Source organism: Rattus rattus, chromosome 2 (genome assembly GCF_011064425.1).
Source record: "Rattus rattus isolate New Zealand chromosome 2, Rrattus_CSIRO_v1, whole genome shotgun sequence".
Classification (NCBI taxonomy): Eukaryota; Metazoa; Chordata; class Mammalia; order Rodentia; family Muridae; genus Rattus; species Rattus rattus.
In genome coordinates, this window is record NC_046155.1 from 76,429,372 (window position 1) to 76,499,589 (window position 70,218).

A 70,218-nucleotide genomic window follows, 5' to 3' on the forward strand; every position below is an offset into this window, starting at 1 on the left:
TCCCAGATACAGTCAAGTTGGCGACAGGAGTAGCCATCACAACCAGTCAGCTGACTCTTTGCATCTGTGTTTGTGACAGAGCTGGGCTGTAGCCAGAGAGATGCTCAATGGTCAGGAACACATTCAGCCCTTGCAGAAGGACCTATGTTTGGTACCAGGATCCACCTTGGGTGGTTTACAACCAAGTGTAACTCCAGTTCCAGGACACATATACTCAGATACACACATACAAAAAATTAAAAACAAGTCTTTTCACAAGTAGTTGTACTTGGTGTTTTCTCTAATTGTGTTCTTGGTCTTTTGATGCCTAGATCATTACCCTCATAGAATGTATTAATAGCTTCTTTATCTTCATATTCTCATGAAACTTGCTTAATATGATCCCTAAACGCCCCCCCCCGTACTGTCTTTCCCTCCCATGCCCTCTCCCCTTCCCTACCCTCTCCTCTCTTCCTTCATTCCCACTCTCCTCTTCTCCATGCCCCCTTCAGTTCTCCTCTCTTCTTTCCACGTAGCTGAGTTCTTGGACCTTGGCCTGGGCATTCTGGGAGCTGGAGCAAATCCATTCTTATTATTTCAACTTCATTGGTAATTACTGTTCTATTTTTTCTTCTTTAGCCAAGTTTCAGAATTTGCATTCTTATCAAGGAAGTATCTCTTTAATTTAACCTAACTTTTCAAAGACTTTCGCCACAAGTTCTTTATACCGAGTCAGGTTTGGTGGTGCTAACCTGTATCCCAGCCCCTGGAGGTGGAGTGCAGAAAGATCCCAGGCAGCCTGAAGTGATTGTGGCAAGTCCTGGGCCAGCCTCAGCAAAGCACTGAAAGTCTACCCTTCTCCCCACCAAATTGCCCATCAGCTTCTTGTGCTTCCACCGAGTATCCCTGTGTCTGATGTACCCCCTTTGCCATTTCTAATATTGTTCATGCCATTTTCTTGATCGACCTTAGAAGTTTATTTCACGGGTCTGTAACAGAGTACCAGCTTTCGACTTCTATAGCTTCATTTTGTACCCATTTCTGCTTTTCTATTATTATGCCCTTCCTTCTGCTTTCTCTCTTTAGCTGACCCTTTCCTGCCGCTCAGCTGAGTAACCTACCCTGTGATAATGCCTGCTGGCTTGAATTCCTTGTTTGTCGGATCCTAGGCTGCCTTGCTACCCCAGCTCTCGCCCTCATTCCCTTCTAATTTCTGCAGACTGCTTTGCCAGCCTGACGCACTCACTCCTGAGTGTTCTGTAATTTCCATACTGCTTTTCTTGTTAACCTGCATGTATTTTCCAGTTTCCAGTTAGGTTATTTTTCTGTTTGTTTTTTTTTTTAAAGTATGACAAAAATACTTTTCCAGAAGGCCGTAATGATGAACCCAGCAGACACCTGTGTGGACATTGCCTCTCCTGCAGAAAGAAAGCTCAAACGCATACTTACGACTTTTAATTTTTTTTTTCTTTGCAAATAGGTGTGTACAGTAAAAGAGAAAAGAGAAAAAAATATCGTCTGACTTCCTGGCCCTTTCCTCGGAAGCAGCTGCCCTAACTGACACGGGTGCAGTTCATACAGGGCTTTTGGCCTCGCCTGTTGTTGACTTCCAGTCTCACTGTGCTGTGGCTCGTTGAGTGTGATCTGAAGATTCTCTGGAAGCTGTTAAAGCTTTGAGGCCCAGCACGCAGTTAGCTTCCGTACCAGTTCCAAGAATATCTGAAAAGAACAGCAGCCATCGAGGCCCTTTCTCAACACTACAAAGCTTAACTCTGCATTTCCTCTCCGGCCCCTTCCTTCCACTGTCTTCTGGCAAATGACCCACCTGCTCATTGTGACCTCCGGCTTGAAGCTCCCTCTTCAGTCCAGGCCTTGACCTCCTCGCTCTCCCACCTCAAACTCCTCTAGTGTCTGTCTCACCAGCACTTTCTTTATGTGAGTGAAGGAAGCTCTCTGGCTTTCCTTGGGAGCATTTGAGCTGAGATGGCGTCATGAGTGGCCAGTCAGTGCTTGGCATATCAAAGTGGTAAACAGAGCCAGAACGAGATTTCACGTCTTCACTACTGCGGTAAAATGTGTCCTGTGGGGAACCCGTTCTCCCTGGTGGGCCCTAGTCATCTCTCATATTTGCTCCTCTAGAAAGGCCTTGGGCGTGGGCTGAAGAGGGATACCACCGAGATGAACTGTTGAGAGTATGGCGTTTATTAGAAGAGTTATTAATGCCACGGACAGACAGATGAAGAGCGGAGTCAAGAGCCCACGTAGCAGAAGTGGCAGTAATACTTTTCTGAGAAAAAGCGGTTTCACAACACAAGTCTGCAGCTTTCCTTTCTGATTCTAAGACCAATGTTCTCTTTGATGTAAACTCATGTCCTCCGGTGAGAAATCCTGGCAGCTGGAAGTCTGCGACACTCAAAAGGCCATGCCTCAGAGGTGCCTGTGCTAGGGGAAGGACTGCTGCCACCAAGGTGACTGGATTTCAACACTGTGTTCTCAGGCCCACTGAACCAGTTCACCTCACTGAGTCCTATGACCGACTTAGCCTCTTCATTCTCAATTGCCAGAACTTTCCCGTGTCCTGGGTTGAACAGAGATATCCACTCTCCTCTGGTTTCTGTCATAACCATGCAGCATCACTTTAAAGTAGCGCCCTATTGGTGCTTTGCAGGGAGTCGGTTGCACAGATCCACCAAAGGCCACTTTAAGATGGATCCGGATTAGCATTGCCTCTGGGCTCAGTTAACTCTCACTTCTGCAGTCATGGAGTCAAGACTTGCTCCCCTTCTGCACTCACCTTGATGTGTGCTCTGCACCTGGCTCCATCCTCTCGCCCTCCTCCCGGCATTTCCTCTGCACCACTAGGCAGAGTGAGACGCCTTTATAGAGAAAACAGAAAACATCATGGCAGAGAAAATAGGAGACGTTGTGGCACCAGTGCCTTTCATTCCAGCTGGCTCCTGAGTTTTCAAGGCTTCCCTTTCTACACCACACTTCCTAAGAGAATGCCCCCACTTCTCCGCTTCACTCCTTTTGGATTCTGTTCCAGATTCCTGACCACCATACGGAAACTCCTGTCATCTAAATTGCAAGCCTATGGACCATCTTTCCAGAGCTCCTCAGACAACTCTGACACTCCCGAGCACAGTCTAAGTCACCAGGTTTGGGCTGCCCTGCACATTGCTCTCTTCAGAGTCACCATTTCTTTCCTCCTCCTTCCTTAGGCCTTGGACCCTGGGATCAATGCTATTCCCAGTTCTAGGTTCTATCTTTACTCCTCAGCCTTTCTGTCATCACCATGACAACAGAGGTGAGACTCTCCTCGCTCCAAACAGACTCTGCCATGGTAAAATGCTGGCCTGTGGTGGCCAGATGTCCTGCTTTTCAGATTGGCTGGATGTGCCAGTCTTCGGTGAGATGCCCTGACTTTGATTGCATTTATTTACGTGTGTGTGTGGGGGGGGGCACATGTAGACCGGAGGACAACTTTCGGGAGTCAGTTTTTCTGGTTGAAAGATGGTATTTTGGTGTCCCAAAAGAAACACATGGAAAACTGAAGAACAGAACTCAACTGAGCTGTAGCCAAGATAGAGACGGAGGGAGGCAACTCCGAGTCTGCCCCGCTGGGAGAGAAACTCTGGGATCCCCTCTGAGTAGTTATGGAGCTAAAGCAGCACTTTGAGAAAGGAGGAAACTGGAGGCCTTGGCTGACAAACTCAAGCTGACAAAAGGATGCATTAGGGTTTGGTTCTCCAAGAAAAGGCACGAGATGAAGCTTAAGCAGTGGTCTAAGGCCCACAAGAATTGGCCAATGGACAGTTACCACTCAACACCAAGAGGCAGAATCCCAAGGAGTCCTCTCAAAATGACCCCGGAGTCCCCGATGATTCAGAAGCCCTGAGGAGTCTTACACTCTCTTCTGGGTTCCAAAGCAGAGATGGCATGTCACAGGATTTCTGACTCCCTAGAGTAGGCTCTTTTTGTTAGTGTTTTTCAACTTCCTTGTTGCGGCAGGGGGTTGTTGTGATTTACATCTATTGAAGGTACATTAATAATAAAGCTTGCATTCATAGAGAAAAAATGAGTTAACCACACCACCAGACAAAAGTTACCCAGCAAGGCAATGCTTTTTTTTTTGGTTACAATGGTGTGCCATGCTTCAGCAGTAGATCACACATGACCAAAATGTCCTCTGTCTCATCCTCAACTGAAGGCTGTTCCTCAGTGGCCGAGGTTTAACCCCACAATCTATTCCTGATTGGCTAAGCTAGAAAGCGGCCCGAGAAGGGGCAGAGAATTGAGGGAGAATGTAGACTATGGTACAGGTTTAAGCAGTTCAGGGAGCAGATTACACCTGGTCCAACAAGTGTCTTGGACAAACAAGTAACAAACAGACTTTTCAGGAACCCAGAGCATTAGGGAAAGTGGGCTTACAGCTTTTAAAACTGTAGGAAAAGGAACGACTGTATCTCTCATTTCAGGCTTGGTGGCAAGTGTCTTTACCCACTGAGCCATCCCCTTGACTTTGAATACTAATAATGGTTTGAAAAAATTTTTTTTCAAGACTGCAGGGCAAACCAACCATGCAAGCTTCCCATCAAGGCTGTTTTTAGACAGTTTATATAAAGTTCTTTGTCATCGATAGCTCAGTTTCCAAGGATTTATTATTCACTCCACCCGCAGTGGTTAACAGCTCATCTTCACTACCTCGTCCTCAGTCCAATACTGTGATTCTTACACACTGGCAGGCTAAGACTTGGGGTTGACCAAGTGCTTTGTCCTAGAGCTCAATAGATTTGGGGTTCAAGAATCATGATTTTTACTTGGCCTTCTACCTCCAGAGATAAAGCTTTTATCGACCTCTGTCCTGTTAGCTTCCCTAACAGTTGGAAGACCTCTTCAGAGGTTAAGAAGCCGTCCAAGGCTCCAGGGGTGGTGAGAGGCCATGCGTACTTTCACAGAGATTAGATTGTGCACTTTGTACAGTTGTATAATTAGTCATTTTTCCTGGGCGAGGCTGCATTTCCAGCTCTGTGATTCCAGTCTGGAGTGCACGGAAAGGAAATGCCTTCAGCAGTCAACTGAAGTGATTTCTTTGAAATTAGTCCTTTAGGCAATTTCATCACGTCTCACAATTGTTAGGTGAGAGTGGCTAAGGCTTGGCTAGCGGTACCATGCCAACTTCTCAGGTGCTGTCCTAGCTCTCCCTGCACATTAGTAAAACGTTTCTGCCCCAGGTAGTAAATTTCTCTGCAAACTTAATAAGTCAGATCGAGCTAAATTAAAAATATAAAAGCAGGTTTATTGGGAGCAACTCTGGGGCAGGTTCACTGGTCTCAGAGAAGGAGGCCAGAGAAATCACCATGAGACAGGGAGAAAAAGAGCCTAGCAAAAGAGAAACAGACTGAGAACAGACCCTGGGTGAAGACTTAAGCAGTAGCTAGGTCCCTGAGGGTGTGTGTGTGTGTGTGTGTGTGTGTGTGTGTGTGTGTGTGTGTGTGTGTGTGTGTGTGTGTGTGTGTGTGTGTGTGTGTGTGTGTGTGTGTGTGTGTGTGTGTGTGTGTGTGTGTGTGTGTGTGTGTGTGTGTGTGTGTGTGTGTGTGTGTGTGTGTGTGCACGCGGTACGTTTAAACGTTAGATGTGGTTCCTCTGAAGGCCTCCACTTTGTTTTTTGATACAAGGTCTCTCTTTGCCTGGCCAGCAAGCACTTTACAGATTGCGACTGTTTTAACTCCACTTAGTAGTTCCATGATCAATGCTCAACCAGTAGCAGCAGAACCAAGAAAGATCTAGCTCAGGCTACAGGAAAACAAAAGTCACATTTTTCGTCTCCAGTCCTGCATTAATTTTACTACGACACATGCCGTGGGCCGTGGGTTGCCCCGCCGTGGGCTCTCCTTCAGAGAGCGAGAAGCGAGGGCGGCGGAAGCCGTTCCGGGAAGTGAGAAAACCGCGCGGGAAACCGCGTAGCTCGGAACGCGGCCCACAGGTGTCCAGGCGCCATGGCAACAGCGCGGGCGGGGAAACGGAAGTACTCTCGTGGTGAGCGGGAGAATACTCACAGTTCACCAATAGGAGCTCCATATTGGCGATCTCTCCGCCCTGGAGGCGGGCTCTGAGGGTGGCTTCCGGCGTGACCTCGCAGGTTTGCGGTACGTATGAAAGCTTTGGGGTGCTGCGGGGACCATAGCGGGCGTTTGTGGGCGACGGGAGGAGGGACGTGAGGTCGGCGCGGGCTTTGGCGCTGAATAGATATTGAGGCTCGCCAAGGGCACGGGTTGGAACACTGCTCCATAACAAGTTGTTTACTTTTAATTTAAGTTTTAAAAAATTGTGTCTTTCAGACATACTCTCGCCATATATCCTAAGCTGACCTCGAACTCGTGTAGCTCCTGCCTCCGTCTCCTCATGGGTCAGGCGGAGAAAGTGCGCCTTGTCACTGGCACTGTTAGGTGACAGCCACTTGTATCATTCTGTCCAAAACGACCACACCGCCTCGTCCCTCCCTTCCCAAGTCCCCCCTTTGGTTTGTGGAGCCGGTGTTTGAAAACCCTAGACTAAATGTGTTCAGAATCATCCGTTTGTCCGATTTTGGAAAAGTCTAGGATTCCTGTGTTATGTTGCACTTCTACTGATAACCCCAAATAACACCTCTAACCCAGACCAACTTCTCAAAGGGCAGACTGGAGAAGTGGAAATAAGCAACCTAGATCATGACAGAACCTTTGTTCTGTCTATCATTTACCTACCTACCTACCTACCTACCTACCTACCTACCTACCTACCTACCTACCTACCTACCTACCTACCTACCTACCCACCCACCCACCCACCCTGGTTGTCCTGCAATTCACTCTGTAAATTAGGCTGGCCTCGAATTCAGATCTGCCTGTCTCTTCCTCCCGTGTGATGGGATTAAAGGTGTACACCACCACTGCCCAGCAACCATGGTTTTTTTATTTGTCCAGTATTTTAGGAAAAAAAAAATAAAACAACTTGAGTAGAAGTGCCTTAAGAAGAGAGACTGCTTTTGTAGTACCATCCACTTCTCATCGCCTTCACCTGGGTATGTTTGTAGCCTCAGCCCCCTCCTGTGAAATACTGTTCCTCATGAGGTTCTGGTGAGTTTCAAACCAGGCTGTGCCATCAGAGCATTAACACTGCCTAGCACAGGCCACCCATGCTGTTTGTCAGGCTTCGCTTATTCTGTAAACACTTGTGTTTTGAAGTCCTTTGAGTGGGCTGCATGGATCTGTGGTTAGTCCTCTCTGTACAGTCCGTGTCATAGATAGTTGCCGTCATAGCCACAAGGCAGCATGGCTCCTGTGATCTTTTCCTCACTCATTTTCTGACCTCCTTTCCCCACATCACACCGTTTGACCTCTTCCTGTCACATTTCTCTCATTAATATTTAAGTTGGCTTTAAGTATTTTTATCTTGTAACATACTTATAAAAATAAAACGAACACCTCATGTGTGCCACCACTGAATTAAGAAATGTGTTATTTCATCCCCCCCACCACCATTGAATCTCCTCTGCAAAGTTTCCCACTCCTCTGAATTCTGTTTTCCTTGCGGTTGGTAGGCCTCACTGACTTGCTATGGCCTTGGGATGATCACCGTATACAGTTCTTTCAGTCTTTGGCATCCTGTGTGAATGTGTGACTTGCTTTTTTGCATATGGTATGGTTTTGTGTTTTGTTTGTGGTTTGTTTTGTTTTGTGACAGTTTCTCCGTATCCCTGGCTAGCCTGGAACTGGCAATGTAGACCAGGCTGCCCTTAAACTCAGAGAGATCCACCTCAGAGCAATCCAGCCTCAGAGTGCTGGGATGAAAGGCGTGCACCACAATGCCCGGCTTCCATGCAGTGTGCTTGAGCACCCATGTAGATGTGAATACCTTGCTTTTATCTTCACTGTCCTGGATTCCACAGTGTGATTGTATGTATTGCCAGACTTCCCTTACATCATGCCTCTATGAACAACATTTTCTGGGGCCAGTGTGGACACTTTTGTAAGGAATGTATATAATAATGGTGTTTGTAAGGAATGTATATAATAATGGTATTTCGGGGGACATGCACATTTGCTAGAATGTGTTTTCCCCCAGAAGTGGACGAAAGTCCATGCATTCCACCACTTTTACCCAGCTGAAGAGTCTTCCCTTTGCCTCCTGTCCTCACCCCTTGCCTCTTGTCTTCTCTCTCCCAGATTTATCTTATTTTATGTATGTGTATGTGTGTCTGGGTGTGTGAGATGCCCTCAGAGACCTTGGGTCCCCCAAGCTGGACTTAACAGGTGGTTCTGAGGGCCTGTTGAGGGTGTTGGGAACAGAACTCTGGTCCTTAGTAAGAACAGCACATGTTCTTAACCCCTGAGCTGTGTCTTTTTCTTTTCTTTTTGAAAGACAAGGGTCTCTCTATAGCCCACACTGGCCTGAAACTCACTTTGGACAGAGTCCAGACTAACTTCAAATTCATTCTCTCTCTTGCCAAAGCCTTCTGCCTTCTGGGATTGCTGGTGTGTGTTACTGTGGCCGTGTCAGCATGGCTTTTATTCTCTTGCGTGACCACATTTAGATCAGCTTTTTAATGTGTTCTTGTTTACACATCACCTCTCATGCCGCTTCTGCATCCGCTCTTCTCTTTATTTTTCTCTTCTTCTTGATCTGTAGGGGTCTTAGTGTATTCTGAAGAAGGTTCTTGTGGTTAGTGTATTTGAAACACCTTCCAGCATGTTGCCTCCTCCCCTTCCTTCCCCTCCTTTGGTATTTTTGGTGAGGTTCTATAATGACGTCAGCCAGGAGTGTATTCTTTTATGCTTTGTTCTGTGTGGCTTTCGTGTCTTCTAAGGACAACCTTTCCTACTCTGTATCTTCGTTAGCTGTGTAACGTGAGCACATTTTATCAACTTGTTTTCTTTGTGTTCTTACTCAATACTCGCTTTCCCCTTCTTCTCACTCCCCCTGCATTGATTGATGCCAGTCCTGGAAGGGATGACTTATGTCTCGTCCTCTTTTCTTCTCTCTTGCTCCCACCCACCCAAGGGCTGGGTTCACGAGGCCCTGCATCACCAGACCTGGCCAGAAGGGGTTATTATAACTGTAATCCTTAAATCCCGAGCAAACGGACTTTTCCTTTTCCTTAGTCACCCCTTGAGTATTGGCTTGTAGTCAGTCCACTGTGTAGTCTGGCTGTCTGGCTGCCTTGGTGTGTCCTGTTCTACAGCCAGCAGGGGAGGTGTGATTGTCCCCTTCAGCTTTTGTTGTCCTGCAGATCACATCTCCCTGTGTTCTTAATGCTCCCAGGCACTCAGCACTTCCTTTGGACCCTGTGTTTTTACCTCAGAGCCAGAGGACTGCAGGCTCTCCCACCCTATGGTGGATTTGTGTGTGCAGCCACAACCCTGATAAATTAACGTGAAGGTTTGTGAGACCTCATCATAGAGGCCTAAACATCTGAGAAATTCGAGTGTGTGCTTGTGTGACCATTGCCCTTTGTGATGGTCTTCATTTCTGCCAGTCCTTTTTAAAAAAAAAACCAAAGTGTATTTTGACTCATTAATAAAACCACACTAGCTCTCTCAGTTGGCAGGGCAGATTGGTTTTTAATCTTTAAATTGGTTTTCGTCTTCCTTTTCTCTTCCCCTCTCCTTTTCTCCCTTCCTTATCCCAGGGTTGAACCTAGGGCCTGGTGCATTCTAGGTGAGCTCTCTTGTTATTGAGCTGTTTTTCCTCATTGTTACCATAAATCTAATTGTGTAGCCAGAATTCATGCTGCCTGTCACGCAGAGGCAGAGATTGAATCCTTAAGCCATGATTATTCATTAAGCTGGCAATCTGGGAAGACAGAGCTAAAATTTAAAGAAGAAACATCTGAGACAGGCACGGTAGTTCATGCCTCTAACCTTAGCATGCTCAGGAAACAGAGGCAGGCAGAGACAGGACTATTTCTATGAGCTCAAGGTTAGCCTAGTGTTCATGGTGAGTTTTAAGCCAACCAGGACTATATTGTGTGAGCCTTAATCAAAAACAGACAGAAATCTGCTGCTTTCCTCTTTTCGTCTTAGAGTGCTAATTTATAGGACGGGGAAACAGAGGCTGTCGGTCACTCCAAAACATAGTCTTACACCTCTGGTCACATGGTCAGCCTAGCCTCCGAGACTCCGGACGCTTTCCTGGGTATCCTCTGCAGAGTTTTCTTTGTGTTTGGAGAGGGGAGGACCGGGATGTAGGCTTGGTTATGTGTCTGCAGTGCCTAAACCATCCACCCAGCCTCAAACCCATGTGCGCAGTGCTTACCCGGCCCCGCCTGCCTGGCAGGAGCAGGTGTTTTGATCTGCCTTGTGCCACATGTTTATCAGCTCTGATCTTTGTGGTTTGTAGAAAGATAAGTTTTTATTACATTTATTTTTGTATATACGCGTGTCTATGTGTGGGCGTGGGCTCACACAAGTCATAGTATTTGTGTGGAAGTTAGAGCACTTGCAAGAGTCGATTCTCTCCTCCCACCATGTGGGTCCTGGAGATTGAATTCAAGATGTGAGCCTTTGTGGCACATGTCTTTACCTGCTAGGCCATCTTGCTGGATCCAAAAGATAGCTTTTTGTGAGAGAGCAGAGGACTGTAGAAATGGCCCACAGTCCATATTGGCAGCTGGGGAGAGGGGAAGCCAGAGTCTGTTAAGGTCTTCTTGGCCATGTTCTTGGCAGTGTTCTCAGCAGCGGGTACCATACTTTTATAGGAAGAACATAGGCCTCGGCCTAGTTTCTCCAGGGCTGTTGAGTGAGTTAAGTGGTCCAGACTCAGGGTACAGGGTCCAGACTCGGAATTATCCTGTAGTGATTGGCACAAGTTTACTGCTTACTGTGGTACTACTCTGTCACCAGTTTTAATTCACTGAGCTAAGAGTTCTTGGGAGAACATTTCTCTCATCATTCCCACTTTTTAGTCTAGAAACTGAATAATCTGGAGACTTTAGTGGTCCGGCTTACCACTTTGTAAGTAGTTAGTTCAGGAGGGCTGTCAACCAGTGGTTCTGGCTCCAGAATCTCCAAAACCAATGGAATGGACTTGAGCTTACCCCTGTTCTTTTCACTTCTGGAGTCATCAGCACAAGCTGAACTTTGACAGTCATAAGCACTGCTTGTTTCTGAACGTAGTGGAGTGCCTTTGCTCCTGTGTGCACGTAGGTGATGGTGACACTTGTTTTTCAGCTCCTTCCAACATGCAGGGCAGCACGAGAAGAGCGGGAGCCATGACAGATGTGCATCGGCGCTTCCTCCAGCTGCTGATGACTCATGGCGTGCTGGAGGAGTGGGAGGTTAGGCGCCTGCAGAACCACTGCTACAAAGTCCACGACCGTAAGTGCTGTGTTCCTGCTCCCAGCAGCTCCTGCTGCTGGAATGATGAGAGCCTAGCGATGTTGGCATAACAAGTAGCACTGACCTGACCGTTCAAGACTCTGATCTCATCTTTCTCTACCTCCCGAAGTGACTGCCATTTAGTCCAAGAAGCAGAAGCCTGGGTTCTGAGTGTGTGGTGTTACAGTTCACAGCAAGGCTCCACTGTGCACTCCAGCCACTGGTGTCCATGGCTTCAAGGTGGGAGGAATGACTTACTCACAGGCTCCTGAGAGTTGGGGAGTGACTGAAGCCTAGCACAGGAAGAGTGCTGGGTGCCTGTTATTAGAGAGAGGACAGCCTGGCACATGAGCCGGGCACAGGCTGGAGCGAGTACCGGCTGTGTGCCCTGTGCTAAGCTTAGGCATTTGGAGCATCTCTGCAGGTCACGGGGAGATATAAGATGGCACTTGGGGACAAGGCTGGCACACACCGAGGCCTCCTGTCAGTGGGAGGACAGTGGAAGCAGTGAGGTCAGTAAGGAAGGTCCCATAGACTCAGGAAGCGACTGTTGAGTGTCCAGGAGAGTTTGTAAATGAGGAAGAGAGCTGACCCTACTTACGATGTTACTGTGTTAGGTTCTGGGAAAGTGCAAAATTATTTTCCTTTCTTAGTAAAGTACCAGAGTGGACTGGAAGGTCATGCTGTGAGCTCCAGTGGTGCTGGCCTTTGCATGGGAGGGTGTAGAAGAGGATGGTCAGTGGGAATCAGAGACACTTCATCTTATGCTGTGCTCCTTTAGAAAAAGAAAGTGGGAAGTGAACGCGTTATCGTGTTAGTGTTTTGTTTTTTCCCCTCCGTGTAGCCCTGACTGTCCTGGAACTCGCTCCCAGGCTGGCTTCAAAATTAGAGATCTACTACATGCCTCTGCCTCCCAGGTGCCAGGATTAAAGGTGCACCACCACTGCCTGGCTGCATTAGTGTATTCCTGACTGTCCCTTCTGACTGGTGGTAATGGAAATGTTTGCTTTTGTTTTGCATTTTTGTTTCCCTCCCTGTATTTCTAATTTTAACAACAACAACAACAACAACAATATGGCTTTTTAAAGAGTGAGCCAAGGCAGAAGGAGTAAGGAAAGGGGTGTGGGTAGAGGACTTGGAGGAGTGGACATGAGGAAAGCGTTCAGTTAGAGCTCTATAGAGGTAAGGTAAGGCCCATAGAGATGGGGGTGCACAGACTGAGAGAGGGGGCAGAACATAGAAACGGGGTTCCTTCAAGATACGCAGAGGGGAGAGAATGTAAGAAGGCAGCATGGAGCCTGTTTCAGTGGGCATGAGCCACTCTGGAACGTCCTGGGAGGGAGCTGATGCAGAGAAGCAAGCAGAGGCTGGAGGCCTTGAGCAGGCTGTCTCCTGGCCTTGTGTCATCTGCTCTGGAGCTCAGCAGTGCTCGCTGGCGTAGACAGGACACAGTTGTTTCTAGATGCAGTGCAGACACTGGGAGGATTTGAAGCAGGACCTGTGATCAGTGTCTGGGAACTGTCCTCTAGAAAGCCTGTGAGCATTATTTGCCTGAACAGCAGTGGAAGGGGAACTTGGTTGAGAGACTGAGCACGAGTGTCCCACCTGCCCTCCCTGCTGCAAGCCCCACAGAACTTCATGTTTACTACTCAGCATCTTCCAGGGATGGCCTGGCTGTGAGATTGCCTCTTATGCTTTTTCCCTCCCTCCCTCCCTCCCTCCCTCCCTCCACCCCGCCCCTCTGTGTGTGTGTGTGTGTGTGTGTGTGTGTGTGTGTGTGTGTGTGTGTGTGTGTGTGTGTGTGTGTGTGTGCCGAGGGTAGGGGTGGGAGTTTATGAATGCAGGTACACATGTGAAGTCAGAGAACAACCCTGGATGCTGGTCCTCTCCTTCCACCTTGTTTAAGACAGGGTCTCCTGCCTAAGGTTCCTGGGATTCTTCTGTCTCTGCCCCATTTCCCCATATGAGCACTGGGATTACGGATGTGTACTCCCTTACTTGGCTTTACATGGTTGCTGTGTATTTGAACCCAGTCCTCATGGTTTGTACAACTAACGTTTTCCCAGCTGGGACACATCTCCCTAGTACAAGACCATCTCTTAGCTACACAGCAGGTGTCTCCCCTCTTCCTTTTAGTGTCCTGTTGACAGGACAGTTTTGTGGAGCCATATGCTGCCTTAGTGCTCAGGATGAGAGTACTTTTGCCTTTATTTCACCTCTAAGTTGCTATGACCTAATATAGGAAAGTCCTGAAGAATTTGTCTAGGAAGTGATTTATAGCAGTATCCCTTTGTCTGCTGGGATATGTTCTGAGACTCCCCAGGCACACCTGAACCTAGGCTAGTACTAAACCCCGAGTGTTCTGTGCTTTCTCCTGTCTACACACACTGCACTGAAGTCTAGTGTGTGAGGGAAGGCACAGCAGGAGGCTGAGCAGAAGGCTTAGGAGCGGTAAGTCAAGTGAGTGTTTGCTCTTGTCTTCGTGCTGCCACACTGCCCTGTACTGATGGGTGCCTTGCAGCTGACATCAGGTGACTACAGCACCAGAAAGTAGCACCTTGGCTGGGGGAAGCCTCTGTGACTGCATGCACTCTGTCTATCTGTCTGTCTGTCTCCTCCCCCACCCCACTCTCCTTTCTTCTTCCTCTTCTTCCTTCTCCCTCTTCTCCTCCTCCTCCTCCTCCTTCTTCTGGGTTCTTTGAGACTGGATTTCTCTGTGTAGTCCTTGAACTCACAGAGATTCACCTGCTTCTAACATCAGAGTGCTGGGGTTCAATTTCGTGCCACCACTCCTGTCCAACTGCACTATTTTTCGTGCTTGTGTATGCTGAGGTAAGCAGGGTATAGTCAGGCTGTCATTCCCCGTCTGACATTTTAGAAAGAAAAGGGCCACTTCCCAAGAATTCTTGTTACTAGAGAGATTTTCAAACAATTGATGATAGAGCTAAATGATGTAAGATCAAATATGCTTACAAGACCCAGTCTGTTTCTCTTATGTTCTGAAGCACTGCCCAGGAAAGTCCCCTGCACAGTGGGACAAACATTGAAAGAGAAGTGTGGTACAAAGTAGCCACTACCCTGCCAGGGCTGTATTCACTCACACCAGACGCACTGCTTGTCCTGGTCTCTCCTTGCAGCCCCTGGGAGAATGTTTATTCCCCATTCTCCTTGATGGGGAAGAGTTAGATTTTGTCATGAAGTCCTGGGCAGAGCATCTGGCTCCTTAGAAAGAATCTGGAGACTTGTATATGTTGTTAAAGGACCTTGGATTCTATCCAGGGCTTATATCCCCATGCATGTACATTGTTCCAGTGTTATTGCCTGAGACTGTCAGCTCAGCTCTGTGCTAGCGACTGGTGACCTTGAGTCATGAGTCACATCATGTCTATAGAAGCCCCTTGCTGGTCACAGGCACAGGAAGTTTAGAAAACAGAGGTTTGAAGCTAAGTGAGGATTTCCACATGGGATCTAGGTGGAGTAATGGGACATTTCCTTCTCCAAACAGTCCAGAGAGGGACAAAATGTCAGCCAAGGCCAGTGAACTCCTGAGAGACTGTGGGAGTCCCTGCCCTACACTAGACAGGCTGCTTTGTCCATTCTCCAGGACAGGTGCCCAGCAGGTCTCTTAAGTTTGATGCTGTCTTTGCGAGAAAAGCATCAGATTCCACAAGTTAAAGGGTGACAGTCCCACACACTATCCCAATCCAAGGTGCTAGTTGTGAGTCTCAGGTCACATGCACTTTTGACTGTAAGTCAAGGGCTTTTGTGACCCATCTTCCTGTTAGCTAGTTTGCTAGACTGATTCAGTGCTCAGGAAAGTACTTTGTGTACCTTTGCTGGTTGGTTAGGAAGTGGGATCTCTGGTCTTTTGACATCATGATATGACAGCTTCATTTGTGGCTGTCCTGAGATGCATGTGGCATGTTGGCTGTGGGCTGGACATGCCTGCCACAATTGTATAGCTCAGACATAGGCAGATAGAGAAAATGTGGAGGGTGGGGTTTGGGAGGTGAGATGTTGTGGTGCTTTTGAGCCTTCTAAGTGTACACCCTCCCAGAACTTGAAGTTTCTGGGGTCCCAGTACTGTTTAGGGGTTTTATGAGGGTCTTATTACATAGGCCTGATTAATTAGAGCATCCGATCTATGATTAACTCAGTCTTTAATTCTTCCTCTCCCTAGAGTTTGGGGGATTCTGGTGCTGACACCATAGTTCTGGTGACCAGCCCCCACCTTGAAACTACCTAGAGCTTCCTCATTAGAACAAAAGGTGCCCTCACCCTGGAATTTCCAGGGTTTTTAGGAGTTCTGTGCCAGGGAGCAGGGGCAGAGGCTGGGTGTGTTTCTTGCAATGGGCTGATACTTCAGCTGTCCTAGCTCTCCTCTGTGCAGGGTTTCAGCCATGGCAGATTGACCAGGCTGAATTGGAGGCACATCTAGAATACTTCAGAGGTTCCCAGTATATCAGGAGAGTCTGTGTGACCAGAGAAATAACCCCTTGACGGCCAGAGAGTCAGATAGCTTCTGGGAAGACTGGAAAGAATTGCTTCTTTTAAGCTCAAGAGCCTTCCATGACTTTAAGTAAGAAATACAAATTGACAGCAGACTATTTAAGATGACTTAGTGGGTAAAGTCTGATGACCTGAGTTCAGGCCCCAGGACCTACATAGTGGAAGGAGAAAACCAACTCTGACAGCTGCAAAAATAAGCAAATGTGGAAGGAAAATAAAATACAGATTAGGGATGGAGAGATGGCTCAGTGGTTAAGAGCACTGATCGCTCTTCCAGAGGTCCTGAGTTCACAACCATCTGTAATGGGATCTGATGCCCTCTTCTGATGTGTGTGTGTGTGTGTGTGTGTGTGTGTGTGTGTGTGTGTGTGTGTGAGTGAGTGAATCTTTTGAGCACCAGTCTGACACAATAGAAGGTTCTACACTCAGCCTTTCACACACAACATTCTTTATGCTGTTTTATATAAAATTATCTTTAGCCTGTCATTAAGTGTATAGGAATCGTGAGTGAATTTCATATTTAGACTGGGGTCTTATTCTGAGATGTGTTGTTATATAAAGTCAGGTATTCCAGAGTCTGAGAATGGTCCAAATGCTTGTCTGTAATAGTGATTCTGCCCTGACTGAGTGAACTGTGGTGAGAAGGGAGTGCCTATGCCCTTAGTTTATAAGGCTCACATCATTGTCATGTCAACGGCATTGTGAGGACAGATCACACCCCATGGTTTACCATGAGCACGTTCAAGCTAATATTGCTGACTCTAGTCCAAAGATGATACAGCAGAATCAAGAGGGCTGATTTGAAGAGTGTTGGGTTAGTTTAATATTTGTCTTAGTTTTGGTTTTATTGCCATGAAGAGACACCATGACCACAGCAACTCTTATAAAGGAAAACATTTGAGTCTGGCTTACAGCTTCAAAGGTTTAGTCCATTATTGCCATGGGAAGCACAGCAACATGCAGGGAGACATGGTCCTGGAGAAGGATCTTGAAGTTCTACATCTTGATCCAAAACCAGCAGAAGGGGATTGTGTCTTACACTGAGCGTAGCTTGAGTATATAAGACCTCAAAGCCTGTCTCCACAGTGACATACTTTCTCTAACAAGGCCACACCTCCTAGTAGTGACATACTCTGTGGCTAAGTGTTCAAACGCATGAATGTATGGGACCATTTGTGTTCAAACCACCATAGTATTTGAAAAGTCAGCCAGGGAGGTCGTGTGGCTCAGGTGACAGAGTGTTTACCAAGTGCACATGACGCCTGGGTTCCAGCGCTGTACTACGTAAGCTGGACGTGGTGTGCACGCTTGTAATCTCAGCATTTAGGAGGTGGATACTGGAAGATCAGAAGTTCATCCTCAGCTACAGAGACAGTTCAAGGCCAGCCTGGGATACATGACAGAAGAAAAGAAAGTCAACTCATAAAATTATGTAATGCAGCCTATTAACAAATTGGGTTCCAGGCCAACACCACACACTCATAAAGGTTACTTAAAACATTTTACATATTTAAAAAGGCTGTGGAACTCTGTGCACTTTTGACACCGAGAACATATCTGTGTGGAGCAGGCACAGCTGAAGTACTCAGTGGCTACATGAGATGGTTGTAGAAAGTCGCTCAGCTTCTCTTGTACGAAGCCTCCTCCTGCTTAGATCCAGGCTGCTTTCAGGAGTATGCAAAAGCCTGTAAAACTGGGGTTGGGTCCTCTCCACTCAGATGAGGTGTCGGGTGACCAGTGTGTGTCTCACGGGGACATGCTTTAGAAGCATTGATGAGGGTAGGGTTGCTGTCCGGGGTGTGCTTGTGGAAGCAGAGGTCTGTGAGGTCCTTCCACCTTTCCCTGGGTTCTGGGAATTGAACTCACATTCTCCAGCTTCCATGGCAAGTGCTTCACCAACTGAACAGTGCCGAAGCCTGGGAGCCATTTGGAGACAGGGTAACCATCCATTCGATTCTCTGGCTCATCTTCCTTTAGCATTTCTCCCTAAACTCTTTCTCTAGGGGCTGCTGGTGCCGCTGACATATTGTAATTGATTTTGCTCTTAAGTTTTATGTTAATTTTTAGTAAAGTATAAAAGTTATTCTGAAGATAAAATATTTAGAATTTTAGACATAGAAAATTAAGAGTTGGCCTTAGTGGTGCATACCTTTAATCTTAGCACTCAGGAGGCAGACGGGCAGAGGAGTAGAGGAGTAGAGGGGCAGATCTCTGAGTTTGAGGCCAACCTGGTATATAGAGTGAGTTCCAGGGCAGCCAGGGCTACATAGAGAAACCCTGTCTTGAAAAAATAGACAAACAGATTGGTAGCTAAAGAGATTGCTCAGGGGTTAAGAGGTCAGGGATTGCTGCTCTTTTTTTTCCCCCCAAGATAGGGTCATTGTAACCCAGGTTGTTCTGGGACTTACTTTGTAGACCAGGCTGGCCTCAAACAGAGATCCACCTTCCTCTACTTCCCAAGTGCTGTGATTAAAGGAGGTGGCTACTCTTGCAGAGGACCTGGGTGTTTAGTTGCCAGCACCCATATTGTGGCTCAAACCAGTAACTCCAGTCTAGGCGATCCAGTACCCTTTTTTGACCTCTAGCACATATGATGCACAGACATACATGCAGACAAAACACCCCTAGACACTAAACAAACAAACAAATAAATAAATCTTAAAAAATTAAGATTGGAAAACTTTCCAGTAAGCCCAACAAACAAGTACCGGAAACCTGCTGTGTAAACAGTTTGGTTAGCTCAGTGTCCATCAAACACGGGAGTCTTCCCAGTGTTTGCAAACCTTTTCTGCTTTACCCGGATTTGACGGTAGCAAGCTGCTGACACACTTGCCCCTCTGTCCTTTCTCTCCTGGTGAGTCACAGTGTTGCTGCATTCTAGCTGAGTTCTGCTCTGTCATATTGTGTAAACACATCTTTCTGAGAGGTCTTAGTAACAGTTAGAAGCTAGCGCCAAATAAAATATTTCTTGTATTTTTAGTGAATGTATTGTACACCTGCCTCCTTGGCTGTGATGAGCAGTTTGTAAGCTCACCTGGGTCTGGGTGTGCATCCCCTGGCAGGAGTGCTTAGACAAAGTGGAGATCTGAGCATGAGCCATAGAAGGATCACTGTATGAAGTTCATCAGGAAAAGCTGTTGAGGGAAACGGGGTCTGGTTAAGAGTAAAGAGATCACCCTGAAGGTGGAACATGACACCTGGCTCCACTCAAGCAACAGATCGAGGAGGCCCTTCCACTGCCTGAGCGCAAGGTGCAGGAGCTCAGATGCAGAACCAGTGGCCTGTGCAGATGGGAACCTGCAGCCATTGTGACAGTGCATGCCTGCACCCACATCTGGCCTCAGGGATTGCACTGTACCTCAGACCTGAAGGAGCTGGGCTGCAGAGTGGCTGGCTGTGAGCCTGTGCTACACATGGATCGCTTGTCCCTCCTTGGGAGAGGAGTGTGGAGGCCTTTTCCAGGTCAGTGCAGGCTGCTGGCCTGAGAAGCTGGAGGCAGGCAGATCCATAGGGATGCACACTATAGTTGAAGGCTTTCAGGTGTTAGCTGTGTCCTGGCCACTGAGTCCGTTAGCTCTGGATGCGTGGTTTGTTTCCTGGACTGCTTGTTACAGTTGCGATCAGACACCACACATCGTCTAGTGGTGCTTAAGAAGCTGGTTTCCTGAACCAGGTCTGTGGCTTAGGGTGGCCGCCTGGGTTGCCACTCATAGTTAAACTTCTATGTATGGCTGCCCACTGCCTGCCTGTCCAGTTTCTGGAGAAGTGTGTTCATCATCCTGCGTCAAGTCAGAAACGACAGCTCTATCAGATGGCCAGGGAACAGGGTAGGTCCTTTTAAGTCTCTTCACAGGAGGGTTCCAGGCCACATCAGAGTCTGAAAACTGGTAGAGTCCTGTGGTGTGTGGTACCCTATAGTGGTCTAAGTCAGTTAACATGCTAAAAAGAAAACCCCAGGGTTTTGTATATTTGTTTGTTGTTTGTTTTTAATGAGAACCTGCTGAGGATGCCGTTGCTGTAGCCCGCCCTTTTGGTGGGATGCTGCTCCCACAGCGGTATCTCCTACCGTCAGCTGGCATTACTCTCATGAAACCTGAGAAGAAACTCCGTATCACAGATTCAGCAAGGTGAGGTGCTCTGGTTTCAGCTGGGCCTCTCCTGCTGCACTGGGGCACAGAGCTGTCACCACTGCTGCTTCTGTAAAGAGTAGATGGACACCTGTGTTCAGCAAGAGCTGGGTCTATGCTGACAAGGTCAGTAGTAAAATTCTGCTGAAAGTAGTCTGCATCTGTGACAATTCATGTTGCCATTCGGAACTCAACCAGGATGGGGAATGGCAGTGTGGAGCAGTGCTGCACAGCAGACCTGCGGCCAGAGGCGTGTCCCCACATGGATGTACTGTGCACATGGCATGGCAGTGCTCATGGGCATTCAGCGCACGGGCTGGACTGTTAGGTGCTCTGTCTCGTGCAGCTCAGTAGACCTGCTCACTAGGATGGCTTCGTTTGTTAAGTAGTGGTTGCAGCATGCTTGAAAATGGGCCTCTGGACAAAGAAAGCATCTAAAACCCGAACTAGTGAGCTGGATTTGGTGGCCCATGCAGGACCATGAGTAATCCATGAGGAACAAGCCAAGTCAACTGCACTCGTCCATGGCCTCTACATTGGCTCCTGCCTCCATGTATGCCTTGAGTTCCTGCCCTGACGTCCCCCAGTGACAGACTGTGATGTGGAAGTGTGAGCTGGGCCCCAGGCCCCACCCCCAGTCGCTTTGGTCTGGTGCTTTATCACAGCAATAGAAAGCCCAGCCAGGACAGCCCACCTCCTTAGCGTACCCTAGAGGCTAGCTACCAAGGGCCAGGCCGGCTACTTTTCTCTTTCTTGACTTGACTTCTGAAGATGGAGGAGTCATTTGGCAGTTGTGAGCCCAAGGATTTCTTTTAAACATGGATACATGGAAGAACAGCCACAGGAGAGGGTGGAGACCAGTGCAGGAGGCCCCGTCATTCATGTCGAAATACAAGGATGGCCCCTGTGTGATTTTGATTCTCTGATGCCTCACTGTATGTTCATCCTGGGGGGGTGGTTCCTGAGGGTCTGCTGAGAAAAATGAGCAGTGCTGTGGTGAACTGGCATGCTGGTGTGAGAACTGTCACATGTGTTCTGTGCTTCACGTAAGATGCTGCTCTTCTCTCGCTGCCCCTCACGGCAGGGCACGCAGCTGCACTGTGGTGCTTCTCATTTTTACACCCGAATGTCCAAAGGTCAAGATGGTCTTTTCTCCAGGACTGATGAGTGATACACTCTGAAGGGGGAAACCTCAGGGTCCCCATGCACCTCTGTGTCCTTGCAGCTTTTCCTTTGTTCCAGCTGAGTAGTTCTCAGCCTGTGGGTCTCAACCTCTTTGGAGATCACATGACCCTTTTACCGGCGATGCATATCAGATATTTACAGTGCGATCCATAACAGTATTGTAGTTGTGAAGTAGCAATGAAATAACTTTATGGTTGGGCTCAGTACAGCACAAGGAACAGCATTGAAGGGCTGCAGTGTTAGGAAGCTTGAAACCCACTGGTATTAAAGGGTTGAGCATTAGGAAGGCTGAGAAGCACTGCTCCAGCTGGACTCTGAACTTTGAGTCAGTTCTGCCTGGCACTTGGATCTGCGCAGGCCTACCTTGCTAGTAAACTCAGTAGGCGGCCTTCTTGCTGTCACTGGGCAAGTTGGCTCACAACAGTTTGGGCCCCTGGGGCTGATTTTTACTCTTATTTTCTCTGTCTAAAAATAGCATTTCCTATCTTTAGTGACTAGTTTAGAACAAAAATACTTGTTGGCCAGAGATTAGGGCAGCAGGCTTCCTGACCATCTGCGATTAAGTCCAGTGTGTAGTGAACTGTAAACCCACAGCCTATAGAAGCAGGCTGATTTAGCAGGAAGTACTTTAGTAAAGGCACACTAGATTCAGTTATACAAAAGGGAGAAAAACATCTAAGCCAGAGGAGAGCAGTCTCAGTGGAGAACTCTTGAATCTGAGAGGCCTGTTTTGTTTAGTGGGATACCGCCCCGTAAAGCTGGGCCCAGGTTCTAATTGGTTCTCTGTCAAACACATCCTAATGGGAAAGCAGCAGAGCCTTGTCCTGGGCCTTTATGGATCTTTGCCTCTCTGTGCCCATCTTGGGGTAGGACCAGACAAGGACTGAGCTGATGTCATGCGTGCTGAGGTCAGCCACTTGGCGTCTGGCACATCATCTCCAACTTCAGCAGCCCCTCCGGTGACTTCATCCAGGGTACTATAGTTTATCTGCTCCCCTCCCATTCCCTGGCAGAGCCCTTTTTTGCGAGTGAAGTACTGTGACAGCTCTGGGTTGTGGTGGGAGGAAGGCTCTTGGGTTTTCTCTGCTGAGGGGTATGGCTTAGTGCCTGGGCTAAGCATCCGGGGCTTGGCAGGCCAGCTCTATGTCCTAGTTAGGGAAACTCAAGTGAGCTGTTTACTCTCTTTAGGCAACAGTGTAGAAAGAGGACATTAATAACGCACCTGGCAGGGTGGTTGTAATGATAAATGTACCACACCGTGCCCAGTGTCCTGCAGGCTTTAAGGTACATTAATTATAGTCTCATGATCACAGCCTAGAAGAAGAGCAGGGACAAGTAAGGAGATAGACCCTGGTTAGGCCCAGAGCCCGCTCACCTTGTGGCGGAGCAGACCACACTTCACAATGCCAGCTGCAGGCTGCTGCTATTGGGGGAAGCAGTCTCTGATTGGAGTGCATGGCCCTCGGTGTTTGAAGTATGTGCCATTTTCTCAGAAGGGTCAAGATTCTGAAGAGAGTTTGGTGTGGGAAATGGTAACTAACTATTAAATCTTTCACAGTAGTATTTCATGACTGGAAATACTTGCCTTAGAGTCACTGGCACACTTGGGGGCACATGGGGTCACATGTAGCACTGCAGGTGTGCAAACTGTAGCTTCTTGGCCAAGACCTCCTGGAGCAGTAGAGGCAGAGCAATGACCACTTGGTGTTGAAGGGCTGCAGTGGGGGAAGCACCGCCCCGTGTAACTTTGACCCCAAGTGGCAGCACCCTCAGTCTTGATAGCACAAGAGACCCCAGAGCTGGCCAGCTTAGAATGGAGTGTGCTGAGAAGCTTCTGGAAGGACAAGGGGCTGCTTGGCTCCTAGGGCCAGGCTTGGGATTCCTGTGTGGGTGGCCAGATGTGGTGGTAATTGTGACCACCATGAGGTTGCTTGAGAACTCTGGAGGGCAGCAGTGGGAACTCTGGCTAGCTTGTCAGGGACAAGCCTGGCCAGCAGGTTATGGAGATTAGAGGGCACCACTGAGAGCCTGTGTAGACCATGTGGAGTGGTTAAGAGAGGGTTTGAGGTAAAAAGTGTTGGCTTTCGGAGATGAAAGGGAAGACAAGCTCACAGAGAAGCCGGTCTTTGCTGCTGGCCCTGTTGCTACCAAATAGCAAAGCCAATTTGGAGATAGTGAGGGTGTGGGGACCTTTTGAACATAAGATCATTGGAGGCGGCCACATGGATGTGGCCCTCCTGGGGGATTGTGTGAAAAGAGGGTCGATCTCACCCCGCCCCCGGAGTACTTGGAAAGTACAGTGTGTTAGAGTGCCTTTGATCTGCCCACAGAGTGCAGTTTTCTGAATGACACCTTGAGGTACCTCTTTGGTGGAAAATGTGAATTGTCCCTCTCAGAGGGAGGTGAGACTTGTTCTTAGTGTCATATTAGGTGGACAGGGCTGAACCTGTTCACAAAGAATCTTGTCACTTACCCAGTGAGTGATGCTGAAGAAAGTCAAAGTAGTAAAACTGATGTTATGAAAGACAGACTGATAGATTTGCTTAAGTCACACAAGTGGAATTTAGCTAAAGGAACACTGTCTCCAAAACACCCCAAGGGTAAGCAGTCTGCTAACCAGGCCTGTGGGAGATAAGGGACATTTAGGATCCTGGATGTCAATGCTTACTTACCAGGAGTGACCAGCCTTTAGGTCCCATTCCTGTAGCAAAGGAGACATCGCTGACTTAGAACCAGCCTTTAGGCCCATCCCCAAAGATGTACCTCTAATGGCAGCTCAAAGGAGGCAGTGCAGGACCACAGCCATCAACAGCCCTGTTTGCCATGAAGTCCCCTGTGCTCTATCAGGAAGAGCACTCATCTGCCAGGTGGGCAAGATGGACCCAGGTAGCAAGTATTGGAAAAAGAACAACACTGGTCTACATAAGAGAGAGTTTGGCAATGTCTTCTTCGCTGTGTAAGTCTCCCACCTGCCCCAGTGTATAGACTGGCAGTCTCCACCTGTCTCTGTTTAAATTGTTTTATGTGTGTCTTGGAGCTGGGACCTAACAGAGATTTTATTAAAGAGGCCAGCTTTTGTAAAGTGCACAAGCCTAGAGTATGTATGTTAGTAAAGTCTTGTTCAAGGCCAGTTATTCCTTGGGCAGTAGCCAGCGCAGGACACGCTCTTCCTTCATTTCTAAGTGTGTGGAGGGATCCTCACTGGGAAGGCATGCTGCTTCTATTACAGTGGCTCTTGAGCACCTGAGTCCCTTGCCAGAATCAGTGCCAGTCTTCCAAAGTTGGTGCCTGGGGCTCAGAAGGGGTCCTCACGATGTAGTCAGCCATCTTACATGCCCAGGAGAGTGCTTCACGGGAAGGCCCACTCGCCTGGGCTCTGGTGCTGGGGCAGCAGTGGGAGGTGGGACTGTCAGCTCTGAGTCCTGGCTTCCTTCTTCCTGCACCATTGCTTTCCACCTAATCACTGCTACTGATTTTCATTTAACTTGCATTTCTTAAACAAAGGGGGAAAGAGCTGATGTAGCACACATATGTTACTGGTATTGTATATGCCCTTATGCAGGCCTTTCCTTGCTACCTATATGACCTTTTGTCTTTTAAGCGGACTTTATTTTTATTTTACAAGGTTAGAAATGCCCACTTTCTGTAGGAAGCTAAACAGGGATCAGATCCCTGTAATGACCCTTTGACTGACTCTCCTTTCTAGGGCTAGCCTTAGTCCTCTGTGCAGTAGCGGGTTAGGGGTGGGGTAACCTAGCCTTTGTCCTGTGCATGATTTTGCTGATTTTATTATGGTTTAAAACATAAATAGGGCATGTTTTCTGTTTCTGTTTTTCCTGCAGTTTTTTTTTTAACCTCAGTGATTCTGTTTTTGGTTTTATTTTGCTTGTTTTTTTCATGACAGGGTTTCTTTGTGTGGCCCTGGCTCCTGAAACTCACCCTGTAGACCATGCTGGCTGTTGAACTCAGAGGCTTCCTGTGCCTCCCAAGACCTGGGATTAAAGGCATGTGCCACCACTGCCGGGTTTCCCAAAGTAATTTTAAAGTATAAATCTTGAAATTATTTTAATAAGTGAAAACAGGAACACTCTTATCTTTAAAGTATCTCACTGCAGAGAGGTAATTCCAGCATATGAACCTGGCCATATGCCTTCACTGTGTTAATAATGAAGGTTCTGTTGCCTACAGAAGGGCTGAATCTCCAAGTTGGGATGTGTAAACATGGCCTCTCCCTTTGCAGCCTCTCCTGGTCATTCTCACCAGCTAATTAGTATCTGTTCACTTGAGTCCCCTGCAGTACTGCTTCTGGATCTGCTTCCCTCCTCAGACTCATGGCTCTTAAAAAGGTCTCTGTCCTTGGCCTCCTAATGTTGGATAGCATGAACTTCTGCCAGAGCCAGGCTCCCATAGCTCATACCATCTCTGTCTGTCCTCAGAGGGCTGCCAGGGCCTGTGAAGGGTCAGTGGGAGGACACTTGGGCAAAAGCTGCTTGGGATAAGCTCAGAGCAGGGCCTCTTCTGCTGTGAGTGCCTCTCTTACCCTGCTATGGCTCTTTATTTAGGCCTGGGATGGCCCAAGACCTTCAGCTGTGTCCTGGATGGCTTCTTGGGGGCGGGAGCTGTGGAGGACCTGAAGCCTGGGGGCAGAGGAAGGACGGACACCCGTCTCAGTGGTTTGATAGAACAATCTCGGTGGCCTTCCTGCCTCGTTACACCCTCTCTGTCTCAGCTTATCTTTGAGCACTCTGGGAAGAAAGAAACCACACAGTATTGGCATTGGCCCAAGAAAGCCAAAACCTTTCTGGCTAGGTTGCTAGTGTGGTCAGGTGCCAGTGATTGAAACAGACTGTGTGTGCTTTTCTGACAAATCTACTCCCACCCCTGCCTGCTTACTTCCAGGAAATGCTACTGTAGATAAGCTGGAGGACTTCATCAACAATATCAACAGTGTCCTGGAGTCTCTGTATATTGAGATAAAGAAAGGCATCACAGAGGATGACGGGAGACCCATTTATGCACTGGTATGTGAGGCAGTGCCCTCTTGTGGCATTTTGAGAAACTGGCGCAGAGGGCTCTGCAGTAGCTCATTCCTGAACCACTCTTCTGAGAGGGAGGAGAAAGGGATCAATTTTGTGGTGGAGACATGGCCTGATCCTTATGTGGTTTATTTTTAGGTGAATCTTGCTACAACTTCAGTTTCCAAAATGGCCACGGATTTTGCAGAGAACGAGTTGGATCTGTTTAGAAAGGCTGTAAGTACTTCTCATTGCTGTGCTTCTGATGGGAGGAAGTAGAAACTGCAGTTGTGGGGGTCACTGTCATGCTCCCAGCTTCCTGGGTCTCACAGGGAGTGGCAGGCTGTAAGCTACCTGCCAAACAAGTCACCTGAGAACTTGTTGGGGTGCGTGGGTCCTGGTTTCTGCACCAGAATGCTTCAACCTAACCCTGTACTTTAATGAGGTGCTCACTGAGTGGCTGACGTGCTAGGGTCTTGTTCTTCCAACTCTGGTAGCAGTTTGCTTAGCCCATCTGCCACACAGCTGGCTAAGACTGGTTCTGAGTCCTGGAAACACATAGCAGTCATTGGAAAGGTAGGAAAGGAGCTTGACTGAGCCCTTCAAGGCACGTAGACTTTCTAGTTTGTTCGATGGTTTCATGGTGCTTCTAGGCTGTCAGCAATGGGGTGGAGAATAAAGCTACACAAGGGCCACAGCCCTGTACGTACATAGGATACCTAGCACCTGTCCTGCCACGGGCAGAAGACTTAGGGAGTGTGCCTGGTGAGTCCATGCAGCTTCTCCTGACCCATACTGCCTCTGCTCCTCTGCTGAGTGAGGAGAGGTGTTGCCTCATGTGCCCGGTCATTTGTTTTTCTCCTTCTGGGAGTTGGAGGCAGGGCAGGAACGCTACTCTGGGATGGTGTGACAGGAGTTGAATTGGACATGTCTACTGATTATACTATACATTCTCTTCCTAAAGGGCTGTCTGTACCGCTTTGCCTGTGTTGAGGCCATTTTAGCCCATCCGGGCCAGGGCTGGCTGGAGGCCTAGGTGCCGCGTTTGTTATTCAAATAATGAATAAGGCACCTCTTTCTCTTGCAGTTGGAACTGATCGTTGACTCAGAAACTGGCTTTGCTTCTTCGACAAACATTTTGAACCTAGTTGACCAACTCAAAGGTAAAAAGATGAGGAAGAAGGAAGCGGAGCAGGTGCTGCAGAAGTTTGTGCAGAGCAAGTGGCTGATTGAGGTACCCGGCGGCCTCCCCTGTTCACTGGAAGTGCACACTATGTCACAGCAGTTGAGGCAGGCCCATTTGCGGTCCCTTCTCTACTCTAAGCTTTCAGTGACCTATGAGAGGACAGCCTGTGCTCCCTGACACTCCAATGGTCTGTCTTGGGTGCTGCAGCCACAAGTGGAAGAGGCCGGGATCCATGGAAGGTCCATCCGAGTGAGCTCTGGTGCAGCCTGAGGCATTGTGTGGTGGTGTGAATGAAAACGGCCCCAGAGGCTCATGTTTGCATACTTGGCTCCTAGCTGGTGGAACTATTTGGGAAGGGGTAGGAGGTGTGGTCTTGTTAGAGGAGATGTGTTACTGGGGTGTGAGCTTTGAGGTTTAAAAATACTCCCATCATCCCCGGGTGCTCTCTGCCTCCTGCTTATGGATCGTGATGTAAGCTGTCGGAGACTGCTCCAGTGCCATGCCTGCCTTGCCTGCCTGCCGCCATGCACCTGCCATGGTGGTCATGGTCTCTAGCCCTCAGAACTGTGAGCCCTAAAGTCAATGCTTTCTTCTATAATTTACCTCTGTCACAGCTGTGCCTGGAGATAGGAATCCCGGTGTGGGAGGGGCAGGTGTGAAGTGCCCTACTGGGCCACCTGCTATTGGAGGCTTCTAGAGTTCCTGTTGTGACAGCATTGCCAGTACTGTGCTGCTGCGGGCCAGTGCTCTTGGCCCTTCCACTTAGGACACTGACCTTAGAGGTGCAAGGGGTACATGCAGACACAGATGGCTCTGGGAGGAGCAGGATGTGTGGGGAGGCTTGGCTGGAGCAACGCAAACGCCCCCGGTTTTTCCCCAGGAAAGGCACTAACTGTTTCCAGAAGCCCAGACCTGAGCTCGTGTTGGCCCCATTGATCACAGCTCTGCCCCACACATGCCCCAGTTTACTGCTAGCCACATGATCTCCAGCTTCTCCTGTGGTAGTCAGTGATGGCCTAAGGGTGATGTTTGTAGATTCAGTCACCACCCTTCACTTCCTCTCTGAAAACCTTGGTAGAATTCTAATCCGAGGCATCTGCTGGGAAAAGAGGTAGGAGTGGCCATGGGGAGTGAGGACCAGCCTGGGATAGTTTGTCCTGTGAAGGCTGTGTTGGCCTCAGCTTGGTTGGTTTGCCTATGCTGACCCCTGCCAGCATGCTGCCCAGGTAACAGCCTAGCTGGGTGCTTGCAGCACACACATCAGCCACTCAGTTTCTTGTCCTCTCTGCGGTGGGTTTCTCAGTGTAGAATGTTCGTGATGTGCTCTGAGGGAGACTTCGAGAGCAGGGGTTCTGGCTTCATTGCCCTGTTTCAGAATGTGCTTGACAACTGCAGTGCTCAGTAAATGCTTGGATGACTGGGCCAGCAGGTGAGGTTCCAGAGACAGTGTACCTGAAACTCCGAGATGGGAGTAGAAGAGGTTCCTCACTGAGCTCCCTGGGTCAGCTCTTGCTGGCTGGCAGGCCACAGAGAGGAGGGTCCCACTTCCAGCTTCTGAGGTCTACCATGGTGTCCACGGCACCCAGACCCGTCCTTCTGGTGCCTTTCAGAATGAAGATTCTGGTGTGCCCTCTGCAGGCACAGCTCTGAGCTGTTACAAGGGTTTAATGGGAGTCCTGAAGAAATATGTGAGCTGCTGTGGAGGGGGAGCATGGAGGCCCTCTATCTCGGCACCCATCAGCCCCTCAGTCTCCTTACCCTTGCGTTCTTGTTCACCATGTGTCTGGTGAAAGGTGGCACAGGCTCATGTAGTAGAGGGTGTGGTTGGGACAGCACCGGGCTCCTCCACTATTTGGGCAGGGCTGCTGTGAGATCTGTGAGGGATTGTTGACAGGGTTGCTGGCTGGTCCCTGCCAAGCCTTCCTGGGCAGCCAGTTCCTTGAGCAGAGGGACTAGGTTTCAGAGTCATCGTTGGCCTCTGAAATGCACCTTCCCACAATTTTATTGCTCAAGGGCATTTTTCCTCCCTGGGGTCCCTGTCTTGGCTCTGAGGTACTTTGTAGCTGGATGGTCAACTAGGAGGCTCTGGACTGGAGGGTGATGGGTCAGGCATCAGAGCCTGGTCCACATCTCCCCGTATTCTAGGTTGGCTCCCTCTGGTGGGATGCAGCCTCAAGAGCAGGGGAAGGAGGTTCAGGGAGCTGGGTGAGTAGTGGGCTACCACATGGATCTGGGATCTGTGACAGGTAACACCCACAAGACTGAGACTAGCTTGGAAGTTAGCCATGCTCCCAGCACACTTGAGGAGGCTCCAAGTCCTTGTCTGCCTAGGAATAACTACTGCTCAGGATACTAGTGCTTTGTGTACAAAGGCCTTTCTACTTCTGAACTCCTTTCCCACTGCCTGTTGTTGCTCCTGACACTTGCTGCTTTGGTCACCAGGCCCCCTCATAAATTCCCTTCTCCCACCCTACCACTTCTGCTTGGAAAGGAAGCCTAGCTTCCCAAGCACCCTTCTTCCCCACTGTGTGGTGGATGGGGAGGGAACTCAGGTAAGACATTAACAGCAGGACTATCCTGTCAGGCTGTCTCCTCAGCCTCCGTCTACTACAGGGCCACCTTTGTGTGTGGCCATCCTGTCAGCTTCCCTCTGTCCACTTCACATGCCCAGGACTCCTTGCCGGCTCTTCCAGCTCCATCTGTAAAGAGGCAGGCAGGGTTGGCAGTGTCGGGCAACATTGGTTAGAAGGGGTCAGGAAGTGGGCACCCGGCTGGGGTTGTCTTGGGTTACCCACCAGGAGACTGCTCTTCTCCCTGGCCTCTGTCTTCTCTTGCTGAAGACACTGACTGTAACTACCTTGTGGGTGGCTGTGAAGATGGGGTCATTGCATCTGTGAAGGCAAGGGAGGTTCTGAGATACGGCGATAAGAAGACTCACCTCCATTGTCTGTTTGACATTCAGTTTCCCTTTCTTGAGGTTTTGCTAAGGGGACTTTGCTGACACTGTTTGGCTGGGCTTGGTGACAGCGTGCAGTGACTAGAGCATCCAGACCTAGTCCTCCCGCTTTCTGGGCTGTGGGACCGGGAGAGTCAGCAGTGAGTTAGCTAGCATGAGTGTGTTGTCTCCCTGCAGAAGGAGGGGGAGTTCACCTTGCATGGCCGGGCTATCTTGGAGATGGAGCAGTTTATCCGAGAGAGCTACCCAGATGCCGTGAAGATGTGTAACATCTGCCACAGCCTCCTTATCCAGGTACTGCAGGCAGCCGTGGGAGTGGGGTTCTGATGCTCAGCTCACTGGACCTCCACTGTTAGATCCCTCAGGATATGGCGCCTTCAGGACAGGCCATGGTGCTCCTTACTGATCTCCCTGGCCACCAGCTCTATTGCTGGCTGAGAGCTTTTCTGTAGAAAAGGTCTCGAGTCTTGGCAGCTCTGTGACGATTCTCTGTACCTGCCATTCTGCTTAGCTTTGCAGGCCTCCACAGTCCAGCCAGGCTGGACGCCTGAGTTGCTTCTCTTGATTATCTTGGGCAACTGTGCTCCATACTGATCTTCTATGTGTGCATCCACAGGGGCCCATGATATTTCTATGTTTAGATTCTTGGAGGTGGAGTCTGGCTTACAACATGCTTCCCTTTATTTTAAAGCATGCGAGACATGTTACCACTTGACCTACTGCAAAGCTGTATGCCTCTTGTCTCCCGCCAGGGACTCTGGTCAGGGAGCCTGTGCTTGGGTCTACAGGGGCCTGGCGGGGAGTGGTTTTCAGCATCTCCCACCCATGACGACTTGTTCAAAATTCTGTAGTGAGGGCCCTACTGTAAGGGCTTGGGTTTATTTCCAGCATTAAGTTGGGACCTGGAAGTTTAAACCCTCCAGCCTGCTAGCCATTTTCTTGCAGCTTTCTAAAGATTTGTGAAGTTGAGAGCTGTACTGGCCCATGGTCATCAGGCTTTCTTGTTTCAGGGTCAAAGCTGCGAGACGTGTGGAATTAGGATGCATTTGCCTTGTGTGGCCAAGTACTTCCAGTCTACCGCTGAGCCACGCTGTCCCCACTGTAATGACTACTGGCCCCACGACATACCAGGTAAGTGGCCCCCAGAGTGCTCATGGGATGGGGGTGGCTGTCTGTGGGATCTCTGTTCTGAGGCTGGGCCCCAAGAGTACCCTTGGAGGGAGAGCTGAGGAGGACTCTGAGCATGAAGGTTATTGTTGGCAACCTGCTGAAGCACAGGTGAATACTGCCTGCCTGCCTTGTTCTACAGGGCTCTAGAATCCAGTAGAAACCCCAAGGCTGTGAGAGTCCCAAACAAGGCTGTCCTTATCCAGGGACAGGGAAGGGAAAGCCACTCCCCAGCTCCCTCAGTGCTCACCGTGCTGTGGGAGGAGGCTTAGCAGTGATACGACCTCTCACTCATCTGTGTGATCAGTCTATTCCCATGCTGCTCACTGTGTCTCCGTGCTGTTTTATACACAGAAGTCTTCGACCCTGAGAAGGAGAGGGAGGCTGGCATCTCCAAGTCGAGCAGAAAGTCCTTGCGGACCCGGCAGCACTAGCTTTGTCCTGCATCGTTCTGGCTTTTGGTGGGCTGACTCTCACAGCCCATTTAGAACTGCTGGACTTCCCTTGTTGGTATCTGCTCTTAACATGTTTTTAGTAAATGTTTCCCAATGCCGCTGTGCTCTGTAATCCAGGGCTTGTGTGGGGCTGGGTTCTCCTTGGCGAGTAGAGTGAACTGGCCCTGGACAGCAGCACTGGGCAAGTGTCTCTTTGTCTGGCTCTGGGTGCCTTTGCTGTGTATTGGTTTTAGTCCATGGTATTAGCCTTAGTGTCCACAGCTATAGTAGGGCCTTACTCTGGCCCCAAGTACAGTAGACCCCTGCAGGCTGGACTGGACTAGATTTGTGCTGTTCCCATGAGGCCTTTGTTCCCCATCAGCCCACTAGTTACCTCACCAAGTAGCCTGAGAGTTAGTCCAGCCTCTTTGCCCCTTGTGTCTACATCAGGCTGTTCTCAAACCCTGTCCAGACCAGATCCCACCTCGCCTCGTTCCCAGCTGCAGCAGCTGCTCTGCTCCTGGCCCCACTCCCCCCCCCCCCGCCCCCAACAGTCACATGCCACACCCTGCTGCAACCCTGGTTTGATTTCAGATGATTGCATAGAGTTAGGACTCAGTGAGGGGTCTCACCTGCTCACCTCAGCCTTCCTTTCTCAGCTCCTCCTCTTTGGTCCCTGGCCTCACCACCACAATAGCCGTTGCCCTTCCTTGATCAGCACTTGTGGCACTGTGGTTCCCTGCCTGCTTCTATTCACTCCAACATGTCAGGACCCATACTGGCCCAAATGAGGAGGGACATGCTAATGTTCCTCTGGAGAGGCTTAGGCTGGTGGTTCCAATGATGTCACCAGGTCACCCCACTTTTTACCTCTGTTGAACTCTGGCAGGAAGGCAGAACTGGTCTAGAATAGCCAGGGCTTGGAGTTGGGGGCTCTGGGTTGGGAGTGTGAGTCCTTGGTCCTAAGATCCCCTGCACCCTCACAGCCTTCAAGGTGAAGCTCAGGAGCAGTCCCTCAAGCCCTACCCTTAGGACTACACTGGGCAAGGTGGTTCTGCAGTCCCTGCTTTGGGATGGCCAGCTGTCTGCTTATTCTGTGTGGCAGTGGTACAGCTTAGGCCATCCCTGCAGGTGACCAAGGAGCTCTGGAGATAGCAGAGCCACCCACCTGTCTCCATGCCTCTGCCCTTTCTCTTATTATGGAACCAACCAGTCAGTGTGAGCATCCCACAGGACTGACACTCCCACCCCAGACCCTCCCCTTTCCAGATCCTAGTCTGATGTTCATCTATGCCTTTACAGTAGCCTGCCCTGCCCTCTGGTCCCTGTGGTGCCACTGTGTGGGAATTGACTGGACTAGGCCCTTCTGTTGCTGCCGGCGCACAACCTTCCCACTTGCAGGCCTTTGTCTACACTGTGGCATCTGAAACTGGTTAGCTGGCGTCACTAACAGCCAGTACTGCTCCGGCCACACTGTTCCTTCCTGTCCCAGGCCTAGTTGTCCCTCTTGGGCCTTGTCCTACTTCACTCCTGTTGGTGTGAAGTAAACTCCATGACCATAGGGATGGGGAGGAGAGACTTACTTCTTGTTACAGCCTTCAGCCCATCCGAGGTGCAGGAACTCAGGGTAGGAGGGAACTGGAGCAGGAAGCGAGCAGAGGCCAGGAGGAGTGCTGCTCACTGGCTTGCTCCCCATGATTTGCTCAGCCTGCTTTTCTATACAACCCAGGACCACCAGCCCCTCCTGCTGGCACCACTTACAGTGGTCTGGGCCCTCCTGCATCCATCATTAATCCACAGCATGCCCCACAGACTTGCCTCTAGGGCAGTGTGACGGAGGTGTTTTTCTCAGTTGAATTTCTTCTTCCCAGATGACTAGCTTGTGTCAAGTTGACAGAAAAAAAAAAAAAATCCAGCTAAACAGAAAAACCAACCAGGACAGGCTGCTGCCCCTGCTGTTGATAGTGGGTCCTAACCCAGTCTGATATCCTGCTCTGTTCCTCATCATTTTGCCTTCCAATGTCAGCCACCCAACGTGTCCCCGAGCCCTCCGTGTTGCCCTGTCCTGTTACTCTTTGTGTCATACATGTGCTTGGTTCTGTTTGTCATAGTTTGGTCTTGCTGATCCCTATTCCATGGCGTGTCCAACACTGGGAGAACAAGAAGCCCATGTGGCCGAGTGCCACGTTTCCCGTGCCTTGCCCAGGGCCATAGTGTGGAGCAGATCCCGTGTGCTATGAGTGATGGGATGGTTTATCCCACACTTGCTCTTTTCCTGTGGCACTGTGGTTCTAAGCCAACTTGAGAGTCCACCCTCCTGAGTAAGAAGGGAGCCCTGCAGGCAGGTTCTTGGGACCTGCACATAGGTAGAGCCATTTCACGCTCCCCCACCACCTGATGATGAGCGTCTGCTGCTCAGGAGAGTATGGAGCCTGTCAGCGGTCATGGTGATGCTGTAAAGGCCAGGCCACACAGGTGAGCCTTGTACACGGAGTATGCCAGTGCTCGAGCCCCTGGGGATGTGTGGCTGCTCCTCAGGTTACACAAGCTGGCTTTCCTACTCTCTGCCTCACCCAGCAGCACTGGTTCTAGTAAACTGTCCAGGTGAGATTAACTGTAAACTGTGCCCGACAGGCTGCCAGCCTCTAAAGCCCTTGCCACCTACTTGCCCGGTGGGCGGGCATCTGGCTACTGCAGCCTGCAATACATCCCTCCCTGCCAAAGCTAGCTGTCTATAAAAGGGCAGAATATTCTGATGCTTTGCTCTCCCAGACAGAGTGAACAAGTTCAGATTCCTTGGCCTGATCACCTTCTTGTCATGTGGGGTGAGCTGAGCCGTCAATCATCAGCCATCCCTGAGGCCTGATTCTTGGTTTGAACTGCAAGGACCAACAGTTGATACTGGGGGTCAAGAGATGGGGAGGGAGATAGAGTCAAAACTGTTCTCATCCCACTTCCAGAAAAGGGAAAACAGTGAAACCAAGGAGAGACCAGAGGTGGAGGAGGGGAACCAGGGAACAGGGGCCCAGAGCTGTAGGACCCCCAGGTTTTACATAAGCCAGTTGAAGATAGGTTTTATCACTAACAACCCAGGCCTGTCTATCCAAGCTGAGCCCATACACTGTAAACACCTCAGCCTGTACTGCCAGCCCCATCCCACGCACTGCGCAGGCCCTTTGGCCTTGAGACTCACTCCTGCCAGCTACCAGCTCAGCAGAGGTCCCGACTGCACTCTGCTGTTTCTCTGAGCCAGCCTCCTGTGTGCAACATGGCTCTGTCTCCTTTAGTACTTCCCGCAAGAGTCCACAGATGGGAGTGTTTCCTTCCCAGCTTCCACGCTCCTACTCCTCCTTTCCCAATGCCTCTTTTGTTGCCTGCCCTACCCACAGGCAGCAGGGGAGTTTGGTTAAAGAAATGTTTCTTTTTGTCTTTTACTTAAGAACATATATTTTATTGTTATTGAAGAAATTTTAAATTACATATGGACCAAGTGACTGTGCCACCAAACAGAAGAACGGGTAAGGTTGAATAGGCTCAGACTGGAGTTCTCATGCTAATAAAGTATCTAGCTAGGCCCCAAGTGTTCAGCCAAACGAGGTTCCCTTGCACTCCTTCCCACAAGTATGCAATCCCCGGTTCGCCCTGAGTAAGGTGTGTATTCAAACCCGCCATCTAACAAAGCAGTTGGACCGAGCAAGGACCATCTCTTCATCAAGGACTGCCTGAGGGGAGGGGCTTCCTCGTAAAGGGCTGGCCTGTATCTCCCAGAGAAGACTTCGCTCCCAGCCCCTCCTTATTCCTGCCACTCACTCAGAACCAAACCAGTTCTGTCACCATCCCAGGCTCTGCCTGCCCCTTCCAGCCTGCTGCATAAATGCCCTGAGGTGAAACATGGACCCAAGGACCTCTGTTTCCAACTCCTAGTGGTAAGGGTCTGGCGACACCTGGGTACACAGAAAACTGGGAACAGCAGCCGCCCCAGACCTTGCCGTTTCCCACCTGAGAAAACACACCCAAGGAAACATGGACTGAGGGACCCCTATTACAGACTGTGCTCTGTCTCCTCTGAGCAGCTTGCCAGTGGCACTCAGGCACCCCAACAGCAAGGCAGATACTCAGCCCAGCAGTTACAAGGAAAAGAAGCATCCATAATCTGGATCGCCTAGGTACACACACATCACGTGGGTACACACAGCAGCTGGGCCACACACATGTCACATGGTTACACAGCAGCTCTGTGACATCCTAACAGATACTGATTGTGGAGCAGGACTGCTGGAGTCTAGCAGCATCCAGGGCTAACACTGTCACTGGGTTCACTGCTTTTGGATAAGGTGTCTTCCTGGAGGGTCCTTTCCACTCCGGCCTTTGCTATGACCACCAGAAGCTGACAGAGAAGCTCAGGTCCAGGGAGCGCACGTAATGCCAGTACTTAGCAGGTATAAAGAGGGTGTCTCCTGGGGACAGAATGCAGGACAGAAACGGGGCCTCAGTGAACTTGGGGAACTTCTCTAGGTCGGGGTTTTCCACATCAACCTGCAGAAAGCAACAGAAGTCATCTGCTGGTCTGTAGAGACAGAAGGTACCATGACACCCTGATTTCCCGTATGCCCACCTGGCTGGTGTTATGAAGAATGTGTGTCTCGTGAGGGTACACTGCCTCAGACTCTTGCGGAGAATACAGCCGGATGTACTTCCTTCCTAACACCTAAGGGGGAGAAGGCCCATTAGCTTCAGGTGGAGCTGTGGGACCCACTGACTGCAGGCCTGTGGACCAGGCCTTTCTGTGGTCTGTTTTCTGTTGCCTTGCCCCTCCACATGGTCTGACATTCTGAGTGCTTACCTTCAGGTACCTTAAAGATCAGTGTTCTACATGTAGCTAAGCTCAGCCCAGCACTGTGTGTGTTGACCTGGCTTAATCTCAGGGGTTTCCTCCTTGCCTTGGCTGTGAGGATTTGTGGCACAGAGGAATAGTGAATTGTCTGAGTTGACTAAGGTGACAGCTGGTGCTATGGAAGGCAGTGGGCCCTCTGGACCTGGCTCTTAGCTACTACTGAGCTGCATATCAGGGCTGGCCCAGTGCTCTTCAAGAATGTTCTAAGTTTCTAGCAGTTGAGCCCGTGACAAGATTTTACAGCAGTGGGTGTGTGCTGTTTCCCTTGTGACAAACTGGTCTGAGTCTCTGGAAACATCTATCAGTGGCTGAGAGGCCTGTTCCATCAGTCCTTACCCACAGGTATAGCTGACAGTAGAAGTGGGGAGGTTGGCAGGCACTAGAACGTGCTAGACCTTCACCCAAGAGCTCTCCCATCTGGCCCTGGAGAAATCCCACTTGGATGCAGCCTTGACCTGGAAGAAGCCCTATCCCAGGGCCTCAGGACTGTTTTGTTTTTTGTCTATATTCCTTTCACTCCCTTTGCTTTTCCCTCTCCTCCCCTTTTGTGACCAGGTGTCATGTAGCCCAGGCTTGCCCTGAACTGGCTATATGCTGAGGATGGCCTTGAACCTCCCAAGTGCTAGGATGAGTATTTACCATGTCAAGCTCCTTACTCCTAGCAGCAATTCCTACCTGGACCAGGAAGTTCTGCTGGGGGTCCTGATGCAATGGGGAGATGGTTCCTTGGGGACCAAACCAGGCATTGATAGTGATCTCTTCCTCTTCTCCATTGCCCAGGCAACAGTAATCGGGGATGCTGATGTCCTGCTTCAACTCTGGGATCTGAGGATAGGGGCAGAAAGCAGAGGCCAGGGCTAGGTGTGCCAGCCAGGGCCCAGCTGACATCTGACTGCTTGACACCTAGATGCACACCCTCCTAGATGCACACCCTCCTAGATGCACAGACTCCTAGATGCATACCCTCCTAGATGCACAGACCCCTAGATGCACACCCTCCTAGATGCACACCCTCCTAGATGCACACACTCCTAGATGCACACCCTCCTAGATGCACACACCCCTAGATGCACACACCCCTAGATGCACACACCCCTAGATGCACACATGCCCACTAGATGCACACACCCCTAGATGCACACACCCCTAGATGCACACACCCCTAGATGCACACACCCCTAGATGCACACACCCCTAGATGCACACACCCCTAGATGCACACACTCCTAGATGCACACATCCCTAGATGCACACCCTCCCAGATGCACACACCCCTAGATGCACACCCTCCCAGATGCACAGACCCCTAGATGCACACACCCCTAGATGCACACACTTCTAGATGCACACACCCCTAGATGCACACCTCCCAGATGCACAGACCCTAGATGCACACCCTAGATGCACACACCCCTAGATGCACACCCCTAGATGCACACCTCCCAGATGCACACACCCCTAGATGCACACCCTCCTAGATGCACAGACTCCTAGATGCATACCCCTAGATGCACAGACTCCTAGATGCACAGACCCCTAGATGCACACACCTCCTAGATGCACACACCCCTAGATGCACACACCCCTAGATGCACACCCACCTACATCTGCACCCCCCCCGATCTCCACACACCTACATCCTCACACCCCCCTATGTGCACACACCTCGATCTGCACACCCTCCTAGATGCACACACCCCTAGATGCACACACCCCTAGATGCACACACCCCTAGATGCACACACTCCTAGATGCACTTCTTGTTTAGTTTTCAGACAGATTTTCTATTTCTTACCTCTTCCTTCAGCCTCCCAAGTACAGACACTGCATGTATGTGCCGTCCTACCCAGCTCAGTTCATATCTACTAAGTAGAAATCTTAACAGACACAATGGAGACGAATTGCAACCTTGCTTCATATTTGTTTCTACATTATATAGATATTTCCATTTTAGAAACTTGGTATTGTTGCATTATACTTTTTAAAAAAAGGTGTTAATACTGTCATTTACTAATGAGTAATATTTTCTTTTGTTTTGAGATGGGCTCACTTTGTAGCTCTTGCTGGCCTGGATCTCACCACATAGACTAGGGTGGCCTTAAACTCACAGAACTCCATCTGCCTCTGCTGGCATTAAGGCATGAGTCACCACACCAGGCAAGAGTTAAGTTACCACCACCACCACCACAAACAAAACAAAACAAACAAAAAAAACAAAGTCCCCCTGCCCCATTTCGGCTCTTGGAAAGCTAAGGCAGGAGCATGACAAGCATGACCCAGGAGGTAAGCATGGTGACACAGATCTTATTTAAAAAAAAAAAAAAAAAAATCCCCCAAAGTCCAATGTACTAGGTATTTATCAGATATCTGGAGGATTATTTTCAAAAAATTACTACCAGTGAGATCACAACTGGTATATTTTAAATAAATTACTACAAAGACTGGTAAAGTAGGTTTTGTACTAAACTTACTCTGAGAAAGTAGTTTCTTGAACAGTGTTCAGAAGCCAGAAAAGAGAACCTTGGGACCAAGTCCACCAGGGGACTAAAGCAGGTTCTCAGAAGCAAATTAGTGATGAGGAAGGATTTGGGTCTTATTAGCAAGTGAGTCAAACTAGATAGGCCACAATCCAATGTGGCTAGAACCCCAGGCTCCTACCCATACCACATTACTGCTTTGATTGAATGGCACTAAGCCTTGCCCCTGGATACTGAGCGTAACTCTGATTGGTTCCTGATGATGTCATTGGGAATTCTGAAGGGTGATTGGTTGGCTAGATATCAGAAAACACGTGCTCCACAGATATGATTATTGACAAGTCCAAGGCAGTGGCCAGAGGCTTCTGAGACCCTGCACTGGGAGGAAAGTTGGTGCAGGGTTCCTGGCAAGCACTTGTCAATAGCCCAAGCTGTGTCTATAGGCACAGAGGTCCTAGAAACAGCCGTGCCCTGTCTCCAGGACACATGGTTGCTCAAACGCCTCTTTGAGGTGCTCAGAACAACAGGGAAAGATGAGTGCGGAGGGGCAGCCAATCTGCCTGGGGATAGCTGTACACTGTCTGCCTCACCCTAAAGATAACAGCAGCTTTGCCTTCTAGCCTGGGTCAGGATGGGCCTCTGCCACAGTCTCAGCATCTTAACCAGCCAGCTTGGAAGGACTCCTTAGCAGCTCAGCCTCTAAGTGCTTAGACTCAAGGTGTGTGCACCCCACCCAGGTACAGGCAGCTCACAATGGAAAGGCAGTGTAGCTGCCAATGCACAGTCTGTTTTCCCACAGTGATGGTCATACCTGCCGGATGATGTGTTGGGTGGCAGTGGGTGAACACCAGGAGGGGCAGGTAATCTGCCCCTAAGGGTACTCTGGGCAGCAGTACCTGCTCTGTCCAGAAAACATGCATTTATTTCTAACACTGCTGGGGATCTCCAGGAAGACTTCTTGCTCATCAGGAGCCTCACCGAACCCATCATTTCCAGATTAAATCCAGAATTCTGTCTGGCCTTTTAGGCCTAACACCTGGCTCTCCCACTCTGAGTATAACCTCCCAGCTGGTGGTCTCCACAATTTCCTAAAGCTTTGGGGCTGGGATGTTTCTTAACGGGAATACTCTCCTACCCAATCCCACTCCAGCTCAGCCAAGCTGCACTGTTAAGTCTTTGACAGGTCATCCTGAAGATCCAAACTGGGCCCCCGCCTCAGCGTACTCGATCTCTCAAGCCTGGCAGTTCCTCACACTGCTACCTGTGGTAATCAGTGAGACCCTTGCTCCAAAGCGTAGCACCAGAAGATAGCCATTGTGTTTCCTGGGAGCAGAGGAGCAGGGCAGGAACACGGTCCCAGACTCACCTGGTCGAACAGCTGGTGTTGAGCAAGGTACCCGACATCCTTTGCCTGACCCAGAGGAGAAAGACAGAGGTGACCATCGGTTAGTTTGTGTCAAGCGTCTCTTGATGGCCCTGTTGCTTAGCTGGATGCTGAGTCTTGGCCCTGGCCCCACCCACCACTGTCCCGTGTGACCCCTTCCCCACCCTGGGGTCTGATGTGGTCAGTGACCTCCCAGGCAGGACAGAGCTGAAGCAGGAGACGTAGGGCCTGGGAAGCAGCTCTGCTCTGACTGGGCCACCAGCCCCTGCAGCTTCTCCTTTAGGGAAAGAATGCAGGAGTAGCGCACAGCCAAGTGCTGCTGCTTTTCATTAGAAACTGTTTAAAAACCGTGCTGAGGTGAACACGGCGTGCCTTAAGTTCAGTCACACTGAGCATCGGTTACACAGTGACTTGCATATACCTCGCTCAGAATGTATTTGTGGATGAACTCATCGACTGTCATGAGAGTCTGGGACCAGTCTTCATCTGTGTATCTTGAACCCACTTCCACGGGGACAGTGCGGCAGCCAGCAATCTCCTGGATGTACTGTAGACTACAAAAAATGTCACCATAGTGTCAGCATGCATCTAGGACATCTAGGAATGGTTTCCTTTGTTCTCTTCATGCAAAGCCTCATGAGGTGGAGACGACTGTTGCCTTTGCTCTCCCGACTGTTCTCACATACAGAGGTGAGGCTGCATGCCTGAGACCACACGGACTCTCCTTACCACCTCTGCCATCCACAATCCTGCTGACTCCTCACTTTCCTCTGTCACTGCTGAGAAACCTTGGGATGAGTGGAAGGCAGTATGGGATGGGGAGGTGATGAATGCAGACTCTGAACTCTGATAGCCTGGGTGAGTAGGGGACCCTTCAGTGAGTTACCTTTCCCGAGACCCTGTTCTCCATCTGTTAAAGGAGGTGATGCCAGAACCTGCCCCCATTTGGAGCATGACTGTTCTGCTGTGGCTCTCACAGAATTCTTCCTCACTGGAGCAGGGGCTACTTCCTCCACAAACTCACAGCAGGCCGACCTGACTCAACCCGCTCCTGTCAGCTACAGTTGTCTCAGAGCACTCAGGGTACTTTTACATGACTCCTGTGGAAGGTGAAATGTCTGGATTCCCCAATCCTTACAGGAAACATTAGTGTGGCCTCATTCTGAATCCTAGTGGGAGCCACTCCTGGGTGATTGCAGTCATGGCCTCAGGCCCAGAGAAGGAAGAGCTGTAGGATCTCTGAGATGTTGCATGAGCACCTAACAGCTCTCTGAGCCTGTTACTCAGACACTTGCAAGGATATGCTCAGGGTAAGTGTACGTCAGTGACAGCTTAGACCACTGCACACACTTAGGGTGGCCCGTTAACTGTTTTGTTAATTTAAAAACTATTATTCCATGTGCAGGAAGTTAGACATGCCACTGTGTCATATGCGGAGGCCAGAAGACAATTTTGTGGTTCTCTCCTTCTACCTGTGTGGGTCCTGGGATTGGGATTTAAACTCAGGCCACTAGGCTTTTGCAGCTATCTTACGAGCCCTAGGGTATCCCACTTTAAAGTCTTCATTAATCCTCTGTAATCAATCAAGGGGTTTTGAAGGTCTGGGGCAGTGATGTATGAGTGGCCAAAAGAGACCTTTGAGGAGTCCTGGGGACACTCAGGAGGAAGGACCTGAGTTCCCCACAGTGGCTACTCACCTCCACTTCTTCATGCACGGCCAGTGGTCAGCCACACCTTCCAAGATCACAGGTCTCCCAGGAACTAGAAAATGCTTCTTGAAGTGCTGCAGAGGTGGGCAGCGAAGCCTGGGCACTTCCCGATCTAATACCACATCAGGGGTTGAGCTGGCGTCATGCTTTGCCTTCTGTTCAGAATATAAACAAAGCAAGATGGCGACTGTTTGAAATCTGCGTTAGTGGCAGGATGTCTTGGGTAGCGTTAACAGCAGATGGCAGTTATTTGTGTGCACATGTGTGTGGCAGAGGATGGACCTTGGCTGTTCCTCTGTACCATGCACATCCTCCTTACCGAAATGGGGTTTCCCCCTGGCCTGGGGCTCACTGATTCAAGTGAGGCTGGCTGGGTAGCAAGGCCTTGGGGTCCCCCTGACTCCACTTCCCCAGCTATGGTTTGACAAGAACATGCCCCCATGCCAAGTTTTTACATAGTCCTAGGGATCAAACTCCAGCGCTCCTACGTGTGTGACCAGCTCTTGTCTGAAGCATCTTCTCAGTCCTGTGCTTCGTCTTGTTTTGAGATAGGGTCTCAACTTGTCTAGCAGGCCTCCACCTCACAGACATCACCTGCCTCTGCTGCCCACGTGCACAGGGTAAGGGTGTTCACCGCTACATGGAGCTGTGTTTTGTGTTTTTGAGACAGGGTCTCAGTAGGAAGCCTGGAATGACCTTGAACCCAGAATCCCCCGCCTCAGATTCCAGAGTGCCCACCACACCCAGTAGTAGATAACGTCTCTATACCGTTTGTTTTCATGAACTCAAGGTCCCTTTTCCTGACCATGTCACAGTCTTAGAGCACTGTGGTGACAACAGTCCTGAAGAGTGAGTGCTAATGACATCTATCTTACTCGTAAGTCACACGCAACAGGACATTCTAAAACTGCAGGAAAGCACTGAGAAATACTTTGAAACAGTCCAGAGTGCCATAGCCGGCACCCATCACAGCCCAGCCCCTCCTCTCTGAGGCTCAGGATTTATCTGACAACCTCCAGATGAGGACACCGAGGCCCAAAGGAAATGGTCTCTGGCTCACCCAGTGGAAGCTTGGTAAGGACTGTGTCTGCAGCCTTCGGGGTAAGCTGTGCTCTAGGCTTGGAAGGAACTATGGGACACTTAAACACCATGGCCTACCTCCATGAGGACTGGAGGGACAGAACACACTGGGTATCTCTCCAAGACTAGATGAGAGAAGGCATGCTGGATTTCCTTCAGAGCACTTTTTTTAGATTAAGAAAGCTGCCACGCTGGGTTCGGTCCCCAGCTCCGAAAAAAAAAAAAAAAAAAAAAAAAGAAAGCTGCCACCTCCCCCTCTAAAAAGGGCACTGCCTTTGCAGCTGCTAATTCCCCAAATCCACATGATGCTCTTTTAGCAGAGGCTACCTGTCTGACACTGCCCTGGGATTGGACTGGATTCTTCTAGAAGATGGGTTGGGCTGCTGGATGGTTCAGCTTTCAGTAGTGACCCACCTTGGTAGCAGGCTGATCCTGGTGAGGGCCACAGGCAGGCTGCTTTCTAGGGAGCAGATGTGTCTGGAGGACTGTAGCAACTTTGAGAAGAATGTCCCCAAGGATGGCTGCCCCCATCAACAGGCCCATGTCACACACCCGCAGTGCTTCAGCCACAGCAGTGGCCTTCTGTGGTGCCTGGCACAGGCACAGGGTCTTCAGGAGGCAGCCGAAGGAATATACCCGGCGCCATTCCTTGTCTACATCTCGCCAGGGACCAATGTTGAGCTTTTCCCAGGAGTAGTCCAGGACAGCCTCACTGGCCTGCAGGCACTTCTGCCAACGGCCTTCATAGAACAGACCCAAAGCCTGCCGTAGCAGCATAGCCACGCTCCTGTCCACCTTCTCACTGAGATCCAGCTTCAGTTCATCCTCTGTGTCTGGCAGGAGTGCCCTGAGGTCCTTCCAGAGGGTGCTGGGCCCCACTAGGGACTCTGTAGTGTCCTCTGACATGATCAGCCCCTGAGAGGAACAAGACAGGAATCAGAGCCCACATACAGCCCTGTAGCTCACACCAGTGCACTTCAACAAGGTCTTTGCTACCGCTGCCTCGCTGGTACAGGGCCTTCCTTTGGGGTCACTGCTCTACTTCAGGGCCTTGTACAATGCTCGGCTCTAAGTGGACTCTGATGGATATCTTTTCATAGAGATGAGTGCTGTCTTTATCTAGAATGAATCCAACATACTTCCTCTGCCTGGCAAACTCCTGCCCAACCTTTCAGGCCCATCCTGAATGACCTATGTGAAGTCTGAGGAAATTCTCCTCAGGGTTTGTGTCTACAGCCCTTGGGTTCTTCTATAGCACTTGTCACAGAATATATCTACAAGCACATGTGTGAGCTGCCTCTCCAAGGCTGGGTTGGGGCATATCCACTTTGTTTTCCCTAGAGCCTAAAGCCACAGGTGCAGAAGGAAGGGCTCTGTTTTTGTGTCCCCAAAGGTCCATGTGTTGAAGGATTAGTCCCCAGCCTACCATGGTACTTAGCGTGGCATAGCCTTTTAAGAGTTAGAACCTGGGGGGAGAAACTAAGGTCATGGAGACACGACCTTACAGTTGGACACATTAGGACCCCAGCCTTGCGTTTCTTGGTCACCATCAGGTAAAGAGACATCCTCTGCCTTGTGCTCTCACAATGATGTCAAGGTCTAGAGCTGTCACAGGTCTAGAGCACCAGGGCCATGCACCCTGCTGATATTCTAAAATCATGAGCCAACACAAATCTTCCTTCCTTCCTCCCTCCCTTTTCTTCCTCTCCTTTTCCTTTTATCTGTCTGCCTCTGCCCCCTCAAATGCTGGGATTGAAGGCATGTGTTAGCATCGCCCAGCTAACCTTTCTTTATAATTTACCCCAGGTATTTGTTACAGAAATGGGAAACAAACACAAAAGCCTAAGCAGAAAGACCATGCTCAGCTCTGGTAGTTTGGTGGCTTAGCCAGAGTGTTGTGTGGACAACGTCATTTGTGATGGTTTGCATATGCTTGGCCCAGGGAGTGTAATGTGATGATGGTTTGATATGCTTGGCCCAGAGAGTGGCACTATTAGAAGGTGTGGCCTTGTTGGAGGAGATGTGTCACTGTAGGGTGGGCTTGGAGACCCTCCTCCGAGCTCCTCCTAGGATGTGGAGTCTGTTCCTGACTTCCTTCAGGTGAAGATATAGAACTCAGCTCCTCCTGCACCATGCCTGCCTGGATGCTGCCATGCTCCTGCCTTGATAATGAACTGAACCTCTGAACCTGTAAGCCAGCCCCAGTTAAATGTTGTCCTTTATAAAATTTGCATTGATCATGGTGTCTGTTCACAGCAATAAAACCCTAACTAAGACATTGCTACACCAACACTAACAGATCTGCAGCTTACAGACAATGATGGCTTTGTGCCCTGCTCTATCCTAACAGCTGTGGCATTTGCTATGCTGCATGGGATTTATCCATCAAGGTTCATGGGCAGGGAGTTTGGGCCTGAGGAAGGGCATTTAAGAGATGGGGCCAGGAAAGTGATTAGGTCATTAAAAGGGCACCACTGTGGGAAGGCTCAATGCCCATCTTACAGGAGTGGGCTAGTTCCTACAAGGCTGGTTGTTATAAAGTGAGGTTCACCCTTATGTTGGGTCCTTGCATGTGCCCCTCCCCCTGCCCCCCCCCCCGCCACTTCTCTACCATGTGGTGACACAGCTAGGTGGCCCTCACTAGATGTCTGTACCAAGCTGTTGGGACTCTGCAGCCATCAGAATTGAGCCAAGGAACTCCCTTTCTTTATTCCTCTCCCACTATGTGTGCGACAGTCTTACAGCAACACCAGATAGGGCAGGACACATCCTCTGCCTCCCGTGCTGTTGAGTGACGAGACCATCCTGTTTTTGGCAGAGAATGCAGATGGCCAAATATGAAACGTTAGGCTTTGTTGGCCACACAGTCTCCGTTGCCAATCAGGAACCAGAATAAACAAATAGGGGTGGCTGTGTTCCATTAAAGCTTTATTTATAAAGGAGTGGGTGCCAGATGTAGTCTGCCAACTCTTGTTCTTCTGTGTACTAGAGTTTTACTCCTGGGCTTCATCCCTGGCTTGGGGTAAAAGAATAAAAAGAAAAAAAATACCCTTTATATATTTTTCTTTGAGACAGGGTCTGTGTATCCCTGGCCATCCTGGAATTCACTATGTAGACCATGCTGGCCTCGAACTCAAGAGTTCTGCTAGCCTCTGCCTCACAGGTACTGGTATTAAAGTGTGTGTCACCACCTGCAGGCAGGAAAGACAGCCTTTACCTTTTTCCTGGCTCAGTCAGACAAGCTTCTGCTGTAATTTACTGGGGCAGAACAAAGTGCTACGGGACTGAATGCAGTGACTAATGCCTGGCCACACCCCCCACAGGTTTCCTAAAGGTGGAAGTGGGCGGTTCTCAGGCTCCAGGGGTTTCAAGTTCTAGGTGGCAGGAAGCTGCCACATGGAAAGGGGGATGGTTGGAAGGCAGCTGGGCCTGGACGAGCCGCATGGAAATGGCCCGAGCCAAAAATAAGCACACTTAGCCAGTTAGCAGACTCAGCTGCTGCTTCTTACGTCCGTTAGTCTGTGCTGCCGGACAGATGACAGTCCCTACGGATGGCCTGTCCCAACACTGAATGGTAATTATGTTACCTACTGTGACTGAGAATGGGAGATTATCCTGGATCATCAAGATGGGCCGTAGAACATTAAAAAGATCGTTTTGAGCTAGCATCAGATTTAGAAGGACTTGGGACTTCGGAAGAATGGTCACAGAAAGGCAAAGTGGCTGGCTTTGATGACTAGAAGCTGAGAGGAATTCAGGACAACTTATGGAAGCTGTGAAAAATCAAAGAAATAGATTCTTTCCTGGGGCCTTTGTCGATCCCAGCCCACAGATCTGCGAGGTGGCACGTCTTCAGTTCACAGCCACCATGCTCAGATAAAAATAAGAGACACCAGATAGAAAGCAAGCAGGGGTGGTGGGAAGTGACCCTGTGGTCAGACCACATGAGCCTGACTCTCTACTAACCGTACGTGTTAGCTCATGCCGCCATGTTGGAAAGGCTACGTGGCAGAGATGAAAGGAGCCTGTAGTTAACAGAGAGCAAGGGGCTGAGGCTCTCTGCCCTTAGCTGCCCACACTCATGTGGACTCCTGCCAACAGAACTTGGCATGGGGCATAGGTCTGTTAAAGCAGACACTTTAACTATTTTTCCCCTATGCAGAGCAGTCTTTCTGTGAGAGCTCAGCTCAGACCACAGCCTTGTAAGGGATTCTAACACAGAGGACTTGGCTAAGCCATGCACACACACACTCAGCTCAGGAAAACAGATCCTGAAGAGACTCTGGCCAGCTTGGGCATGGTGGGCATGGCTCTGTTAGACCTGGCTTGTTGTTCTCTCCCATCCTCTCTGCCTTGCTAAAAACTGTTACATCACATTCCTGAGGCTGGCCACCCAAAGCAAGCTACTCCATTATTTGGCCACCTCTTCCTCCTGAGGCCGACCACGAAGGTCCAGCTTTCAAAGTATGGGAGTCCAGCAATCAAAAGCCCTCTTTGGTTACCTACTTAATACCCCAATCAAAATATACCACCACATGCTAGCCCATTCTAACAAAGACCTCCCCTTTTCTCTTAAAGATTACACCTGTAAGGCCTCTGTTTTTCTGCCTGAGTCAGGAAGCGGCCTCTTTAATTTTTCTTCCCTGCTTAATAAAGGATCTCTGTGAAAACAGGTGCTTGGGCATGGTTTGTGCCTAGTTCTAACCTAAGATTATTTTGTCGATACTTCATAATTGTAGTTTTCTACTATTATAAATGGTAATGTAGATATCTGGTATGTAGAATATCTGATATGTGACACCTGTGAAAGGGTCATTTGCTCCTCACAGGTTGAGAACTGTTGCTCTAGAAGAAAAGAACTGATAATGTGTGTGTGTGTGTGTGTGTGTGTGTGTGTGAGAGAGAGAGAGAGAGAGAGAGAGAGAGAGAGAGAGAGAAAGAGTGAAAGAGAGATATTGAGATTGATTGATTGATTTATTAAAGTGGGTGACAGGCTATATTCCAGCTAATCTAAAGTGGCTATCTACCAACAGAAAGTCCAAGAATCCAGTATTTATTCAGTACACTAGTGTAGTGGTAAGATTAAAAAGGAACATTTTCTATCAGTTCCTGAGAGCCGGATCTGGTCACTCTGCCTGCTACTCTACCACGCGGTCTGCAAACTGCTCTCTCCTGGCTGTCTCCCTTTAAGCTGCCCTCTCTTCGAGGTCCCCTAGACGGAAGTTACCATGCCTGATTCACACACACACACACACACACACACACACACACACACACACACACACACACACACACACACACACACACACACACACACATCTTGTTCTGAAGGCCCTTGCTCAGTCTTACTCCGTGCAGGCAACAGAACCAGATCCGCACGCTCCAACCACCTCTCAGCCATTTCTTTCACACACACCGTCCTCTTTAGCCCGGTAAATCAAAGTTCCAGAAACGTGTAATTTAGCAATTAGATTTACATGCTAAATTCCCAATCCACAATACATCCACACAACAAATTCACTGCCAATTAATATTTAAACCGCCCACCTAGACAAGACAAAATGGACTCAGTCCATCTGGATCTGGATCATCCTGCTCTGTTGTCTCCATCTAGATTTTTCTCCTTCCTCTTCCTCCTCCCTCCTTAAGACTTTTCCCTTAACCTGGGCCCGCCTTGCTGCATAATGACATCATCCTACACATCACCCTTTTTGTTTAATTAAAAAAAAAAAAACTTTCTTCATCAGACATAAGCTGTGCACAACTATTACCATTAGAAAAATCATCTAGCCGACTATGTTTTCTCGAAGTAAATTAGCTTGGGTAGGCTATAAGGCTAATTAGTCTTTAACTCCGTCAGAAATCTGAGAATGACCAAATAGCTATAAACATAGGAAGCCTAACATGGCTTGCAGAACTGAGACAGGTTGTAGAGGCAAATTTCCACTAGCACAGTCCCCTGTTAGTAACACGTGAGAGCAAGTCTTCAGCCTTCTGGCCTAGGACCATCTGACAGATTTTTGAAACACCAGGCTGGCTGTCTCGGCTGTTCTTCAGTATATGCCCACATCATGGAGAAGTAGGCTCTACTGCTGCCAGTGAGGGATGAACTGGCCATCAAGAGTGAGGGCGAGCAGGCAAAGAGCAAAAGTGGGTGTGGCCCACTTAAAATGCTTTAGTTAAGACAAATCCCTCAGAATTGTACCCAGTGACTTGGGGTTTGATTAATTCCAGATGTAGTCAGTCACAGCCATCACAGTGCAGACAGAAATGTTTGTAGAGACAGCCTGTCTTCCAAGATGATCTGTCCTGCTTGAAACAGACAAGTCCAGCAAAGAGGGACTGCAGATCCACATGTAGTTCTCTACAGCTGCAACAATTTCCTCATCCTTAAGCCTAGCACCCTGCCTCCATGAAGGGTTCCAACCAGCCTTTTCTCTTGCAGGCACCCCCTTTCCCACAGGAGTGTCTGTCCTCCACTGTTTGAAATAAATAGATCCATCTATTAATGTCAGATTCTGTCTCTTTCTGCCTTCCGGTGCACAAAACAACTTTCCTCTGTAGCCTTAATTCTAGAGATCTTTAAACAAAGGTCCATTTGTTGGTGTACAAAACGACCCTTTTTGCAAAAGGATGTCAGCTAAAGGGTGCAGGATCTAACCTGGGCTTCCTAAGTGAACTAAGAAGGAACTAAGTTCTCCTGCTGCTCATACCAAAAACAAAGGAGCTGAGAACGGGGCCGAATGGACTCAAGCCTTGTTTCCTAAGTGCACGTTTTTGGGACGCATTACAGAAATTGGTTTTGGTTGCCAAACGGGTTGATGAATTTAGCATGAACAAACTTCTAGGGAAAGCACGTGCAGTCCCTCCCTCTAAGTACCGGCAAAACCGCTGCTCATGCCCTTCTGCATACTCTGGATGGGAGGGCTGGTTAAGTGGCCTAGGCAGAAGACACCCTGACTTCCACTAAGACTGTGGTCGTTTACGGGGACCTCTGTCTGCTTACGGGGGCGGAGGGGACCTTGGCCGGTTGGAGGGTGGAGATTGGAGATAGGGAGCAGTGGCCGCAGCCATGCCTTCCCGACAAACGGCGCAGGGGTGTCACGTAGGCCGGTCTCGCCACTAAACCTGTCCCCATACTTGAACCACTAACCAAAGCCTAGAAGGCGACAGTAGGGTCACGGCAATTTCACGCATGCGCTTTAAAAAGAAAGAAAGAAAGAAAGAAAGAAAGAAAGAAAGAAAGAAAGAAAGAAAGAAAGAAAGAAAGAAAGAAAGAAAGAAAGAAAGAAAGAAAGAAAGAAAGAAAGAAAGAAAAACACTCCTAGAGGATTACATAATGCACGGGCTCTTTCCCTCCTACCCTTTGTGCCGAGCGGACAGCTGCTACGCATGCGGCTTCTCGAGCCGCTCCCACGGCGCCTGCGCGAAACCGTTCCTGCTCGCCTGCGCAATCCGTCCTTCACGGCCAGCGCTTTGAATCGGAGCAACTCCCGCAGCCTGAGCGCCGCGGTGCTCCAACTAACCTCTCTGGCACTTGGACGGGCTTGTGTCTCTTGTCGCTGGCGACGACTGGTTCTGTCGGGGCGAAGATTCTTCGGCTGGCCTTAGCACAGACTACACTAAGAGCATCGATCACTTCTGACTCGGCTGATCGGGACGGGTACCTAGAGGAGCGCCGAGCCATTAATGCTCGGCCCCGCCCTCCTCGGGTCAAAGACTTGGACGGCTTTAGCTTTCTTTTCCGGGTCATACCTTGCAAAACAGTTTTGTCACTTGCTGTTTTACCTGATCCTTCCAACTCAGATAATGAGTTCTCCCTATTTTGCAGAGTAGGAAACTGAGGTGGAAGAAAATAACCACATGGTTTTAGAAGTCACATATATAATTTGAACCTACAAGTACAGCATGCAGGGCTGGTTCGCCTACGATTTCCTTGCAGAGACAGGCTGTGTGGAGTCAGCACGAGTTTTGTGTTTCGAGCATTCTTTCCCAGTGGACTCCAGAGGTGGCTGGAGCAGTAGCAGTCACCGATTCCCTGAAACGGTCTGCTATAGCCTTGGATTTGGAGTGTAACTAGAAAAGCGTGTAGTGCATTCATCAACTGGTCAGCAGGGATGAGGGTGAGGCACTCCTCGCTTTTTATCTTCTCAGGAACGCTAAGTAGAGATGGGGAAACGAGTGGGAGTCTTTACTCAAGGCCAGTGCAACGAGTTATATCCTGGGTGCTATGGTAGTGATTCTGTTCAGGGGGTCTTGATCGGTTTGTTTTCTATGCCAGTTAAAGAATTAAAAGTCAACAAATAAATAAACAGATAATAAAATCTGGAGCTCAACAGGTAGCTGTGGAGTAACCTCAAACACTACAGATAGAGATAGACAGAATCAGCAGACAGAGAAAAAGATCTGCAAAGCAGATTTAGGGCGGGCAGTAAGGGGGAGTGTGAAAAATCCAGCCTGCAGGCTTTTTCTTTTAAAGTCTTTTTCTCCCCTAATTTAGGGTTGATGGCTTTGAACAAAGAATGTTTGATTGTCCTGGACCTGTTGTGCATCCCGATCTGACCTTGAATTTGTGGAGCAAATCCATCAGCAGGGGACTTTAGTGGGAGGCAAAGCCTTTGTTTTAAGCTGTCCAACTTGTCTAAAGTCAGATGTGTAAGGAAGTCCATCTTGAAAATATGACCCCTTATTAGCTACCCTTGGCTCTTTGTGTCTGCCTACCTAACTCATCTCAGAAGGGCAAACACACACACACACACACACACACACACACACACACACACTCCTTTGACAACATTAAAATCATATCTAGTTAATGCTATCAGCTGTGGAGGGAAGAAATAAAGAACAAGAGGTTGTCATAATGACTAAGCTCACTGGGGTGCTGGTGACTGATCCTGCTTACCTTCCCTCCACTGAGTAGTGAGTGCTAATTTTACCTGAGCACAGTACCCCTGGAAAACATCGAGGGAACAAAGCTCATTCCTTTATACTGCAGCAAATAGCTCTCTGCAGAGAAGCATCCTTCCAATAGGACTTAGATAGAGCTCCAGGATGCTCCTTCATTCCCTGTGACAGGCCAGACCGTCCTTCCACAGTCCCATGCTTGCTTTAATAAGTGATTCATCAAACTACTCACTCCCACTTATCCACAAAATGCTGGACAGCCAAATTAGGTCCCCGAATGTTGGTCCCCACACAGCTGTACGCAGGCTGACCCACGGGGTAGTAACTCGGACCTGCTAAGCCAGCAGCCTACCTTTCTAGTTCACTTCCTGACTTTTCTAGCTTTGGATTTCTTTCCCGTGAAAGAAAAGCTCTAACTGGGAAGATGAGCAGTCAGGTAAGTTCTTGCTCTGCGCGTATGAGGGCCTGGCTTTAAATTCTCAGTTTAAAAAAAGGTCAAGTGCAGGGACAAGCATCTACAATTCCAGAACTGGAGAGGCAAAGACAGGAGGGTTGCCAGGGTTGCTGTCCTGTCGGTGAGATCAAGGTTCAGTGAGAGATGCTTGTTTGGTTTTGGACCCCAGGACAAGGGACCGAGGTGCATATCTTACACTGAAGCAGAACTCATTTCAGGCTCACTTCACCGGTGGTGGCAGGTCAACACTGTCTCAAAAATAAGGTGGAGAGCAGTTTGGGAAGGTACTCACCACTGATCTCTGGTTTCCGTATGTTCTTTGCCCCTTCTCTGTGTGCTCTTCTAGCCTACAGGGCATTTGTGGACTTTCTGACCACAAGCTCTCTACTACAATGAGAAGCTGTGGCCTTTTTTTTTTTTTTTTCAAATATCTTAAAAAAAACACACTATAAGTCAGAATTTGATCTTTATTTGACAGTGGTTAGTGGAAGAGAGGTTGCTACAGAGATACTGTAGAAGGGTAGACATTAGTTTCTGAGTGGTCCAATCAGATCCCACAGCAACTGCCGAAGGAAACTTGAACCCAGAACCTGCAATTCCCAAGCCCTCTTGCACAGGGTTCAGGATGGGATTCGGGCAGCAGTATGTGGCTGGGAGTGCTGCCAACCAGAGAGACAAACACTCCTTTGTCAGTTTGATTCTGCTATTTGTTCAGTGCTGGGGATAGAACCCGGGGTCTCACACATTAGCACACTCTTCCACTGAACTATATACCCCAGCCTTGTGTGTGTATTCAAAACCGGCCTGTTAGGATGAGTTATAGGCACAAAGGAAATGTTTCCTTAAAAGAACTGCAATTTCTCACCACTGTAGGGCTTTACTTTCTGTCATCTGTTTGCCACCACCCCCTCCAATCCTAGCAGTGTTGGAATTGGCCATTAAGCTGGCAGACCCATTTAAGAGTCATGAAAGGCACCAAGCAAACAAAGGGAATCATTTATGCCCATATTTGTGATTTTTCTCCATTAGATTAGCAGCCTATAATTTAAATATCTCCACGTGCTCTGGGAACATTTGTGGCTTAATTATGAAATTTATTTAAAATACACAAACAAGACTCTAAACTCAAAAACAACATTTAGTGTGACTGCGGGAGAGATGTTTAATGCACTTCAATTGCTCAAAGAGGAGAGTGGAGACCTCCCAGTTTTTGGCTCTTGCCTTGTGTGCGATGGCCACTTATTATGCTGTGCCCCTCTCCAGTTACATCATCGCCTCAGCAAAGGGCTGGCAAGCAAGCCTACAGTCACCTCAGCAAGGCACAGTGATGTTAGGATTTCCAAACAAAGGTGGCTTTGACCAACACTAAAAGCTCAGACACAGGCTGGCCGAGGGCTTTACTGTTATCTTCCTCCTCTGTAGAATGAACATAAAATCTTCAAGAAAAGACTGCTAGGCATTCCAGGTAGGCCTGGGAACAGCTCACCAGAGAATATTTTCTTACTGTGCACAAGGGCCTGCATCCCATCCCCAGCACTGCAAACAACAGACACAAGTCAGAAAGTAAACGTCTATGAACAATGACAGAAAACCCTGGGGGGGGGGGAGGTTGGAGCGACGTTTTTGTACACAGATGTGTCTCTGTCCTTCCTTGCCTGCCTAAGATACCTTCTGATTGGCCAATATAAGAAGCCTATGGCCTTTAGCAGAAAGTAGACTAGAAGGTGGGACAACTGGCATAGGGAGAGGAACTCTGGGAAAGAATGAGGTGTGGGAAGATTCCCCACCCAGACTGGGAGGAAGTCACACTTAGGAAAGTGAGGAGAGGAAACTAGCCATGCGGCAGACAGAACAGTGTAAATGGGTTAGCATGATCTAAGAACTAGTTGGCGGGCAAGCCTAAGCTAAGGCTGTAAGCACTGTAAATAAAGTTAAGCCTTTGTGTCATTACTTGATAACTGGGGCAGACATAGAAAAAGCCCAAGTGGTTACATTACAATAATAAAATACCCAAGAAGATCAACTTAGAAGAAGAGGGTCGGGTTGATGAGATGGCCGCGTGGGTAAGAGCGCTTGCCATCAAGCCTGATGTTCTAGGTTTGAGCCCCAGGATTCACATGGAGGAAATTGTTACAGGATATTTGATCGCATTGTGAATCCTGAGATTGTTTTATTTACTTAAAAAAAAAAGCTGGTGTGGCTCAGCCTTAACACACACCTTTAGTCTCTCTGTTCGGAATACAGACATGCCCTTAGCACACACACTTAATCCCAAACAATAAAGTTAGTTTGTAGAAGGAAGTCTCCGTGTTTATAAGTGATGTCTAATTAATTGAATGGCAGACAAAGTGATGAATCAGAGAAAGATTTGGCCGAATAGGGTATGCCTTGCTAGGAAAACTGAACATACCTTTGAAGTCCCATCTCAGTCACTTGGCCAGCCCTGAGCGATCTCATCATTTCTCCAGCTGGTTTCAGCCTCATCACTAAAATGGCCATAGTGAGTACACCTTAGAGTTCATTGGAAGGTTAGCTCACTAAATGCAGAACAGAGTAACACATAAGGGCCACCACAAATCCTAACCCAGCCTTTTACCCTACCCCAGCACAGCATGTCCTTAACCCCAATCCCTAAACCCCCAGACTTCAAAACTTGGAATCTCTGGGCGTCGTTTGGTTTCATTCACAATATTGTTTTAAACGGTGAATAAGGGGCATTTCATGTTTAGACTGGGTCTAACCTCAACATTTTTCATTATGCATCTGCAAATATTTCAAAATCCAAAAAATATACCCAAATAGGAAGCCCCACTAGTCCCAAGTTTCTTGAGTAAAGGGTACCTGGCCCATACTGTCAGATCCTTACTGTCCTGCCCCTCCAGGGCTGGAGCCTTCTAACTCTTCTAGGACAGGAGCCACACCCTGGGAATATCAGCTGCCCAGCGCAAGTCAATGCACATGTGTAGCAGGCATCAGCCGGTCACTGGAGTCGGCCTTTAAAAGCAGCTGTGTACTGCTGTGGAATGAACCTCCCTGGCAGCTAGTGGTTGGCAGCACATTGGGTATTTTAAGGACCTGGTAGGTTCAGGCTGTCTGTGTCTACTTGGGGCCAGTAGAAACCTAGGGACTGAAGACACTTGCAAAGTTTCCTCACACTTTAAGTGGAGATTTCTGGTTGCTTTAGAAAGTCAGTTGTGTCAGATGGTGTTTCGCTGGGGCAGACACACGAAGGAGTGTTTTTCTGAAGCAGACATGGGAGAAAGGATGCTTTGCTAAAGCAGACACATAAAAACATGTGTGCTGAAGGGTCCTTTGCTAATGACACACGTGTATTGGCTCACCTTACACTGTTGCTGAGCTCCACTTGCGACATCACAGAAACTCGCCAGCATACTTTAGGTGGTGCACTGGTGGCTTCTTGCTGTTTCCATGAACTTGGGCGGATTGGCAGAGTGATATACCTGCTACAGATTCACATGGAGTTTTGCTAAGACAGACTCAGGTTAGGCAAGCCCCGTGGGAAGTTTTGAGGGAGTATAATAAATAGGATTCAGTGGACAGCGATGGGGGCTTGCATAGCTAGGTTTGAAATGCTTCCCGGTCTCGAGTCTTCAATGACCTTCACTTTGTTGAGAGAGGCATGGCAGAGAACTTCTGGTGTCCCTGCTGGTCTTGTTGTTCCTGCTGACTCCTGCCAACTCCACAGAGGCCTGGCTGTTTCTGCTAGGTTGTGCCATGGTTGCTGATTGGTGTTTGCTATCTGACACCACTGAGCTGGACTGCTAGTGTACTGGAAAAGTGTTTGAGAGTGGATTGAGTTGCCGAGCTGCGGAGCTGCTGCTGCTGGTTTCTTGACAAGGCAGATTGGAATTGCTCCCAAGAACAATTTCTGAACAGGTTCACATCCCCCTGTATCCTAGTAAACTTTCTTTTTCCCTGCCTCTCTTGGGTGTTGGGCTAGAAGGAAGGCTAAAGCATTTAAGAACCCATATTAAAGAATTTGAAAAATCAAAGCACCTCTCTCCATCACCTGGACTGGGTAACAGCAAGCAGATGTGGGCGGGGCCTCGGAGCTGCCTGGCATCCCTGTCTCCCTACATGGTCTTTCTCCACCATCGCTTTGACATGTCAGCCTCGGGAAGCTGGACCTCTGCATTTCGTCTCAAGGCATACAAGATGGGTGTCCAAACAAAGACAGTATCCAACAGGAGCTGTGTGACTTTACAGACAGTTGCACTTTAATTAATGCTGGGATGGCACTCAGGGCCTCATGCATGCTAAACACATTCCCTGCCACTAAACTACAAGCTCATTCCAAAGTTAAGTTTAGAATACTTTTAGATTCGGGAAAAAGTTGCAAAGGTAGTTCTGAGTTTCCATACACTCCTGGCTCACTGTACAGTTGTCTCAATTACCAAACAACATGGAGGGGTGCTTGTGATCAAAGCCTATGCCTGTCCTCAGCTGCCTGACACTCCTTTCTTCCATGATTCCCTGGTATCCAACAAACACTTACCCCACATCTGCTCCTAGCTGTGGCCGTCTCAGATCCCTCTTGTTTTACCCACATCCCCAATTTCAAGGAGTGCCATTTTGTACTCTGCGAAAGTATTTAGAGGAGGGTCCCATCACTCAAGTGCTTCTGCTGTTTTTCTCAGAATCAAGCCAGGGTTAAGTGTTCAGGGGGGAGGACCACTCAGCTTGTGCCCTCACCCCAACACTCATGCTAGCAGACCCACGGTAGCCATCCTCCTTGATCCCAAGCACCTGGCTAAGGGCTGCTTGTCAACATTCTCCAAAGTCAAGTTACCCACCTCCTTCCTTCTTGTGTTCTTAGAGGTGATCATTACCACAGCTCGAGAGCCAAGGTCAGAGGACAACTTGCAAGGGTTACTTCTCTCTTTCCACCATGTAGGTTTCAGGGATTAAACTCAGGCTATCAAGTTTAGTGGCTGGCACCTTTCCCCACTGAGCCATCTCAATATCTCAGTGCCGAACTGCAGATTTGTTGTGTGCGCAGGCGTGCGTATCTATGAATGCTGAGGCCAGAAGTTGACCTCAGATGTCTATTCCCAGGGACCATCTACCTTTTTTCAGTTGGAATCTCTCGTCTGGCCTGGAATTTGTTGATTAGGCTAGGCTGGCCGGCCTTTGAGTTTTGGGGACCTGTTTGCCTCTATAGCATTGACATTACAAGTATTACTACCATACTTGATGTTCTCCACCTCTCTCTCTCTCTCTCTCTCTCTCTCTCTCTCTCTCTCTCCCTCCTCCCTCCCTCCCCCCTCCCTCCTCCTCCCTCCTCTCTCTCTCTCTCTCTCTCTCTCTCTCTCTCTCTCTCTCTGTGTGGTAGGGGCACACGTGTCTTGATACGTACACATGAGAAGGTCAGAGAACAACTTGCAACAAGTTCTGGGATCAAACTCGGGACTTCTCAAGTCTTCCTGTCCATGGGGTGCTCCTTACTGATGACACAGAATGAGAGGCCACAATCACACACCCACCGAGAAGCAGGCACTGGACAGCCCAGTGCACTAAAGCTAGGCACATGCTCATTAGCCAGTGTCTTAGGGTTTCTGTTGCTGTGATGAAACACCATGACCAAAAGCACGCTGGGAGGAAAGGGTTCATTTGGTTTATGCTTCCACATTGTAGTCCACCATTGATAAAAGTCAGGGCAGGAGCTCATGCATGGCTGGAACCTGCAGACTGAAGCGATGCTGACACCTTAGAGGGGTGCTGCTCCCAGCTTTCTCTCCATGGCTTGCTCAGCCTGCTTGCTTGCTTTTTTCTTTTTTTAATGTTCATTTATTTATGTATGTGAGTACACCGTAGCTGTCCTCAGACACACCAGAAGAGGGCATCGGATCCTATTATAGATGGTTAACCTCTTAACCACTGAGCCATCACTCCAACCCACTCAGCCTGCTTTCTTATAGAACCCAGGACCTCCAGCCTAGGGGTGATCCCCACCCCTGGACTCAGCCTCCCCATTAATCACGAATTAAGAAAATGCCCCGTGGGCTTGCCTGCAGCCTGATCTTATCTTCTCAACTGAGGTTCCCTCCTCAAGTTGACACAAAACTATTCAGCACAGCCAGTAACTGGGTCTTGTCACAGTGGTCTGCACACCAGAAAGTGCTAAAACAGTCATTGTCCTGAGTGTATCCCTTCCAATTATGTGTCATAAATGAGAATTTGGGTGGCCATATGTTTTACTTTAATGTAATGGGTTTAACCTTTACTGAATGTATGTGTGTATGCCTGTGAATGTGTGTGTGTGTGTGTGTGTGTGTGTGTGTGTGTGAATGTGTGTGTACTTGACACTGTTTGCTTTTTCTCGGTCCTCTCCTTCCTTCTATCCCCACCACCCCCCGTTTCCTTATCCTTTTTCTCCTGAACTAGTATATCCATCCCTCCAAGCTTCTGTTTCCTTATCTGCAAGCCAAGGATACTGTACTTAGCAGGTCTCATAAGCAGGAAGCACCCAACATTTCGCTTGGTACACAGCAAATGCTCGATAGGTAGTCATTATCAACATTTGCTTTACATGACCTTTCCTAACCTAAATTTCTCATCTGAAAACAGCCCTGGGCTTGAGAGATGGCTTGGTGGTTAAGAGCATTTGCTGATCTTCAAGGAGACCTTGGTTTGATTCCTATCAATCACTGGACAGCTTACAAGCTGTCTCCAGTCCCAGATGATCTGCTTCTTCCTCTGGCCTGTATTGGCACTATATCCATGTGGTTCACAGACATACACGAGGCAAAAAACACCCACATGTAAACTAAAGAAATTTTAAGAAGAAAGAAAAATAGGCCCATACCATTCCTTCCATCTGGTTATTGAGGTATCTGACAATCATTAGATATCCTTTCATTATATATTCAGTGAGCAGGTGATGAGCAAATGCAATGGATCTGGAACATTCTGCATTCTAGAGTAGAGTCCCTGCAGTAACAAATCCCATTCTGATGTTGGTGGATGGGAGCGATCAGGGACCCACACTTCTCCATAGGATGCCCACTTCCTCTAGAGAACTCAGTGTTCTTTTACTGAAGATGGAGGCAGAGCCTGGCAAGCATTCTGAGGAGGCTGTGGGCCAGGTCTGGGGATCATCAACTCTGTTTTCATTCCCTCAGACTCTCAGTGAGTTGCGGAGCACAGGAGGGCTGAGAGATTTGTCTAGCTCCATGCCTAGGACAGCACAGGAAAGCTGCATCTTCCCTAGATTTTAGTCCTTACAAACCACGAAGCCAACGAAATCTTAAGTGCTTCTGAGACTGAATCTGACTGGATGCCGTAAACAGGGAGGAGTGAGGAGGATTTGAGAAGAGAACGGAGAGGGAAGGATTGCCTAGGACAGGAGGTCCTTCTACCCTGGGCTGGGTCACGGCTGCTACCCAGCTTCTATCCACTTCCCCAGTCACCTGACCTCTGGAATCCATTCTCAAACTCTGCCATTGTTTGCCTGATTTCATTAAAATGCCACTGAGACAGGGCTCCGCAGTCACCACTTCAGTCCTAAGTGGGGCATTTCTGCTGGATGGATCAATTTTTTAAATGACAGCATCTGTTTGCTTGTACACATTTATTTATAATTCCTCCCTTGGTGATTAGAGCGGGGGAGTTGGCAAGCAGGAAGCAGCTGTTTGCATTAGTGGGAAAGGAGGTGGCGATTTGCTCCGTGGAGTTTCAAAGCTCTGGCCAGAAGCAATAAAAAGGGAACAGATGCCCCCAAACACACAGCTCCCCAGAGGGACCCGTAACTCACATGCTGCCAGCCCCAAGGAGAGGCTAGAGAGCTGGTGAGTGGGGAGAGCCTGTGAGAGCCCATCCCGGGCTTGTTCGACCTCCCTGGAAACCAGGGAAGCCTGTGGTGGAAACATTTATAAAGCGCTTACTGTATGCTTCTCCTTACAACTCCTTCCCTGGGCCTTCACTCTCACATCTGTGTTCACAGGCTATTACTTAAACTCCCTGTTTAGACTTGAGACCACATCCCTGCACCCTCCACGCTCTCTGCCCCCTCTCCTCCTCCCTGTCTTTTAGTTTTTTCCTCCAATACTTGTAGTCTTTCTACTGTAGTCTTTCCAGGTTTTGAAATGGATTTTCATGGGGCCTGGGTCTGTTCAGCCTTCCCTGCTGACCCACAAATAGCACAGAACAGATGTTCAATGGGTGCAAAAGCTGTGCACAGACATTTCATGTTGGTGAACATGCTATCGCTTTCTTCTACCCATCCCCTGAAATTTTGGGGTAACAGAAAGCCTAGGTCACCGAGGATGACTCCCTGAGGATACCAACCCCTGGTAATCAGCTTCATGTGCCAGATACTGGAGCATATCCGGTGTTTAGTAAATGACCAAATGACCCAGGCTGACACTTAATAGTGTTTAAGGCAAAATCCAGAGGACACATGTCCTCTTTTCCTTTCCACACCAGGGGCAAGCAACAGCAGCTCTGAGGCTTGCTTTCCCTGCCTCCAGCTCCTCTGTGGAAGCCAGCCACCATCACCTTCCTTCAACTCCTTCAGGTCCTTTGGGTTTTGGATGTCCCTCTTGGGGCCCTGCACTTTGATCTCTATACAATCTCATAAAACTGTCAACCAGATTGTCTAAGTTGGGGTTTTATTGCTGTGCAAAGATACCATGACCATGGCAATTCTTATAAAGGAAAACATTTAATTGGGTCTGGCTTACAGTTTAGAGGTTTAGTCCATTAGCATGTTGGGAAACATGACAGCTCACAGGCAAGAATGGTTCTGGAGGAGCTGAGAGAGTTCCACATCTTGTTCCACAAGCAGCGAGACTGTGTGTCACACTGGGTGTAGCTCGAGCATAGGAAACCTCAAAGCCCACCCCCACAGTGATACACTTCCTCCAACAAGACTGCATCTACTCAAAGCCACACTTTCTCATGTACTACTCATTATGGACCAAGCATTAAAACACATGAGTCTATGGGGACTGTACCTATTCAAAACAGCACATTCTGCTCCCTGGCCCCCAAAGACTTGTAGTCATGACATAATGCAAAATGCATTTAGTCCAACTTCAAAAGTCCCCATAGTCTGTCACAGTCTCAACAGTGTTCAAAAGTCCAAAGTTCAAAGTGTGTTCTGAGATTCATGTAATCTCTCAGCTGTAATCCCAATATAATGTAAAATTAAAAAACAGATTACATACTTCCAACATACAACAGCACAGAATATACATTACTGTTCCAAAACATAGGGAAGGGAGCATGGTGGAGAAATACTGGACCAAAGCAAGACTGAAAACCAGATGGCCAAACTCCAAATCTGCATCTCCATGGCTGATGTCAAAATGCTCTTCATATTCTCCAACTCTTTTCAGCTTTGCTGTCTACAACACAGTTCTTTCTCCTGCGCTGTTTCTACTTCCTGTTATCAGCTTTCCTTGGCAGGCATCCCGAGGCTCTGGCATCTCTAACCTCTTGGGTCTCCAAGGCAATCCAGGCTTCACTTTCACAACTTCCCACAATGACCTTCTAGGCTTCCATGCAAGGACACTCCCATTACACTTCTGGTCTCAGCAACTTTCCTTAGTCATGGAGGGAGATTCTATATCTCTTCCTTCTATTCTTTATTCTAAGGCCAGGACCATGTGGCCAAAGCCACCAAGGCCTGCTATTTGCCAGGGCTAGCACAATTACATCTTCACCACCTTTCAGATTTTGATGGTTTCCTTCGCTGCCTAAGCTTGGCTGTCCGGGAACTTGCTCTATAGAGCAGACTGGCCATAAACTCAGAGATTCTCCTCCCTCTGCTTCTGGAGTGCTGGGATTAAAGGTGTGTGCCACCGCTATAGACCCAAACTATTCTTTAATTCCTTTTCACAAATTGTAAGCTTAGCTGGGTGGAGTCTTGCTCTGAGGTTACACTCCCTTTATTTCATTCAACATCTGGATTTTTTTTTAAAAAATCTGTTTATCTGCAAGATTTAGCTCCATTCATTTTAGATCATTACAAGCATAGCCATTAATGACCACAGAACACAGTTCACACTATGCTGCTTTGAAATCTCTTCTGTAAATGCAATTTATCCAGAATCCCAATTTAGCTTTAGGCAGAATTTTTTGGAAAAGGGCAAAAGCAGCCACATTCTTCACCAAAATATCATAAGAAATATCTTCAGGTAACATACTAAAGTTTTTCTCCTCTGAGGCTTCTTGAGCCAGGCCCCCACAGTTCAAATCACCCTCAGCATTACTGTCTTCAATATTCCTACTAGCATGGCCCATTAAGCAGCACTTAAAACATTTTGATGCTTTCCTAATCTAAAGTCTCAAAGTTCACATTCCTCCAAACAAAAGCATGGTCAGGGCTATCACAGCAATACCCCACTTCTGGAACCAATTTCTGTCTTAGTTTTTTATTTCTGTCTTAGGGGTTTATTGCTATAAAGAGACATCATGACCACAGGAAAACTCTTATAAAGGCAAACATTTAATTGGGTTGGCTTACAGTTTCAGAGGTTTAGTCCATTATCATCATGACAAGAAACATGGCAGCTTGCAGGCAAGGCATAGTGCTAGAGAAGTCAAGGGTTCTACATCTTGATATGCAGGCAGCAGGAGTCTATGTGTCACACTGGGCATAGCTTGAGCCTGGGAGACCTTAAAGCCCACCTCCACAGTGACACACTTCCTCCAACAAAGTCACATCTACTCCAACAAGGCATATTTCCTTATAGTGCCACTCCATGTGGGCCAAGCATTCAAACACAAATATATGGGCACCGTATCTATTCAAACCACCACACAGATCAAGTTCATCCTTCAAATGGCTCTCAAGATGAATCCTTTCTCCTGACTACCACCCTCATCACAATCTGGTCTGGTTTATCTGCTCTCCTTCTCCTCCCATTCACTGGGCTTGGCCATGCTGATATTCCCTCAACTGGGCTCCAGGCCTTTTGTACTCGCAAGCCTTCTCCCTGGAAGGTCACATGAATGACCCTTTGCCTTTCAGATACCAGCATCAATGTAACCTTCTTATAGAGGTCTTCTCTGGCCCCTCCACCTAAACCAACAACCCAAGGGAAAAGGGGTGGGAAGTGATGGGTGGGCTCTATCCAGAGGGAACCAGACCTCTCTGTGGCCTTCCTTCTGCCTTTGTGCACAAAGCTGCGTGTTTTGACGTATTCCTTGATATCATCTTTTGTTGTGCTTTCTCTGTCCTCTTTTTATTGTGACCAGAGCAGGTAGCTGTTGCCTTGGAGGAAAGGCTAGAGCAGAAGTGAGGAAAGAAAGAGCCCATGTAGTTTTCTGGTTCTTCTCTTTCAGGAGAACCCAGAGAGTCCTCCAAAAAGGAAGCAGGACAGGTGAAGTGCCACCAGGGACTTCAAGCAACTCGAGGAGATCAGGACTCCCTTCTGCAGATGGCAAAGAGTCCTTGTTTAGGGAAGGAGGAGAAGGAGCCATGGGTCTGGGCAGGGAGCCTGATCTGTTCTCTTTTCCTGCACCTCACTGGGACAGTTGCAAGGTCCTGCAGAAGCAGCTTTGTGGAAGGTATTAGCATTCTGTCTAAGCTCCACCCAACACTTACCTGGAAACAGCTAGGTATGTTCCACCCCACAGTTACCTGGCAATAGTCAAGTATTCCTGACACTATAAAAGGGGCTGCTTGCCACCCCCCCTTACTCTCTTGCTCTCTTCCCCCCTTCCCCCTTTGTCCCTTCTCTCCCCATTCCCCTCCCCCCACTCCATGTGCTCATGGTTGTTCTCTCTCTCTCTCTCTCTCTCTCTCTCTCTCTCTGCCTTTCCCTATCCCTATTCCCCTCCCCCCCTTTTTTTTTTTTTTTAAAAAAAACCATTTATTTATTTAATATATATTAACACACTGTAGCTGTCTTCAGACACACCAGAAGAGGGCATTCCAGATGGTTGTGAGCCGCCATGTGGTTGCTGGGAATTGAGCTAGGACCTCTGGAAGGACAGTGCTCTTAACCTCTGAGCCATCTCCCCAGCCCTCCTGCTACCCTGTTAACTTCCCTCCCCATGCCCTGTATAAACTCTGTTCTATACTATATCATCTCATGCGGCTGGTCCCTCGGGGAGAGGAACGTCCTTTCCCCTTACCTCACTGCACTTCCATAGAACATATTCTCCCCTCTCCTTATCTTTTTACAGACACATCAGAAGGTCTGAGTCCTGGATCATGCTGGCTTTGGCCCAGACTTGTAAGCCAAAGACTGTAACGCTGAGGAGGTGTCTCAAGCCGGCAAAGGCGACTGCCGCCAAGTGTAGTGCTCAGAGTCTGTGGTCCAGGACCCACGTGGTGGAAGGAAGAGTCAGTTCTAAGTTGTTCTCTGAGGAAGTAAATGCAAATTTAAAAACTGTGGTTGGCATCTATAAGGTTCGGTATTTTAGGTTTTCTCTTGGAAATTCAGCCCCCTCTGCCTAGCCAAAGAGACCATGTGGCAATGGGCTGTCTTGAGGGTCCTCTTGGGGCCTGGCAGAAACTCAGTGTCTACAGTTCCTACTTCTGTCTGCCAGGTTATAGCTTATTATGCTGCTTCCTCAGCCTGGCCCTAGGGGATCTCTCTCTCTCTCTCTCTCTCTCTCTCTCTCTCTCTCTCTCTCTCTCTCTCTCTCTCTCTCTCCTTCTGTGTGTAGGGGGTGGGGACAGTTTTGAATACTGGGGCCAAAGTCAGCTTTAGTGATGGTTCTGGGATCCCTGTGCGTGCTCCAAGAGCCACAAAGAGCTTATGTTTTGGAAGAGGCCATGTAGTCAGGAATGGTGGGGATCCTGATAGTCACGACATTCAGAGTGCACACACTCTGGCCAAGCCCACTGCAACTGCAGCATCGAGCCTGACCCCCTCAGCTTTAACATCCAGCCTCGCAAGAGAAAGGAAAACTCAAAGAAGACTAAATTATGTTAGGACAGCAGGGTCCGAGTCTGGTACCAGTGGGCCATGGGCTTTTAAGTAGCTTTATTACTTGCTCTATTGGCTGTTGGGCTCAGGACATTGTGTATAATAGGTAATTGTTTTACCTAACTGGGCTGCACCCTCACAGCACAGCAAATGCTTAGGAAGAAGCCTGTTTCCTTAGCAGGTTCGTTGATGATCCGGAAGGCTGCCACACACCACTCATTCTTTAGGATCCAGCTCGTCCCTGTCAAAGACCAAGAATTCATTTTCTGCAGAGGGGCCTCCCTCATCCCTCTGTGAGCCTGTGTCTGCCTTCTGAAGATAGTGTCAGCCTTCAGCCTTCAGACAGACTGCTGGCCCCAGCCCCAGGGGATGGAACAGGGGTGAACTGGCCCCTCATATTTTTACAGTTGGGGAGGCAGGCACCAAGGCTGCTGGCTGGTCTAGGGGGCCATACTTTGAGAAAGACTCATTTGGGGAACATTGTAATGGCTTTCTTAATCTTATTGTGTAGAAAGGAGGAAGAAAGAGGAGGAGGAGGAAGAAAGAGGAAAGAGGATGAGGAGGAGAAGGAGAAGGAGGAATGGCCGAGGTGGGGTGGAGGAAGAAGAGAAAGTTTGCTCAGGGTCACAGCACAGGTACAGGATGATAGGTTATTTCTTTGACACTAAAATGAATCAATTTAAGCCAGATTAGATTCTATTCAAGGCAGGTTCATTGGGAAGCCACACTCAGGAGAGTTCACTGGCCCTGAGGACAAGGCCAGGGAAGTCACCATGGAAAAAGGGAGCGAGGAATGGGGAGGGAGAGAGAAAGAGAGAAAGGGGCACACAGACATAGAGAGAATAGACGAAGAGTGAGAAGGCCAAAATGTCTGGGGAAAGGGCAGCACAGGGCTGGGCCATTCAGGGTTAGGAACAGGATATGCCAGGTAGGGACTGAGGAATGCTGGGAAAACCTGGGGACCAGGTCTGCTTTGGTCTGTAAAATATGCCCCACAGTGTCTCTTCCCAGGTCCCGAAGCAAACACTGGGCAAGACTCATTCCTCCCAGACCTCACTGTTGCTAAGCGGTTTCCCCAGTGGCCCTGCTTTCTGGATCTTTTTCAGGGGGCTCTCACAGGTTCAACACAGAGTTACAGTAGAGGTGTCAATCAGCAGAGGCTGGCCTCAGGGGCTTGAGGAGGGGCTTTTAGACCCTTGCTGCTGTTGTGGAGTTTCAATGAAACCGTAGACTATTTAAATTATAATTATATGACTTTATCAATTACTGCTAGCAATCTGACAGCCTTAAGCCAAATAGAAGGGGTGTCATGCAGAAGAGTCTAGAGAAGGGTTTGAAAAGGTAGACATCACAATTATCTTGTTTATGTAGAATGTGGAGCCAAGTTAGAAATGCTTCTACTCCCCTCAGCTGTGAGCATCTGTCTCTCCCCTGTATAGGGTGATAAGGGGCTGATCTCACTCCCTGGAACACAGTGATAAGTGGGCTCACCAAAGCCAGAGCAAGCAGTTAATTATTTCAGAGCAGTTTTACAGTTTTGGGGGTGGGGCAAGGAGAGAGAGTTGCCTGGCATTTTTCCTTTAGGAATTCTAGCACGACATGGGGATTTCTTACCTATCACACTGCCACTTCCAGGACTGTGATCCTGGGCAAGTGTCTTCTTCCTGAGCTTTGGTGATTCTAGCTCCAAGACGACAACCCATCCTGCCAGGTTGTGTGTGGGTAAGGTAGCCACACAACCTGCCCTGAGCTGGCCTTCTCCACCATGGGGAAGACGATCCGAGTTACCAGCGAGGCCTGGGATCCCACTTGGAATGTACCCTTGAGCTCCCCCACGAACGTCACACATGATCTGAGTCAGGGATCCATCCTCAAGTCATCTAGCTCCTTTGACTGAGGTGAGGTCACGACACAGGTTTTTTGTTAATTACTTTTGAATGGCTACGAGGACAACACGCCTGGAACAAACAACTTAAGGGTGGAAAGATTTACTTGGCTCAGGTTAGGGACTCATGGCATCATAGTGAATTAGGAAGCAGAGAGAGGGAGGGTGGGAGGGAGGGAGGCAGGACCGAGGTCAGGGTTCAAAGCCAATACCCCCCACCCTGCCGCCCCGTGCACCTCTCCCTACACCCCCGCTGCCAACCTACTTCCACTACCTAGACCCTACCTCCTAAGTATTCCACAGGTTCCCCAAATAGTGCCTCCTGTCAGGGAGTAAATGTTGAATACACTAGCACCACCCCTCTAGCAGCAGCAGCAGCAGCACCAAGGGCACTTTGTATTCTTTTTTTTTTTTTCCATCTTTATTAATGAGTATTTATTTACATTTCAATTGTTATTCCCCTTCCCGGTTTCCGGGCCAACATCCCCCTAACCCCTCCTCATCCTATTCTCCCCCATTACCGCCCTCCCCCCAACAATCACGTTCACTGGGGGTTCAGCCTTGGCAGGACCAAGGGCTTCCCCTTCCACTGGTGCTCTTACTAGGCTATTCATTGCTACCTATGAGGTTGGAGCCCAGGGTCAGTCCATGTATAGTCTTTGGGTAGTGGCTTAGTCCCTGGAAGCTCTGGTTGGTTGGCACTGTTGTTCATATGGGGTCTCGAGCCCCTTCAAGCTCTTTCAGTCCTTTCTCTGATTCCTTCAACGGGGGTCCCGTTCTCAGTTCAGTGATTTAATGATGGTGTTCGCCTATGTATTTGCTGTATTCTGGCTGTGTCTGTCAGGTGGTCATTGTCATGGGCAGGGGATGAGTGCTTCCTGAGGGATGTCAGTGGAATTGCACTGGATAGTAGCTTTGTCATTAGTCAGAACTAGGATCCAGTGTGCAGGAGGGTAGAGCCGAGGTTAGCATTGACCTCCTTCCTGGGCCAATAGTCAATTTGTTTCAATAGAAGCTGAGTGAGACGGAAGAGAATACAGTAAGTGCACAGAGCCACTCTGAGTCAGGCACACAGAAGCCTGCCTCAGGAAACCTGGTGCAATTCCACTGGAACCTCAAGGCAAAGCCCACAGAGGGACGGCCACCTCCTTGTCAGCCTGCTGGGGCCTGCTCTATTGAGAGTGGCAGGTGCCAAAGCCTACAACCAGCCCCGAGGCGTAGGTTCATGTAGAACATAGAAGCACCTTAATTTCTGGGCTGTTACCAGGTGGAACAACTTTCAATCAGCTGAGGTGACATTTGGCAGCTGACATTTGGACAGCTCTCTTTGCAGGAGTGCCAAGAGTCAGTAATGCAGCTCTCGGGCTGTTACTTCCAGGAAGGGAAGAAAAGCCACGAGCTTTGGCCTTGCTTGTTCATGTTCTATTTCCCAGGAGGCCGGTGCCTGCAGTCACAGGGGCAGGGGAGCCAGCCATTCATATATCTGACATTCATGGATGCCAGGTACAGCTCTAGGTGGCTTGTGGATTTTAATCCAATTAAGTTTGCATCTCAACCCTGTGATCTTGGTACTGTTCTCATCTTATTACAGAAAGGGAAACTGAGGCACAGAAGACTAGAAGTCTCTCGAGATTCTATAGTTGGTCAGTGGCCGAGCAGGGATTTTGGGGTGTGTGTGTGTGTGTGTGTGTGTGTGTGTGTGTGTGTGTGGTGGCTTCAGGGTCACTGTCCTACAAACAGGATGATCACCTACCTATTCTCTCTTCCCATTCATATCCAAGGTAAGAATGTGAGGCTCACAGATCCTATGCAGGATGCTGTGTTTCCTGGGTGTAACTCAAGCTACCAGGGCTGCACCTTGGGGTTCTATGCTGGAGCACAGTGGCTGAGGGAGCCAGGCAGTGAGCTCCAATAAGTGGGCCATTTGCCTAGATGGAGGAGATACACGAGGGAGAGAAAAGGGAGAGATATGGCTGACTGCTAGGTTTTGGGTTCGGTCTGAACTCAGGCTTTTGTGAAGCCTTTTCCATATGTTCCTCTGCTCTAAAGTTGAGCGTTCTTGCCTTTACACACACAGCAGCGTTCCTGTCTCCTGGAGAACAAGAGGTTCTGATACTTTAGCAGAGATAGTAGATCATGGCTATGCAAGCCCTCGGCTTCCCCTGTGTCCATAACATTTCCTTTGGGCACAGCTGTCATTCATGTACATGCTGTCTTTGAGCCATTTATGCTACAACGGCAGAGTTAAGTGTCACAGACCTTGTCTGACAAGGCAGAGTACAGTGACAGAGACCATATGACACCAACCAAAATGGCCTTTCATGGCAAACTGCTGGGAGATGGCAGAGCCACATCTGGGTAGAACCAGGCACTTCTGGATACCAGAAATCCCCATCCTGGAGTATTTGTGAGCAAGAAATACATGACTTATGGGGCAAAATGCCAATATTCTTGAAGATGGTTTGTCCTGGAGCTCAGATACTTGTCCTATCACACAATGCCTGGCGTTTCATTTCGGTTGCTTTACTCAACACCTCAACAAAAGGCAGCTCGGGGAGGAAGGGTTCTTTGGTGTACGGTTCCAGGTTCCAGTCCATCACTATGGAGA

The 70,218-nt window shown here is 48.9% G+C and overlaps 2 protein-coding genes across 4 annotated transcripts; one reads left to right on the top strand and one right to left on the bottom strand.

Moving 5' to 3' along the window:
- Positions 1–6,005: 6,005 nt before the first annotated feature.
- Positions 6,006–32,039, top strand: Nsmce1 (NSE1 homolog, SMC5-SMC6 complex component). Of its 2 annotated transcripts, none has more exons than XM_032892693.1 (8): positions 6,006–6,128; positions 11,190–11,336; positions 26,057–26,178; positions 26,332–26,409; positions 27,260–27,406; positions 30,492–30,608; positions 31,325–31,445; positions 31,836–32,039. In XM_032892693.1, the coding sequence occupies exons 2-8, from the start codon at positions 11,201–11,203 to the stop codon at positions 31,913–31,915; spliced, it is 801 nt and encodes a 266-aa protein (XP_032748584.1). In that variant the 5' UTR covers positions 6,006–6,128; positions 11,190–11,200; the 3' UTR covers positions 31,916–32,039. The 2 variants fall into 2 exon arrangements, with proteins under 2 accessions (XP_032748584.1, XP_032748585.1); XM_032892694.1 differs by lacking the exon at positions 6,006–6,128 and adding an exon at positions 7,023–7,042.
- A 3,297-nt stretch (positions 32,040–35,336) lies between these two features.
- Positions 35,337–51,131, bottom strand: Kdm8 (lysine demethylase 8). Of its 2 annotated transcripts, XM_032892695.1 has the most exons (8): positions 50,986–51,131; positions 43,874–44,374; positions 42,368–42,534; positions 41,092–41,224; positions 40,653–40,697; positions 37,485–37,634; positions 36,531–36,623; positions 35,337–36,451 (listed from the first exon to the last, which is right to left on the bottom strand). In XM_032892695.1, exons 2-8 carry the CDS (start codon positions 44,363–44,365, stop codon positions 36,287–36,289), a joined length of 1,245 nt encoding a protein of 414 aa, XP_032748586.1. In that variant the 5' UTR covers positions 44,366–44,374; positions 50,986–51,131; the 3' UTR covers positions 35,337–36,286. The 2 variants fall into 2 exon arrangements, with proteins under 2 accessions (XP_032748586.1, XP_032748587.1); XM_032892696.1 differs by lacking the exon at positions 36,531–36,623.
- Positions 51,132–70,218: the final 19,087 nt, after the last annotated feature.

Coding starts and splice junctions, on each gene's coding strand:
- Nsmce1 (XM_032892693.1), top strand. CDS start 11,201: ATGCAGGGCAGCACGAGAAGAGCGGGAGCCATGACAGATGTGCATCGG. Junction 11,337..26,056: donor CTGCTACAAAGTCCACGACC/GTAAGTGCTGTG, acceptor GCTTACTTCCAG/GAAATGCTACTGTAGATAAG. Junction 31,446..31,835: donor CTGGCCCCACGACATACCAG/GTAAGTGGCCCC, acceptor TTTTATACACAG/AAGTCTTCGACCCTGAGAAG.
- Kdm8 (XM_032892695.1), bottom strand. CDS start 44,365: ATGTCAGAGGACACTACAGAGTCCCTAGTGGGGCCCAGCACCCTCTGG. Junction 42,535..43,873: donor AGGATCAGCCTGCTACCAAG/GTGGGTCACTAC, acceptor TATTCTGAACAG/AAGGCAAAGCATGACGCCAG. Junction 36,452..36,530: donor TTCTTCATAACACCAGCCAG/GTGGGCATACGG, acceptor TGCTTTCTGCAG/GTTGATGTGGAAAACCCCGA.